We start from the raw sequence: 52,666 nt of genomic DNA on the forward strand, positions 1-52,666 counted from the left end.
GGCACAGGACGGATGGGTGATGAACAGCTCACTGCTCTGAGGAGGAGTCACCAAGGGAGGGAGGGAGGACGAGAGGGCAGGCTTCCACACCCACCCTCCTCCTCTGGGACTGTGGAGAGAGAGAGACATTGATCTTCTCCACACACGTAGGTCTGTCATTCTGCTGCACGGGTACTCACAGAACAAACGGGGTCATCTGTGTGTGTGTGTGTGTGTGAGTGTGTGTGTGTGTGTGTGTGTGAGAGAGAGAGAGAGAGAGAGAGAGAGAGAGAGAGAGAGAGAGAGAGAGAGAGAGAGAGAGAGAGAGAGAGAAAACGCAAAAGAGGAAGAGAGACAAGGTCAGGTAGCACCAGTTGCGTGCAGGAACCCAGAAAAGCGAGGAGAGCATAGCTAACCTCCCTTATGTGTGGTTCTTCTAAAGGCTTCACAGTAAGTTCTTCAACATTGCTTACTTTTCGTATCTGTATTTCAGCCTACACAAGTGATAAAGTATAGCTTTATAGGGCCAATGTGAAGTCTTTTTTCAGAATTAAATTTTTAAGCACAAATCTAACAACATTGTCTTATATCAATAAGTGGTTGTTATAATAGATTTTATTTGTAACACACTTTGCATTTGTAACAAATCTCAAAGTGCTACAGTTAAGATTTAAAACAAGTTTTTAGTTATATTTCTTTCATAGTTTCCGGCATTTCTACTTTGTGTTGGAGCCCAGCTGTGTGTTGTTGTGTGGTTTTCATAGTCTTTTTCAGTTGTGTCAGAGTTTCATGTTTTCAGAGTAACTTTTCTCCGTTGTGCTGTAACAGTCATTCAGAGCCACCGGCTGTGGTGACACACACAAAAGGTGCACTTTGAATGCTTGCGAATCTTAAATCTAGAAGCAAGTACTTTTCTACGGTTCTCAAGAGCATTGCCTCTATATTGTGGTGTATGACTAAGGCCACCGTTCAATTTTTTTATATCCATACTTTCAATTCACATTGACAGTTTTAATTCAAATTTCCGCCTACAGTTTGAGATAAAACTGAAAACACGTTTTCAATCGTTGGATTTCAGTTTGAAAAAAGGTTAAATGATGAGTTTGTGTAGAGGAGAAAGGTATAAGGTGTAAAGTACTGCAGGATGGGGACCTCCCTTCTCAGAAGGGATGGGTCTTGAAACAAAGCCTTGCTGCTACCCAATGGTGATTTACAAAACCTGCACTAATACACTCACACGGTAACTTTAATTGTATACAAGACCAGGCAATATTTTTGACAGCACAGGTTCCAGGACCACAGAACAACCTAACCCTAATCTTCAAATTGTTTGTCTTCAGTCCAGAAAATGAAATTGAATCTGTAGATGCATTTAAGATGAAGTCATAAAATCCCTTGAACATAGTGATGGTTAACCTTCTTGCTTATTACAAGGTTATTTTATCGACTGTTTCAATATTTTCTATACATATAATACTTGGTGTCACTGCACTCTTCACAATGTCCTGGAGTGGCAAATATCTCTATGAATCTTACAATAGTGTACAGGATGAGAGAAAGAGAGTTAGAAAGCAATAGAAAGAACGAGAGATGGAGAAAAAGGAGGGAGTAACAAAGAGGGTGACTGGAACAGGGTGCCAGGTCCCAGTTTAGCTCAGAGGAAGTCTGGCTTCCCTAGAAGCCCTGGTTTCCTTGTGAAAGTACGACCGCTCCTGGTTGGCTGACGTGGACAGGAACCTCCATCTCCAGGCGGGGGTCGCCTCCTGGGCACCCTCAGGATGTTTGGGCCCCGTGAAATGGAAGCGGGGTGGGGGGGTTGAACGGGGAGAAGGGACGATGGGTCAGGGCGACTGGCTTTGAAGTTTGTTTGTCCGGTTGTGGGAAAGTTAGGAAGGACACCCCCACTCCTAACCTCCTCACACCTAACATCTTGCACCTTTCTTCAGTCTCACACCTGGCGTTTCCATATTTAGCACATTTTCAAGACAAAGCTTTCTCTCTTTGCTTTATCTGGTTATTTGTGATGCTTGAGGATTTTGTTTTTGTCTTTTTTTATCTACAACGTTGACAAGGCATGGTGGGGAGGGGGTATTGGGGGTGGATACGACATAAAGACAGGGACCGAAATAGGTAATGAGACTAAATGGAACAGGAGAACTAAACTACAACAGAGACATTACACGATGGTCTCTCTATGTTCCTCAGCCCTGATGCACACCTAAGTCATCTTTCACATTCTTATCCTCCACTCTCTCTCTGTCTTTGTCTGTCTCTCTCTCTGTCTCTCTCTCTCTCTTTGCAGGCCTCTGCCTCCCAGCACGACACAGCCATGCTCATCTCAGAGGGGTCGCCCAGCACCCTAGGGGTTGTCCTCGCCACAGCGGCAACGACAGTTGAGTGGGACATGGATATGACGGCATGGAGCGAGGCCGAGTTCGAGGAGAGGTGCACGTACACGGTGAAGGACCAGCTGTTGGACAATGACCCAGAGGAGGACAAGGACAGGACGCAAGCAGAGAGGTCTCTACCGAGGAACCTGGCCTTCAAGCGATGTCCCGAGTCCACAGAAGTACGTACGACACAAACCACGCCCAAGCCCGAAGATGGCGGTTCCTGTGACTAAAGTCCAGAGCATGTTTGAATTTGAGACTGTGTGGCTGTGTGTGTGTTTATGTGAGAATGCACATTTCTGTATTTTCGTGTGGATCTGTGTGTTTATGTGTGCATGCATTATGTACGTGTGTGTGCTTGTGCCTTCTATACTGTAGGTGTGTGTGTTCGTGCCTTACATGCGTCGTTGCACTCCCCAACACCGCGTACGTCTCTCTTCTTGTTTTAATGCCAGGATGGCAGGACATGCAGGAGGGGTGTTTGTGTTCAAATCAGCGTACGTCGCTCCCTCACCCCCACCCTTCCCAGCCCCCCCCCATCCTTCCTCTGGAGGAGGAAACGGTTGACAAGTTGTTGTCTAAACTCAGCCTTTCCTCTCCTCTCTCTGCTGAGCGCGTCTTGGAGACGGGCCGGACAATGGCATGGGCCCTCAGAACTCAGCCTGAGGTCACATGATTAGTTGCTGCCCAGGATTCCCGGCCCCATTGTCCACAGCACGCCAATAAAACCGTAAAAACTGAGACACGTGGATACACCTCAGGGTTGGTGGTCGTAAATAACCCTCCGTTTGTTACAGTAGGAGTGTAGGTCGGAGTAGGTCTCCTCCGTTATGTTTAATGGAGGAGAAGATGGGGGAGGGGGAGGGCGAACTGAGATAGGGAAGTATCAAAGTATGTTTGGGTTGAGGGCCTTGGGAGACACTTTGTTCCTGTCAACAAGAGAGGACGGCCTGAATGGGCCCATGTGGTTTCTTGTTTAAACACATTAGTTACAGTCGAAGACTGGGCCTTTGTGTGTGTGTGCGGGTGGGTTGGTGGGTGTGTGTGTGCGTTTGTTTATGTGTGTCATTTATCAAGCCGTTTGCGCCTGTTTCCAGGCGTTAATTGTTAGCAAAGACTGACTTCACCGATGTGGGATATTTACAAACAGGGCGCACTTGCGTAATATCACAGATTGCGTGCCGCAACACGCGTTGGTGGGAGGGTCATGGGGATAGTTGGAGTTCCACCCAAAAAGGTGGGAGGATACGCGTAAAGTGCGCCTAATTACATATTCTGCGGTATTTACAAAGACTGCCAGTAAGAGCGCGCCTCTAATTTGCGGGAGAAATTTACCGCCTCTTAAAAGCAGGTGTAAACCAGGAGCGCTTTTTCCTGTGTGGACAAATTGACCTTATTCAATGGCAGCAGTGATCCAAGTAAGGCGAATAAATAGGCCATTTTTCCCGAGGGTGTGGATGTTCTTCATGTTTGTGTTGTAGTTCCGTAATGGCGGCGGAGAAAGATGCGAGCGAAGCCATTCGGTCCGTTGTAGCAACACTGCCGAATATCTATAAACTAAAGCCGGAGCAAGAACAAGTTTTGCTGAGTTTTGTTGGTGGCCATGATGCTGTGGCCCTCCTCCCCACGGGGTTCGGGATAGCTCTGTTACAATAGTGGTGAAGGAATTGGCTAAGGCGAACGCTAGCGATTGGTTATGGCAGATCAGAGTGGCTCTTGGCTGATCCAATAGTTTTAAACTTCAACAGAGTGCCTGCCTACAGGGAAGTCAACGCTTGTCAATGGAGCGAGGCCAGACTCTCTGTACAAATGAAATGTACGAGAGTCTGGTTAGGACCAGGCTACAATAATTGCGCTTTAGGGCGGAGTATGCGCTGATTGCCTGATGAGTGGAGAGGCGGTTAGAAACTGTACTGTACTGTAGCGAGTGGTACGTGCCAGTTCCTCAACTGGCAGGTGACAGTGGCTAGTGGTACGTGCCAGCGCCTTCACTGGTACGTGACAGTAGAGGCACTGGCATGTACCTCTCTCTCCACTGTCACGTACCACTCGCTATAGTACAGTACAGTTTCGGTTCTAACCACTACTGGATGAGTTTAAGGTTTGATAAATACTACGCAAAATGAGGAAGTATAGCGGGCGCTATTACCGAACTCGCATCAACAGACGCAGCGTAAACTGCGCATGTGTTAGTAAATGAGGGCCTGAGTCACTGAGTGCTTGGGCGTGTGTGATGTGTGTCATATTTTTTCTTCTAAAGAAACAATAAAAATGCAGTTAAGCGACTAAAGTCTACGGCACAGGATGACACAAAGTGTTGCAAATACAGTCTAATGCTTGTCGCGCTCGCAAATAATCTTTTCCAGTAGAAAGCACTGGAAAGCAAATCAAAACACAGAACTATTTTGACAACCTTTCAAGCATGGATGTATTTACCCAGGTCTGTTGCAAACTGTAGCATATGGTATATCCCTACATTACAGTACCAGGTCTGATATACACTGTACCATTTGGTTGGAGTACATCCCTACTGTACAGTATCGGCCATTTCAAAGGTGGGACAACATAGCATTACAATGACTTGGATTTCCTTTGACAGACCTGAAGGTGTTGTTGATGGCTCAGGGTGTGTCTGACACCGTATCCTCCCTCCTCCCCTGTTTCGGAAGCCTAAGACAGGGGCTAAGTTTCACGCCTGCAGGTGCGAGAACAAGAGTCACTGTAAAACTTTAATAGCACTCTGTGCCCGAGGGATAACCCGTTGGATTAGTTTATGAAATATTCAATATGAGAGCAAGGCTACCTAGCTAAATCCGTTTTGGAGACATCGAAAGGCTGTCATGTGCGAGAGGTTTTTCCATACCTCTGATGCAGCTACACCACTCTCTTATTCAGTTGTATGTGTCAAGATAAGGGTGATTGTTCTATTTTCTTGAATTCCACCGACATACAGTTTGGTTTCCCTGTGACCATGCAGTTGTTTTTGAATGAGTTTGTGGCTTGTTCACGTAAACCAATTTTGATCTTAATCTAACCCCAAGAAAGGTACGACTGGTTTCTACAGAATCACATCAATCTAATCTGAGGTTTGCACATGGGTGTCCACATTTATGCCAGATTCTCTGAATGACTCCATGGTTTTGTGTCTGAGACATCTCTTTCTGTGTGTTGGACAGGTGCTTGGAGTGACCAGCATTGAGCTCATTCCCAAGGGGACACGATTTGGCCCCCTGGTTGGGCAGAGCTACACCAGTGAAACGGTCCCAAAGAATGCAAACAGGAAGTACTTTTGGAGGGTAAGTCAATGGGAGCATGTAGCCACATTCTATCTTTAACTGGGTGACCAGGGAGGGGCGGGCTAACAGTTGTGTTCTGACATCCTGTATGATGTCTGTGAGAGCAAAAGCATTTGTTGGTTAATTTTGGTTGGTGTACTTTCCATGTGTGTTGCCTTTATACTCACATACACACACTTCCACAAACACACGGATGTTTGGTTTCATCATTGCGGCAGCTCCTCTTCTCTGCTTCTCTCGGTGGTGCCATGGTCTCGCTGCTGGTAAATACACACAGACAAACAAACACACACACATCAACACATGCGCACACATACACACACTCCTGTGGGCACTGTCTCTCATACTGACTCAGCAAGAAAGTGGCTTTGAGCCAGCGGGTGACAACTTGATTTTGCAAACATAAGCGATGACACGATGTTGTAGAGATACCGTCATGTAGACATCAGAGTCTTTTATTGGTCATTTGCACAGATCAGACAAAGCCATACATTTAACATAACTTATAACATTGAAACAAAAATGGCATGGACCCAAGACCAAACTGTGACTAAAGGGCTTGTGTCATCGCTCAAGTTCTGGCATGTGTCTAAACAACCTATGGCCCTTTAGTCATGACTGAACCTACTCATGATAACGGTATCTCCAAGGGAGACAGGAAATAAGTTAAAAGTGAAACTAAATGATCTAAGCCAAGGTTAATTGTCACCACTCTGATTCATGTACCAACTACAGTAAGGGGAGGGGAGTCAGGTGACTGAGCGGTTAGGAAATCGGGCTAGTAATCAGAAGGTTGCCGGATTGATTCCCGGTCGTGCCAAATTACATTGTGTCCTTGGGCAAGGCACTTCACCCTACTTGCCTCAGGGGAATGTCCCTGTACTTACTGTAAGTTGCTCTGGATAAGAGCATCTGCGAAACGACTAAATGTAAATGTATGGGAATCAGGTGGATGGAGAAAGTTCTATCAAGAATCAGAGTGCTGTCAGCATGCTCAGTTGTGAATTATCACTGGGCAAGCTGCAATGTTGTCATTTTTCCAGTAGACAATCACACCCAAAAACAGGAAAATCACAAAAACCAAACATTTTGAATAGAAAAGCATGTCTTACGTTAAAAGTTTAAAAAAAGGTTAGAACAGGGAGTGAGTGTAATCATTGAAACTTCCTCTCCAATTCTCGCCCTCCAGGTTTTCTCCCAAGGCCGATTGCATCACATCCTGGACGGCTTGGATGAGGACAAGAGTAACTGGATGCGGTATGTCAACCCAGCGTGTCGTCCGGAAGAGCAGAACCTGGCAGCATGCCAGACTGGCATGGCCATCTACTTCTACACCGTACAGCCTGTGTGCCCGGGCCAGGAGCTGCTGGTGTGGTACTGCCCAGAGTTTGCCCAACGCCTCAACTGCCTTCCACCCCCGGTACGGCTGCTGACGGAGAGGATGGGTAAGAAGAATGTGTGTGTGTGAGTGTATATGTTTGTGTGGGACGTTGTAGTTTGGATCCAGTCCGAACGAATCCAGTTCCATATTTTAAAGTCAAACCGTCAATGAGTCTCTTCTGTATGGTGTCTGTATTGCTGGGGAGAACCCAAGCAATCCAATCATGTGATTCTCTTTACTGTTTTTTTATAAATCATAATGGATCTGAGGAATGGAATCTTTGGTCAACGCGCATGCTGCCTGACACACTCTTTGTGTGGGAGTTTTACAAATTAAAAGTAATGCCCACAGGGTCTTGGCAGGGACAAAGAAAAAGCAAAGAAAAGAAAAGAGGGGATCTATCTCCAGGTGTAGTTTTCATGTACAGTGAAACCAATTTTAGTTGTTCTGTTTCTACTTTTCAGAAGCTTATTTATGCCAGTCTATTGTTATTACAAGACTTTGCATGGCTGTGAAAAATGGATTTACATGAATGCTTACAAACTATACACACGAAGGGCCGTATTATTATAACGATCTAAAATGCAAGTTTAAACGGGAAACTCAAGTAACTTTGTGGGGGAAACTGGGGTGCTTTTCGGGGGCGGTTTTACACGTGGGTCTACAGGGGCCAGTGCCCCTGTAAAAATGTCCCTGCCCCCCCCCCCCCCCCCCCCCCCCGTGGCTCCCCTGAGTGGACTGACTAAAACAAATATATCTTCAATTTTTTATTTATTTATTTTTTACACATTTGTCTTCTTCCAGTAGTCATCATAAACAGAAGAAGGGACATTGCAGACTTTTTTGCCCCAGTAAATAAAAAAGTCAGAGAAACATATCAAGGTATTGAGAGAGCTGAGGAGCTTGAAGAGGGAGAGCCGGAGCCGTTTGCATGATTTAAATGTAAAGCAAAATTAAAGTATTTAACCTGTTAAGGAGTAGCGTCGCACATATGTGATCGTTCGAAAGCGAGCCCCACAGAGTAACGTTGCACATGTGTGATTCTGAACATTCCAACCGATCATTTTCCAATAGACAAAAACTATACGGCAAAAGCTATAGTATGGCTTCAAAATGTACAATTAGGAGGCTAACAAGCAGGTAGTAGCATTGCTACGATACTTATGCTAAGATGCTAGGTAACGGAAGCTAACTAAAGCTAGCTAGCTTCCGTTTTGGAAAAATAACTCACTCCGGTGGAAGCGTCGGTAATATTTAGAACTCACACATCTAAAGGTTAATGTTTAAATATCATTTGTTTCCATTTTTGTATGTGCCCCTCTGATTAAATACTGCCCCCCCCCCCCCAAGTAAAATTTGTCTAGAACCGCCACTGGCGCTGTTGCTATTATACCGGCTGATGACTCTTGCGCCCGACGCAAATTTTAAAATCCGTTGGTCTGAAGTAGCTACATTACTCATAGGTGTGGTTTGGGTGTAACATGCATTATACCATGGTCTGACATAAAAAACATAAATTAATGTTTGTAAAAAACAAATCGTTGGCAAGTGACCATGGTATAAGTGGGATAATGCCCATTGAGGTGTCCAATATCAGCTGATAACGGACACCTCGTCGGGCATTATCCCTTACTTAAACCAGTCAGAGCATCATCATACATTCCCTTTAAAAGCAGGCGCGCTTGTTCCATGGCGAATAGATGTTGGATTTGCCAGGCGCACGCCAGGAGCGGTTCACAGCTGAGGAGACCGACGTTCTCGTCAGGGCCGTAAATACAGAGTAGTGACATTGTATGGGGATGGGAGAAGAAACCCACCCAAATTAGCTTCGGTTAAACAGGTGTGGGAGGAAATTGCCACAATTGTTTCAAATCAAGTTCACATACATTGAGATTTCTCATGAAAATCTTTTTAATCATTGACTTGAAAGAAATGTAACACAGCCATTCAATAAATCGAAACAATGCAACGCAGCCTCGCAGGAAGAAGGCCCTTGGCTCGCCAGCAGTGCGCACGGGCCAAGCATGCGCCCTTAAAATAGCATCTGATTAAAGCTACTGACTTTAAACTGTCAGTTTTTTCTGGTCTGTGGCAGAATTTTTTTCTGAAACTACAAAATAGCACCAGGGAACGTTTGCACCGGAACACGCCTCCTCTTTTCGAAATATTTAGGAATTAAACATGTGTCGGTGTAACTAGTCAATTGCGCTGGGTGCAAGATAGGGCCCTTAGAGTGAAGCAACTCAGCTTAGTTGACGGGATGACAGCTCTCTGGCACAACCCCTATATTTATGTGTGTCTTGAAGAGGAAGAGGGGGAGGATGTGCTCCAGTGATGACTTGAACTTCCTGAAGAGACGACCCGCTGACAGATTGATATCTCTCTGAGTGTCGGCTGTTTGTTTGCAGAGAGCTCACTTCTTGGGATATCAGGATGGGGGGTAGTGGTGGGGGAGGGAGGCACATGTGGCACACACCACAAACAAGGGCTGTATGTATATATCTGTGTGTGTATATCTGTGCCCCAGTCCCGCACGTATGCACAGTGCTTTTGACGGATGTCGCAAACCACCATTAGCTTGCTGGTTGGTCTGCTTTCTGTAACATCTTGCAGGCCTCTCTTGCAGCTTCAGTCTTATCTTGTCTCTTGATCTGGCCCCTATTGTTTCACCCGGAGTGTCAGCTTTCACAGGGCCCAGCCAGTGACTCTTTATGAGACCATCTGCAAATGTGGATGTACACTGACACAGATATAGTAGACCGACATACATTCTTAGTTGTCCTTTTTATCTCACTGACACAATTACTGGTTATAATGGAGTACTCCCTTGAGTGTGTGTGTGTGTGTCTGTAGGTGTGGTGAAAGCCATAGGGGTAATGTCAGACTAACAGCAGTGTAGTGTATGTGTGTAGCAGTGTGTGATCGTAGACTGATATGAGTGTCTGATGTTTCTGTGGTACTAGATTGTATTGCACAGGAATGGCATATACCTATAAATGTGTCACTTGTACTGGTATGACACCGATGACTAAGCGAGAGTAGATATGACCAGGTAATCCTACACAGCAAGTTCAGTCGATACTCCGTTTCTGTGTGAAGACCAGAATGTTTCCTTTCCCAGGAGAACTATTGACTTGACAGTTGAATATACGAGTCTGTCTTGTGATTTGTTCTGCAGGGCAGAGTGGGAGTCAGGAGAAGACCTCAGAGAAGAGAGGATACAGTGTGTCGGAAATCCTCAAGAAGGAGCCCACCAAGCGTCATCCCACCTCCAGGTCCCTACGGCCCACCAGCCCCCCATCCCGGCACCCTGTCTTCCCCCTGTGTCCTCAGGTGGTATACCCCGTCCACCCCTGCGTGGACCTCCTCAACCATCCCAGCTACAAACCTGTCAGATACTGTGGCCCTTCAACCCCCGTCAGACCAGCAAGTTATCCTGTAGCACCCCATATCCACTTCCCTGTCAAGCACAACCTGGGTGCTCTTGCCATGGGTAAACATTACCCAGAGTCCTCTCTGTCTGGTCGATCAAACACAAGTCTACGGCATGCACCCTACCTCATTCCTACCTACCCGCAAAGCCTCAACCACATCCTACCTCAACCACACTCCTACTTCAGAGATAGACTTCAATCCCATCTTCCACATCCCTTACTTTCTTTTGAAGGTTATCTGCACTTCCCGCCTCCCCCGGCCAGTGAGCATACACCCCTGGCACTTCCTGTAGCATTGACCAATAGCAACAAAGGCAGCACTTGCACTCTGACAAATAGAGGCAAAGATTTCGAAGACTTCACAACTTCAACTAATATCTACCTCAGAAACCCAGTTGTTAGGTTAGAGGACAGCTACAGGGACCTAAAGCATTCCCCATCCTTCCCTTATGAGGATCCCTCTCCTCCAACTACCCCCAGTGCCTCATCTGTGGCCACCTCCCTCAGGGATGTATTGTCCCCTCTCACACCCAGCGGAGGTTCACCTGCGATGGGATTGGCTGTGTCCTCAGTCCGCCTGCCCTCCAAGTCCACCTCCGCTATTCTGAGGTCCGGCCATCTAGCTGGGGGGGCGGTAGATCTCCGCAAGGTCAAGCGAGGGCGGGTCATCGGATACAAGACCCTCTCCTATCCCCTCAGCAGGCAGAATGGAAAGATCCGGTATGAGTGCAACATCTGTGGCAAGATCTTCGGGCAGCTGTCAAACCTCAAGGTCAGCTCACCATATTCCCATCAGGGTGACCGTACGACAACAACTTATGATGATGGCAGATAGACAACGCAACTAGGGGTAACCATGTCCCTCTCTATTTCCCCTCATCTCTCTCCATCTTTTCCTTCTTGTTACCATCTCCAGGTGCACCTGCGCGTGCATAGTGGCGAGCGCCCCTTCCGATGTCAGACCTGCAGTAAGGACTTCACTCAGCTAGCTCACCTGCAGAAACACTTCCTGGTTCACACGGGAGAGAAGCCATATGAGTGCCAGGTAAAGGGCCACTATGATCCATGTTTTGCATGTCCACTAGCATATCTGCTTTACTGGACCAGTATCCTTTGTTGTACCCAAGAAATCACTTCAGGGTTACTAGAGAAGTTGGTCTACTCTAATACTGCATCAGTGCATTTATGCATTTAGAATTTTTTACGCCTGTCCCTCAATCTTTCCATCTTCAGGTGTGCCACAAGCGTTTCAGCAGCACCAGCAACCTCAAGACCCACCAGCGACTGCACTCTGGGGAGAGGCCCTACCTGTGCAAGCTGTGTCCGGCCCGCTTCACCCAGTTTGTCCATCTCAAGCTCCACAAACGCCTCCACAGTGGGGAGCGCCCTCACCACTGCCAGCACTGCTCCCGCTCCTACCTCCACCGCTGCAGTCTCCAGGTACATCTCCAGGGCTTCTGTCCAGCCCCGGCCCCCTCCTCGAACCTTCCCCATGGCCTCTTGCAGGAAGAGCTCCACCGCGTCAATGCAGAGATCGACAGGTTCGACCTGAGCGAGGCCGCGGAGCGCCTTGAAGCTATGTCGGTTGAAGCAGAGATGGAGAAGGGGAGCATCGGCACTCTGATTCAGGAAACTGAGCTGGTGACCTCCAGCCACCAGGGCTGCACTGGCGAGACCCTGTCTTTAGAACATAACGGCTACGAAGTAGTGGGGAAATCGTCGGTCCTCAGGCTGCATCACAGCGGCACACTACCTCATGATCCGACCAACATCAAACAAGAGACAGGCTGTATCTCAGAGGTGTGAAATACAGCTCATGTCATCCATCATCCGTAATCTCTGGGAGTTAGCTGACCTATTTGAAGAACACCTCCTTTAGAGCCCTCTCATCTCTGGACAATGTTAAGGAGTGGGCCTTTGCAACAAGAGCCCAAACCCAACAACATAAATGTGTCTATGCATATTAATCATACATACCCCTTACCCTAATTTATTATGCCATTTTGTTGTAATTGAAGGAATCCACAGCAGGTGAACTGTGGACTGGGAGGTCCAATATTTTGAACAGGGTTTACTACGTTTCCTAATATCTATTTGTATTTAATTCCCATGCGGAGTAACTGAAGAGATGTGATTTTAGTGCATAAAAAATGACGTGCCTTACTTTATATTTATCTTTGGGAATGTGTTAATATAATGTTTTTGTACTGATGTGAAACTGCGTTGTCCTGTGGTTGCCAGGGTTGTGTATCAGACTGGATTTGGCACTGTGGGAGCTTTCACCTTTTTGGGGAATGTCAACACACACACATGGACGCACACACCCACCCACAGTATATTATTATTATTAAAACATTCTAGGAAATTCACTTTTGATAAAGACTACTTAGTAATGTGAGTCATTTGTATTAATCCGTATCCTGAGGATGTGCGGGGGAAAAAGTTTGGATGTCATTCATACTCACGTAATCAATGAATCAATCAACCAATCTATGTATTCAATGTCGGTGTGGGGCTTCCATGAAATGTGTCACCAGCAAATGAACAGAATGACACAATTGTGAGGGTAATACACCCCTTTTCATAAACAGACACACATACACTCATAGACCAATAGAACAGAGTGCTGCATAACAATGGACAACACCATTTCAATGTAATGAAGAGAAGGGCTTCTCAATAATAGTCAAGGCTAATCCTCCAATCCTACTCCTTCATCCTCCTTCCTTTCATCCCTCCATCTTCAGAACAAAGGAAACAAGATAGGGTTCAAAGCTGTGACCAAAGACAGTAGTTGGGGTGAAAAGTCTTTAGGTCACAGTACCTTCCATGTCATTATCCTCTCTCTTCATACACATGTGGACACTATAGTTAATTTTTTTCTGTTTAATAAGATAAAGACCTTTGGTCAGCAAAGGTCCCTCCTACAGGTTCAAGAAATAAACACTTTTTAGTGAAAAGGTACTTAAAAAACTATGGGCTATGGCATAACCAGTTTATTACTACATAGCCAAAACAACATTAAAACATCAGAAGTGATATTCAGGAAAGTTTGGATCTTGATGAAGAAATCGATGATGCGAAAGCCAAGGTGACCATCATGATAGTACAGTACACCTTCAACTGGAACGCTACCGCTTTAAAACCGTAGAGTGACGTCAGATATTTTGACAGGAGGCAGGCAGAAGCCAAAAGAAGGTAGCTAACGGATCTGCCAGGGTCAAGGATGGCAATAAAAATGATCCCGGTTGAATTTGACTTACACATCAGCGTATCTTGATAGCCGCTGGGCCGTTCGCCGATACGATGCCCTCGGCAGCTCGGACCGGGTGTTGGATAGCGTGGTGCCAGGCAATCCTCTTTGGTGCGTCGGCGCTGGTTATCGTCGCCGAAAGAAGCGCGCGTAAGTGGATCTGAATGAATGCTAGGCTAGCCAACGTTAACGTAGTGATAATACATTAACTCATTCCACCCAACACTGAATTGCACAGTATTGCTTTTGTGTCGGATTGTAATGCATCTACTTTCGGGTTTGGTGAGCTAGCTAGACTGGCTTCTGTGACAGTTCGTGGTGCGCTTATATTATCTACTCTAGTAGTACTAACCTTGTGCATCCCTTAGATGCAATACTTTGATGTATATTGCCTGCAAATGATCCAGACATAGAGCCCAATATTATGTGATATATTGTGGACATACACTGTTAAAGTAGATATTAGAAGTACCTAGGATATAAATGACACTCTAAACAACAGTCCTCCAAAACTGTTTGTCATATGGTCTACCCAAGCATTGTCTTGAGCATCTGTCATTCAGTGCTCGATGGGGCACCCTTCTCTCTGCCGTTGTCCTGGAAACGGACGTGCAGTGCGTTCAGAGGTGCTCGTGAGATTCATGAGTAAGCAGATCAATGACACGGGCAGGACACGAGAGACGAGGTGAATGGGTGCGGGTGAAGCCACTTTTGTCCTCGACACGGATGCCTTTCAACAGGATAAAAATACCCTACCGCAAAGGCTCCACCGATGGAGTCGGTAATAGGTATCACGGCAAAGGAAACGAAACAGTATGTCCAAGAGCTAGTGTAGCCTACTCTTCTGTGAATGTTCGCCACAAACCATATAAATGTTGTCAATTCTTAAATACAAAATTCAATTAAAATAATGTATTTCATATTTTAGAAATTACTACAACACACCATTGCCTACTTTTCAAATGATGCAAAGAATTTCCAGATATGAGGATAATGAAAGTGTGCGTGTGTGTGTGTTACCACAGTGATGTACTGTATAGGCTTTTACCTATGGAACGAGGACATGCAGTGGGCAGGCCTCACCCTCGGACTGCTGTTGCCAGGGACCGCTGCCCAGTTTCTAAGCTTGAAGTGGTACCATGACGACGGTGATGAGAGGACATGCTTCCTGTCAGTCATGCATATACTGCACTTGGGAATCTTCAAAAGGTGACACCCAAATGGATCTCAACCGGCCAGCCTTTATGTGTCGTTAAAGCTCTATATCTCAGTCCTCTGGTGTTTGTCTCTCTCTTGTGGCAGGTTATGGGACTGTATGTTGTCAGTGTGGTACATGCAGGGCTCGGCTGGGGAACTTGGGGCCGCAGTGATGCAGCAGGCTGATGTTTCTGCCCTCCGCCTGTTGGAGGCGCTCTTGCTCACCCTCCCTCAGACCCTGCTACAGACGTATATCCTGGTGGCCACAGATGTTGGCTTCATGTCTCCAGGTAAGACAGCCGCTACGTAAGGTTGTGGGGAGGGTGGACCATGTATAATCATATGGAACTCAATTGAAGAGAAAGGAAATATGACTAGGGCTGGGTCCATACTCTTTAAAGGGGTCTTCTTACTATGGTTCTCCCACTCTCTCTCTTTCTCTCTCACTCTCTCCCTCTCTTTCTACCCCTTTCGCTATCTATCGCTCGCTCTCCGTCTCTCTCTTCTTCCTCCCCTCAGTGGCCATGTGCTGTGGCCTGTGCCTGTTGTCTCTGTCCTGGGCCGTGGTGCTGTACAGCCGGGCGTGCTGTCTGATCCGACCGGGCCACTTGGCCATGCCCCCTGCTGCCCTGGTGTGCCAGCTGCTGTGGAGGGGCGGGATGCTCGGCGCCAGGGTGGCCAGCCTCATGTTCTTTGCCCGGGTCTTCAACTGGTGGGTTCTTGGCGTGGCAGGTGAGAGAGAGCTTCCAATTGTGCCAACTTTGGGAGGATTAAGTAAAAAATCATTGGAAAATTTAGGAAGAGTCCTAGTCAAAGAGGTCTGATAAGCAGTGCCGGTCATAGCACATTTGACGCCCTAGGCAAGGTTTGTCTCGACACACTCGTTTGAAAAAACTTGTTTTAAAATGTACTGTAATGTAATTTAAATGCACTCGAGAAGCCGTCTCCTTTTTCATGCCGCCCTTGGCGGCTGCCTATGTCGCCTGTAGGAAGGGCCGACACTGCTAATGAGGAAATGGGGTTTTCCAGGCAGCTTCTCTTGGCATAGATAAATAGATGTTCTTTATTGTCCACAAAAGGGACATTTGTTTGCTCAGGTCAGTACCATAAATACAGACAATAAAGAAATAAAATAAAACAGTGTGGCATGTCCATCACAATGTACAAGGAGACAGCTGTCTTCTCCTTCATGTCCCACAAACTGATGTCACTCAGATCTCTAATCTGTCCTTCAGGTTTCCACTGGCTCACCGCCTCCTTCTGGCTGGTCTCCCAGCAACCAGACATCTGTACAGGCCCTTGGTGCTGGCGTCTGTTCAACAGTGCCCTGGGGGTGGTCCACATCTTCTTCTTTCTCAACGTCAAAGACGGACCATCGCGGTTCCGCATGGCCGGATTCTATGTGGTGCGTTTGTGGTCCACTGGAACAAGACCCGCAAGAGCTTGTTTTAGAGTGCTTAATGTCTCCGTGTCTATCATTGTCCCATTTGCGTTTTCCCCCCTCTGTTTGTTGCTGCATTTTTCTGTGACCTACAATTCACGTACACAGCAGTGTCCCCCAGTTGTCTCCTGACTCTGCAGTCACTGACTTCATCCACTATGTCAGTCCCTGTTCTGTGTACCTAATGCTGTGGCCTCTGTCCCTCCTAGGTCATGCTGCTGGAGAACGCCACTCTTCTGCTGGCTGCCTCTGACTTCCTCAGTGAGGCATCGTGGGATAGCTTGACCCTCCCCACAGCTGTGCTATGCAGCTTCCTTTTGGGTAAGTGTGAGTCACAGTGCATCTGGGCTCTGTGATACTACCAGCCAAAAGCCCCAGGTTATGCTGGAGGCTTGGTAATAGATTACAGAAGAGGAAGATCAGAGAGTGTACCCAGAGCTATTAGAGAGCCAAAGGAAATAGGCTGTTGGCTTTGTATGCATTTTGTGAACTGTTTATGATCAGTTCATGGCTGTGGAATAACTGCTTTGTGGCCTCTAAGGCATTCTTTCTCTTGCACCCAACACACTACTCTGTATAAAAAGCTCTTTGTATGTGCTATACTTTGTGAATGTACTTGGTCTGCATTTGTTTTGGCTGCATACCGTACGATATTTGCCCGTCTTTTGTCCAATTGCACTAAGATAAAGCTCACTTTTCGCTGTCACCCTTATTTATCTTCTGAAACTGTAGTCAGTTAGATATGCAAATCTCACTTCCTTTTATGCCTTCATTCCAGGCACCACTTCTCTGGTACTGTACTACCGCTTCCTCCACCCCAAGTCCACAGAGATCTCCCAGGGCCTCGACCACAGCCACATGGGCAGCACCTGTCTGGAGAGGGACGAGTCCTCGCCATCCCTAGGGGACAAGAATCTCCCCGCCGCCTCCCTGCACAACCACGGCAGCTTCTCCCTGTCCGGGGTGGCCGGCTCGCTGGTGGAGCACCCTGGGAGTTGTGGTGCCAGGCCCAATGACTCGTGCCCGTGCTACCACCACCACTGGCTCCTGATCCGGCTGGCGCTGAAAACAGGAGACGTGGGGAAGATCAACCGGGCGTACGGTGCTGGCGGGGTGGCTGCCATGTTGGACATAGAGGAGTATAACCCGGAGCTGAAGAGCAAAGATGGGGGGGCAACCACTGTGGCTGGGGGCAGCTGCGACGGGGTCTCCACCTCCGAGTCGCTGGGGAAGGGCCTGGCACCCCTCTCCGACTGCAAGGAGGAATTCCAGAGCATCAGCGAGCCCACGTCCAACGAGGCCCAGGAGGAAGAGGATGACAGCCTGGAGATGGAAAGCCCACTGGAGTCGCCCGTGTCCGACTTCAAACGCAGCTCCCCCGAGGGGAAGTCGGTGTTTGGAGACAGCCCAGAGCCCTACTTCTGCCCCACCGAGTCCAGCTCCACATTATACTTCAGTGCCGACCCCCAGTCCCCAAGCAGTACCAGTAACCCCCGCCTGGACAGAGAGCCAGGCGGCCTGGGCGAGCATGCCTCCTCAGGCCTCAGCTCTGTCCCCAGCGACCCTGCATTGCACCGGAATGTCCGGGGGTTGATGGGCAGGGTGGGGCCTCGCTACACCTCCACCCCCAAACTGGACTCTGGAACGCAGGATTCCAGCGTGCCCCACCTCACAGGCCCCAGGAGGCAGCTGATACTGTCACACCGTAATGAAGAAGACAATTTTTAGTCATCCATGACTAGATTAATTGTGGTCCACATCTTAAATGGAGGATTAGCAAGGAAGGGGGACTACAGCTGCAGTCCATCTGCATTGACATTTAAGCTCAAGCCAGAGTTTGTTGGCTTCTTAAAAGCACAAGTATCTAATGTAACATTTCCTAGTGTGTTTTATTATTCTCATTTAAGAATACCCCCTAATCCCAAAGAACATTCTCACTGGCAGGCATTGCTTTGAAACAGGGCTGCTGTGTCAAGCTGACAAAACGGTGTGATGTTGAAGTGTTACTGGTGTCTCATTTTATATGACACATTTTGCCTTTGGGAAGTTGATTATATGACTCAGTAAACATTCAACACTAAGAGCTAATTCATTTTTTTAAAGTTACTTATGTTGCAAAAAAATATGTTTTTTATTCTTTGTCGGATACACATGTTGAACATGTAAACATTTACAAAAATATGCTGTTTTTCATTATAATTCTGTAAAAAAAAAAAAAAAGAAACATCTCAGGCACTTGTTTTGTCTTTAAACATGTTCACATGTGAGTGTGAGTTAAATTAAGGAGTTGGCTCTAACTTTTGGTGAAAATGTGTTTTTATCTCTGTTCAGGGACCTGTTGCATTTGATTGAGGAAAATGTGTGAACAACAATAAGATCCACACATATAGAAAACATTGAAATGATGCTGGTTTTCATAGTTTCCCCTCAGGTGCTTGCCTATTTTACCATATATCTGTAGGTAATAGCCACAGGTGGCTTAATGAGCAATAAATGTGTTATTGGTGTGTTTGAAATCAAGCATATTTTCTTGTTTCATTAACTATCAATGTATCCTCAATGTGAAACAGGTGAACTAAACCTTTGTCTCTTACTCAGTAAACGCACACATTTTGTCAAAATATAATTTTTTGCTTAAAGGCCATCTCCTTGTTTTCTCAAACTGAGATACAGTAATTGCCTCAAACTTCCGCAGAATTGCCTCAAACTGGCGGAGAATAAGACCATGAAGTTACAAAATATAGGCCTAGTCTTAAGGTGATGCTTAGAAGACAACATCATGAACAATAAATAATGAATAATGTGAGACACTTAAAAGATTAATCGTTTTAAAAGTGAGCAACGGATGGAAGCAAAATTAATGGAGTATTAAGTGGCCAAAATACTGAATTTAAAAAACGGAATAAGCTTGTAAATGTAATAATAATGACAATAATAATAATAAGACTTTATTTATATAGCACATATCATACAAAAATTGCAGCTCACGGTGCTCTACATAAAATCAATGAAAACAATAATACAAGTAATAAAAGTAATAAATTCCTTCTTAACACAGGCCGTAGTCTTTGCATTATCTCGAGCCACAGTCTTTGTGGTTTCCCAATTTAAATACAAATGTAACTCAACAATAAACAGGCAGTCAAAACGCAGTCTTTGCAGGAATCAAAAACACACAAGCTGCAGTCTTTGCGGTATCCCGAGCCACAGTCTTTGCGGTATCTCTAGCCAGTCTTTGCGGTATCTCGAGCCACAGACTTTGCGGTATCTTTAGCCAGTCTTTGCGGTATCTCGAGCCACAGGCTTTGCAATATCTTTAGCCAGTCTTTGCGGTATCTCGAGCCACAGGCTTTGCGATATCTTTAGCCAGTCTTTGCGGTATTTCCACCCACAGTCTTTGTGGTTTCCCAATATAAACAGAAATTGAACTCAACAAAACAAAACACAAGCTGCCTTCTTTGTGGGAATGAAAATCAAGAGAAACAATAATAGTGTTTAGCAGCTGGTCAATTGTGGAGAAAATAACTCTGAACGCTGAAAAGAATTTCTGGCATTTTCTGTAATAATATTGGAAAAATATTATTTCCTTGCTAGACGGATGGTTTTGTTATAGGTGGTTAGTGCATCTTTATAGATATTACAGTAGCCTATGTTGTGGATAGTGATCTTTGTTTTAATTTATTCAATATTAATATATTGAATATATTAAATCAAAATGAAGAATTACATTTCTAAATTGAAACATACACAATGAAATATTTAGGCTGTACATAAAACTACGTGTATTTTATTTCAGTATTTTCTCGCTGATACTTTTGTGTAAGTGTATTTAAGTGAATCGTCTCGGATAGTGGAATTTTTGAAACGCTCCCTTTAAGAGATTGCACATGCGCAGATCTATGAGAAAGTTAACTCAGTGAGAACATTTTTGGATTTCGAAAAAAGTAGGAAAAACTCATTCTGCTGAAATGGCATTTCGAAGAAGAAACAAGAGTTATCCTTTCTTCAGCCAGGAATTCCTCATTCAGAACCATGCAGACATCGTCTTTAGTTTGGTGATTTTTATTTTGATTGGATTGATGTTTGAGGTAAGATGAATTTTGGAATCTCAGTTTTTCCTCGTCTCACTCAGCTGTTTTTTACTGGCAGGTCCGCTACTGATCCAAATTAAGATAAGCCTTGGGTACACGTTAGATTGCCCTAAACGAAACAGTTGGGAACAGTCTAGCTTGAATGATACTCCTGGCTACATTCTTTAAGGTATTATATTGTCATTTGCAGACTTATATAAAAAGTTGTCCGATTAATTGGCTACATTTGAAGAGGTCCACTGTTTCCTACGGTTCAGTGTGTATAGGTTAGTCGTTGTTGTATCATGGAGAGATACACTTTTACTGTAGCTTTCAACTTCCTCAAGTATTCTTCGTCTCAGTGCGGTTAGCTCATTTATCTTCACGTTTTCTCAATGATCGTAATGGGACACTCACTACAGCGGCTTTTACATTTGCAATCGAGATTGGTTTGTGGTTAGAGCATAGCCCATCAACAAAATAGTCTGCTCTAGTCATTGTGGGGTAGAAATGTGCAATAAATCTATTTAAAGAAGACTTCGCTTCAGTTATTGAGCCAACGTCTGATGGCAAGGAACATTTGAATTTCTTAGCCAAACCGTCCCCCAATACTTATTGTAAATGTTTTTGTATCTCTTCATGAAAGAGCTTTTTGCATCTGAGGCAGTCTGCTGCCCCAATTTGAACTTCGGGTTACTGCCACGTCTCAATCTTTGAGCGGGGCAGCTGCGGTCGCAAGCTGTTTCAACATGAATGAGTTGACTGAATTCGTGTTCGATGAATCGTGTTATTAACTCCCAACAGTAGGCTGTAATTAATTTACGATGTCACTGAAACATTTGACTTGGCCGTCTGTAAGATCTTTAACTCAATAGACGACAGTGTCCATTACTGTCGCATAATTGAGAAATCCACTAAAACGAAATGCTCTCATTCCGTCTAGTTTGGGAAAACTTTGGAGCTTTTAGCCTTCTTTTCATTGTAGGTTTCTATCCGGAATCGGATATTCGTTTGGGTCTCTGTTGTGCGACTAACGAATGAGTCAAGGGGGTTTTCAAGTTTCGGAAAGAAAGTGTAGTGCACTGTCAGGACAAACTTTTGTGAACAACAGATATTCAAAGGAGTTTGTGGCTTTGCCTTTGACAGGGCACCTGTGGCTGGGCGCGCATGGAATTCTGGTGATTTACGTGTGCACCCCAGTGCGAGATGAGGGGTTATCCTGGTCAATGCAAGCCTTGTCATGCCGATCTTCTTTTTTTTTTTTTTTACCGCACCGTCATCCCATGGAATTTACTTCCGAAGTACAACGTCAAATTACCCGAAGTGGGAGGTGTTAAAATTCTGTCTGTAGGCTAATGCCTAAATGAGACAGATATTTACTTAGGCCAGTTCAAAGCTATCCACGACACATTTCATATCTAACCAGTTACTAAATGCACTTCTTTTTCCAGGCAACAGCAAAGACTGCCATTCAGTTTATTCAACCTCAGTACAACATCAGCACTCTATCACCAGGTTTGTCCCGAAGTGGCCTAATCCCAGCTCAAGCTGTGTGTGTGCTTTTAATTAAATACTTTTACAAACAACACAATCACTTACTGTGGCACTTGAATAACATTGCACAAAAAGGTTTTTGTACATTTAAATCATCGTGAAGTACAGTAGTCAGCCTAGTTTATCCAATACAAAAATTATGTACACACTTTAAACACATTGTTTTGTATACACAAATGTACACTGTGTATTTCTACTCACTCTGCTGTGTGTGCGTGCGTGTGCGTGTTTGTGTGTGTGTAGAGGGCGAGGTGACACTCTATCAGTATGGGTGGAGAGATTGCGCCACCATCCTCTTTTACTTCTTTATCACCATCATCCTACACGCTGTGGTGCAGGAGTACATCCTGGATGTGAGTATTAGTCCACCCCCTCCCTTCCACTGCATTGTGGGAGTTTGAGCCTTTTGAAACCTGAATGACATGTGGCTGCGTTCCAAATTGTCTATCCTGCACCCTTTTAACTGCAAGTACTTTCTTATGCTGGTGTTAAATCTTTTAATTGGTGTCAATGGGCCTAAGTTTAAACCATTTATGTGGTTTTCGTATTGCTAAAGGATTGAGGTTTGGACAAATGGTTGACCTTAGTGTAAAATGTTACTGACCATGACCGTGTCTGCTCAAGAACCCTGCAAGTTAGCCAACCTAAGACTCACATATGCGTTGGACAGTATCTTTTCAGGGTAAACACTGACACGGATAATCATTTGTCTGAAGTACGAAAGACATGTATGTAGATGACACAAATGTTTGGCCAAGGTATTTTGTTTCAGTACACTTCTGAACTTTTTTGGGGGCGGGTTAACCAGGACGCACAACCAGAGCATGGTGATAATCCTTGCCTGAACCAATATTGTAGGCCACCCGCGTTGGGGAAAACCTGTGCTAATTACACATTCTGTGATGATTCTTCCAGAAAGTTAACAGGCGATTACACCTCTCAAAGAGCAAGAACACCAAGTTTAACGAGTCAGGCCAGTTGTGCGTGTTTCACCTGGTGTCCAGTGTGTGGAGTCTCTATATCCTCATAACAGTAAGACACGCACACACACAGGTTGAAAAATGTGGAAATTAGATATTTTTAAGTGAATACAAAATAAGTTAGGAAATAATGTACATGTTAGGTTTATGTTTTGGAATCAGTTGATAAAGCTTTGTAACTAGTATTTATTCTAAATAATCCCCATTTTCATGCACATTTTATCCCTCCCACATCAGGAAGGATACCTCTTGCATCCCAGCAGCCTTTGGGAGAACTATCCTCATGTTCACCTCAGGTAGGCCTCAGCTCGGGTCTGAGAACAGTGATGAAACACTGAAAGTCTCATAAAACAAACCACTAATCCACTACTGTTGCGTGTGTGTGTGTGCACCTGCACCTCTGCACTGCAGGTTTCAGGTGAAGCTCTTCTACCTCACTCAGCTAGCCTACTGGCTCCATGCCCTGCCAGAGCTCTATTTCCAGAAAGTGCGCAAGGTCAGTTTGGAGGACTATGGGAACCAGGAAGAATGTCATGGGAGAATGTGTGTGTCTGTGGAAGAGAGAAGAATGCAAATGATAGACAGAGAATGTATGTGCTTTTTTGGTAAAAGATTGGTGTGTACTGTAACTTTAACCTTGTGTTTTGCTCTCTACAGGAGGAAATTCCACGTCAGCTTCAGTACATCTCTTTGTATCTGCTGCACATCTCAGCAGCCTATCTGTTAAAGTAAGAACCTATCTGGTGAAACTGTGTTGTCCACCCTTCCTGAATGGCCTTTTCAGATTTTGTAACACATTCACACACAACATTAGGTTTATATTTAGGTTTATTTATTCAGCACTTGGATCCAAAACACAGTTCAAATGGTGGAAATGCAGCAGATAGTCAAGGACTAGAAGTGCATAGTTTTAACCTGACCTGTCTGAATTTTACAAGATGTTGATTACTGAAAGGTGACCCAGGAGCATCTACTCAATTAATACATGAAAATGTAAATTGAAAGCAAGATGCACCTGAAGTGTAGAGCTCCTTCCTGGGTTGCTTAATGAACGATTACACAATTTAAGATGGCTAAATGAAGTGGCTGCATCTATCCTGTTACCATCTTATTTAGGACATCATTTGACCCTTTTTTAAATGTAAGACAATATCCATTCATGACTAAGACTTCTGCACAGTACTGTGTATTTGAATTCCCACACGTCCATGTTGTGCGTGCTGTTGCAGTTTGAGCCGTGTGGGACTGGTGCTCCTGTTCTTGCAGTACCTGTCCGAACTGGGCTTCCACATCGCCAGGCTCTTCTACTTCACAGACGAGAGCCACCACAAGATGTGAGTCCAGCACCCAATTTAACAGTTTCCTTCAGGACATTACAAAATACAGAATCACACTTCTGACACAGCTTCAGGCTCAGAATGATTACAAATGACGAGGGCTGACCCCACTCAGACGACTAGTCGAGTTTCTGGTCAATATGCTCTTGGTCGACTAAGATTTTTTTAGTCGAGCTGCCATATGGCAGTGTGAGATCTGATTCCCGCTCGTGTCACCATTACTGAATTAAAAAAATGCTCTGCAGAATTGTCTGCCGAACTACAAACTCTGCCATAGCCTATTTTGTCGGTGTTATTAGGCAAAATGGCAAAAAATCTATGGTATGGCAGCATATCATTTACAAAGTACCTGGTGACTCCAAAACTTTGAATGCAAAGTCTGCCAACAACGGTTTATTTTTCATAGGTCGACATTGAATATGATGTAGCCTACCACCTGAAAACCATAAGTTGGCCTACTTCGCTCATACTAACATGCGCTGGGTTAAAAAATGAATATGCCTATTATAACAATGATATCCAAAGCTTCTCCGGCCAAGACAACACAATCTTTCTTTGTTGCACCGTTCCCTACTCGGCTTCTACGTAAGTTCGCATGCTGCACTTTTTCAAGCAGTGAATAGCGCGCTGATTTGCATGTTAAACATACAATATTATTAATTTGTAGTACATTGGTTATTATTTATTATCTATTACAATCAGGTACAGGTACAAAATAATACATTTTGTATTATATCGGCATTCGGTAACAACAGGACTGGTGACATGAGTATTATTATTATTAGTAATAGCTTATTTTATAGCGGCTGAATCTGGAATGTCCACGGCTACATCAAGTCAGATCGGGAAAATGTTCTCCCTTCTTACTTATGTATTTCTTTCATATTATCTCTTAAAACTGTGAGGTAAAACATCAAACAAAATGGTTTGATGAAAAGCATTGTGACATTTATAGAAGAAAAAAGTTTCAAATTTCGATTAGCCGATTTTCAGAAGTGCTAGTCGAGTTTTGGTCGACCAAAGAAAATCTTAGTCGGGGACAGCCCTACAAATAACAAATACTTTTATTTGGTTTAGTTTACACTGCACAATTAACTCAATGGCTGGTCTTAGAAAGACAGACAGAAACTCAAATCAAATGCACCTTGAAATGGGTTTTGAGTCGAGGCACTTGATCAATCTCATTGAAAATGACTTTGTGTGCTGTGTGAAGGTTTGACCTGTGGGCGATGAGTTTTGCATTGACGAGGATGGTGACCCTGACCGTCATGTTCCTGGCTGTTGGCTTCGGGTTGGCTCGGGCAGAGAACCAGGGGCTGGACTGGGAGACGGGCAACTTCAACACAGCGCTGTTAAGGTATGACAAGACTTGAAACTGTCGGTAGATGGGTTTTTGTACACACACACACTAATAATACATCAGTTGAAAACCCATTTGTGGTATTCTTTCCACGACACACTTTACACGAACATTGACAATGTATTGTCAATAAAGCCCAGCTTTCCCTGATGGGTGTGCATATGTGCCTGTAGGATGACTGTGCTGCTGCTGGTGTGTCTGACCCAGTCCTGGCTGCTGTGGAAGTTCATCCGTTTCCAGCTGCGACGATGGCGAGAGTTCAGACACGAACAGGCGGCACGCAAAAGGGCTGCCACCAAACAACCCGCTCGGCCGCTGAAGAGAGACTCCCGTAAGCACACACACACACACAGGGTTTATGACACCTCGTTTTAAATTGGGTCGCTTAAAATCTCCTCTCTTTCTGTATCCCCTTTTTCCAGTTGGACACCATGAAAACGGCATCATCAAAGCTGAAAACGGCGCATCACCCCGGACCAAGAAAATCAAGGCCCCCTAAGTTTCCCCCGATATGGCCGTTGTTTAAACGGCGGCCCTGGCCATGGCTTATTTACCGCAACAGAAAAATGGGGGCCGCTGGTCACCCACATCCTGTAAGCGTCTCTGGAGCTGACACAGGGTCTCTGTCGCCACGGACACAGGCTTTAATGCTGGAAATGAAAGATCCAAAACAATCCCTCGAGTCCAAACAGACATGTACTCTTTTCACATCAGTGTTCTTTTTCATTTTTATACACCCTCACTGCCTGCAATGTTTTTTTTTTTTTGGGAGCTCCTTTGTATACTAAAGTGATTTTTATGTATATGTGTGATGCACGGTGTACCTAAGCATCATATTGAATGTTTCCATGTCATTTCTCTTTATGCATAAGTACTGTACCAGTCAAGCATTTGTCCTTAGTTGCCTGCTGTGCTGTGTTCTGTTGATGAGCTGGCTTTGCTTTCTCGGTCATTCTGCACAGGAAGGATGTTGCCGATGCTACAGTTGCCTTTGAGGGACATAATGACAGGGCTGGCTTTGACAACATACTGTTTATTTTGAGGGTAATGGGGTAATACCTGGTTGAGATTGGACCAATCTTAAGGAATGTCAAGTCTTTGGAATCTGCCTTGTGTGGTGTCAGTGTAAATTAATGCATTTATGCCGTGGTCACTTACAGAGAAGCATCATGTATGTTGATAATACCGCATGCTATTCCATGTTTTTTGTTTGGTAAATTGTTTATTACTTTATTAAATATTGCAGTTCTCTGAAATGGTGAGGATAGATATGTACTATGTACATTGCACAATGTTACTGTAGAAAGAAATCCAACTGACATTTTATACCAAGACGGGTAGGTATATAGTAATCTAGGTTCAGTAGTAAAGAAAAGAAAAATCGTTACTCCAAAACGACAGGAAATGAGCTGAAATGATTTAAATATGCCATTTATTAACACTAGAAAGATACTGCATGGGTATGATGATGCCATGGATTGTAGGATCTGTTGAAGGGGTCAAAGACGAGGAAAGTAAAGACACTTGTTTAGAATGGAAGGAAGCTTCTGGTATCATGAAGACTGCTCTGCTTCTTTAATCTCATCTGAGGAAGTAGACCAAAGGGGATAAACAAACAATGTATTAGAAGTGGTAGATTCCCACACAAAATAATCTAGACTATCGGCAATCTCATGATGCAAAATCCCTGATGATGTGTCAGTTTTAGACTGTTCTGTGATCATGCTCTTCATAAGATTTTATAAGTTGAATGTTATAAACCAGTGGTTCCCAACCCTGGTCCTCGGGACCCCCTGTCCTGCATGTTTTAGATGTTCCCTGCTCCAACACACCTGATTCAAATGAATGGGTTGTTATCCAGCTCTGCAGAAGCCTGTTAACAACCTATCATTTGTATCAGGTGTGTTGGAGCAGGGAAACATCTAAAACATGCAGGACAGGGTGTCCCGAGGACCAGGGTTGGGAACCATGATTTAAAAACAGTTGTATCTCGAACCAGAAGCCAGAAAAATGGCTGTGTTACCTGAGCTGTGCCCCAACTCAGGAGAGATGCTGGTTTGGTTGTCTCCCTGTTCCAGGCCCCGGCCAAGCCCTAGCTTCTGCCTAATGGACACCAGTGTCTGAGTGGGGATCTGGTCCGAGATGGACTCCAGGTATTTGAGCACGTAGTGGTCAGCATCGGTCAATATGAATCTGTGTCTGAAAACTAAGGAAGGCACAACAGGTTGAAGAACATTAAATGCTAAATAAATGAATTGAGAGGAGTATATTTATCTAGACAAGATTTCTTCTTTGGTAGGAGGGGGAGTTGCATCCCTGTGATGCCTCACCCTCTAAGGTAGCTCCAATGGCAAAGTCGGCAGGCCCATAGAATTCGGGGTTGTCCACGCAGCTGCCTGGCTTTGGAATGCGAGTCTTCTCCAGGAACTTGCCGCCGATTATCCCAGAATTGCGTGTGGACGTCTCGAAAATACTGATCATGTCATCGGACAGGAAGTAGGAGAGGACGAAGCGCCGGCCCTCATCATGAGCATTCTGAGAGTCCTATGATTGTCATAAAGGATTGATGGAATTGATATTGTAAATACATATTTATATCAATTTTAATGATTTACTCTCATGTTTCATTTTCCATTTTTTCTCACATATTGTAGTACCTCGGTGACCCCATTTGAGAAACACTGGATTAGACCAAAAAACATGAAATTGGGATAGACAAAACTCCCAGTTTACTTCATACAGTTATACTGTATGATATACTGTTCATACATGATATACTGATACATGATACATGATATCATACATGATATACTGATATACTGTTCATACAGTTATACTGTATGAAGCCCTAGGTATGTCATCCCCTACACCTCCTCTCTGTCTCTCTCCCTCTTTTTCTCCCTATCTCTCTCAAGCTCTGGTTGGTCTCTTACCATCCTAGCAGCATAGCGTAGCTCTTTGTGGTCGTTCTCCAGCATCTTCATCAGGTCCTTCTTGGGGGGCTCAGGCACCAGAGAGAAGCAGTTCTGGAGTGAATCCTCCAAGGATCCGTAACCATTGTAAGGCGGAAAGCTCTGAAGGGTGCGTTCAAAGCATCAGACACAATGCACAAGACCACAGCACACAAGACACACAGTACTGTGCAAAAGTCTTAGGCTCAAATAAATAAAAATTAAGTAAAGCAAAAATGCTTTAAGACATTATGAAATGAAAAGACTAAATACAAATGTTCTGAACGTTGCAATTTTATACTGCAGCACAAATACAGGAGACCAAAAAAGAAATGTAGAGATCATATCTGTGTAGAACGTCTTGGGTGTCTTTTGAACAGTACTGTAGAAGCATGTACACATGAGCATGCATGCACTCATACTTCCCGCACACCTACTTTTTTCTGGTCCTGTTCCATCTTCCTGGCTACTTCCCTAGGCTTAATCTCAATGTCGGGGTGGTTCTGCTTGTAGAAGTTCTTGGTGAACTCATCACAGTCATACAGCAGAAACCGTCTCCCCATCAGCATGAGCGTCTCCCCTACCAAGAAGTCCTTCGGGGTGTAGTACTGTTGCACTTCCTGTGATGACACCTCCAGCACACATCTGGGAAATGGCTCTAATGAAAACATTTGAATGAAAACGTTAAAGAAACATGGTACTACCTGAAGCCATTCCGATTCCTTGGCAGCCCTATACCTTCGGTATCAAAGAGAATCATCTCTCAATAAACATGTCATAAATGGCACCTGTTGATATGTTTCCGTTGGAACATAAAGTTGTATTGTTGCGTCTTACCACAGGATGGCTTGGTGGTCTTGGGCAGCCTCTGTCTGCGAAGCAGCACTGGGAAGGGGTCTCGCCCGCTGTTGTGCTCGTGGACCTCACGGATCTCCACAGAGTCATCCACCAGGTAGTACTGGATGGTGACGGGTCGGGTCTCACCGTACAGGGAGTCACTGTGGTCCCACAGGGCATAGAATCGCAGCACCTGCATACAAGAGCGACACAAAGCTAGAGATCAGGAGTCTGGGAGATAAGGACATGAGAGCCGGGTACTATATAAAGTCAATCACCAAGTCGTCTCCCCCCCCCACCCCTTCACACAAAAACAGATCATTTGGATGTAGAGGCGAGACAGATTTGGACACCTTGCGGTCCATGGTCACAAACTGCTTCAGACGGTCGAAGTCAGAGGGGGTGACATAAGAGCGCTGGGCCGGGGTACGCCGTGTGAGGTAGGGGTCGACCGGGGCCGGCTCCGGGTCGTTCAGGACCAGGCCCTCGCTCTCCATAAAGTCCTGAGAGATCCAAAAGAGAGATGTTTGTTTACTTGTCAGGCTCACACACAGCAATTGGAACAGCCTCAACAAATTACTTGGTGGAAACTGAGCCAACAAAAACGACCAAGCTACCTGTTTGCCGCTTGCTTTTATTGGTTGTTTCAACCAGGAGGTTTGGGGCTCAAGATACATGTAGTTCTTTACCATATGTTAGCAAATTGTGGCAACTCTCATAACCTACACAAATATGTGTGTTTGTTCCTATGAGACTCTGCATCGTATGTGTAGGCATCGAAATCCTCGGTGTAAAGGGTGTGAACCTGTGAAACTCACTCCTCAGGTATGTAAAAGGCCACCCGCATCAATGAATAGTTTGCTTTTCTTTGGCGTAGATGGTAGTGGTCGCGCTTGGCAAGTCAGAGGTCGTGCGTTTGAAACCCAGCGAGTGGCAAACGACAACTTGTTGTGACGGAGCGTGGCTACGTCTGTTACATACCGTCACATGGGGTGTGTGTTTCCTCACATACAGCATCCCAGAGTGTCATGGGCTCGCTCACCTGTGTGAAGGCATCACAGTGTGTGATGCGATAGCGTGTACCGTACACACACAGGTCCATGCCTTGGTTCAGGTCCTTCCAGTGGTAGGGGTCACCGCGGTCATTCTTGGGCAAACGATGGCGCTTGATCAGCTTTCCCTGGGGTATCCCAGAATTCTCCACCGTAGGCTCAGAGATGAGCATGCTGTCGTCCTCCAGGTAATAGTAGATGACCACAGGACGAACGCGGTACTCCTCATCCGGAGAGTGCAGCACTTTCTGTTGGAAGTATGCATAGAAACGCAGCACCTACAGCAGACAAGAGACACAAGGATGAAAAATAATTAAACTCACTGTATGCTCAAACGTTTTGCAATGTTTCTAATGCATTTACTGAAGTTTTGTATTTGGATAATGGTGCCTGGATGAGGATATTTATCCATTATCATGACATTTATCTGCATGCTGCCACTGCAAGCTTTTCCTGTTTGTCTCCTTTGTGCAACATATTGTCTCCTACCTTCTTGTCATAGGCCACGTGAGCAGGGATGAAGTCAAGGGCAGGTTTACGGTGGGTGGTGCCGTACGTCAAAAGAGAGGTCTCTTCGGACAGCTTGTTGAACTCATTTTGGGTCAGCTGCTCTGATAAGAGGGGGGTTTGTCCGATGCCCACCGTAGGCCGGCGTGGAAGGGCATACCCATTCTTGTATGCCAATGTTTGGGACAGGTTGAAAGCTGACTTCTACATATAAATATTTACAAATGTCAAGAAAGCGGAAAGTACATTCTTATTTGGTCACTACGTTGATGTGTTGAACTGTATGCTATGCTTGGTTTGAATTAAAACAAAACATTTAGCAAAACTTTTTTATATAAATTCTTCTACTATCTCGGATTCCATAATAAACATTATTAGACTACACTACTGTACCCGAAAGATAATCGTGTGTGAGTCGGTTGCGCATAGGCTTACACTTCTAGTATTGTTACAGTACATTTCATTAAAGATCTGTGTACTGTATCTGCCATTTTACTAGCATGGAGGTTTTACAAATCTACAAAAATAAGGACAGCGCCAATTTGTTTGAATAAAACTAGGACTACTAGTACCTTAAGGCACTACTAGTAGCTATACATGTCGTAAACAAAGCAATTTATATCGTAAAAACATCTACTGTACAATTTTAAACCTACTAGCCTACCGTAATGTCCCGAAAAGAATTTCCTGGCAAAAAAGGTAAACCATGGCCAGTGTTCACAGACATTATCTAACCCTCCGGCTGACTCATCCACGAAAAAGGTGCCTTTAATGTATTTACAGTTGATTACGTTAGTGCGGTATTAGACAATGTTTGCTCTAACGTGCTACTATTCACAATATAGTAGCTCTAGCACTACCACCACTTCTACAATGAATAATGTAGACCGGTATGTTAGGATACCATACACTTGCAGCAGTTGCTATGGCAAATCAAAACAAACCAAAATAATCTAACGAAGAGATCGAGGGGCCAGGATGAACCAAGAATGAAAAATAATTATTATACTAAATAGATTATCAGTTAATACATATTACTTTTATAAACGTATAACTAGCCTAAGATCTTAAAGTTATTGACAATTTATTTTAAAATTTGGATTTTTAAAAGTAGAGATATACCTACAACTGTTAGGTTAGGCTACTAAAGCGTTAATTAAGGCCTTTGCACTCTAATTTTCGTAAGGGAGAACCGGGGCAAAAGTACTAAAGCGGGTTCAGCACGAAACCATTGTCATGGAACCAGAGAATGTCTAATATGGGCTATCGATTTTTACGATTAACACGCAATTTATACTGTGGCATAAGTAGCCTACTATTTGCTACATTTTTCGATAGCCAAACAAATGGCCCTGAAGTGCAAATCAAATCCAGCATAATGTAGGCTTAGGCTACAGCAATATTTGCTCCTATTTCGTGCAATCCATGGCAATAGATGGAAAAGCAATGGATTGCATGCATTGTATTTTAACATATTATATATGAATATGTTTATAGTGATGTAATTGTGTGAGGTGCTTTTGAATTTTACTTTGTAATACATGTTAGGATTAAACACGCAGTCTTTGTTGTTGAAGCCATTTGTTTAGTTTCCTCAAAACAATTAATTCATCCAGTGTTATATATGTACAGTATGGGTTTACCATGAATGATGAACTGTGTTAAAAGAAATTGTAGCACTTTAAAGAACATAAAAACGTTATTTTTACTCAAACATAACAAGCACACTGATATTTGCACAGCATAAAGAGACCATGTAAATTGTGCATTATGTAAACAACGAACATCTGTTGGCTCCTGTGGGCATGACTTAAATTAGGCAGTTTATTTTGGTTTTAAAATTATATTTTCTGCACAACTGTAACCTTGCCTCAACAAAATCATCAACATTTTAGGGAGCATTTGGGCAAAGTAGAATATGCGCAGCCTTATGATATACCCCCGGACTTTTCTTCATGTTGTAAATTGTATATTCTTTTTGTCACTGAGATATCAGTGCTTTGTCGGCACAACAGAGCTAGCTAGCTAGCTAGCAAACAAACCTAGCCTGCCAGAACGGAAGCGGCATACTATGAATCGAGTGGAGTTTAGGATGTAGAGCGGAAACGGCTCAAAAACAGCCGAGAAGGTTGCTCGTTCTCCCATCATGGAACAAGATACTGAAACTCTTGAACATGCCCACGTTGAGTTCAAAAAACGCAATTTTAAACAGGCAGAGGCTCTATATACAACATTTATTTCATCCTGTTTGCAAACAAGGTAGGCTAGCTAGGCTGGCTAACTCGTGTCTCTTGTGTTACAGGCAAGCTTTAGCCTAACAATTGCTGCTCAGAAAGTGTTTAGTCACATGCATGCAGTATATACATATATAATAAATATATTTATATATTCACAGAAAATGTGAGGCAGGCGCTCTCGCTTCTGCTCTAAACAACCGTGGGCAAATTAAGTACTTCAGAGTAGACTTCAATGAGGCAATTGAAGACTACACTTCTGCAATCGAAGCCAATTCTCAGTTTGAGGTACCATACTACAACAGAGGACTCATTCACTACCGATTGGGTAAATATCATTACAATGTATGAAAGAACTTGGAAAAAACTCTTGCTCATATATTTTTGATATCCGTGTGTTCATACACATTGTCCTATCTGCTCACTAGATGGAGTTGTTCATTCATATTTGTCAATTAGGTTTTTCCATGGAAGTGCACTTACAATTATTCTGACCTTTATAGTATTCATGTTTGTTATTGAGTATGATTTAACTTTGTCTTCTAGGTTTTTCCCAAAAAGCTGAACATGACTTCAAGAGAGTACTGGAGCTCAACGCTAATTTTGTAGATGCCAAAACAAGCTTAAAACAAACTTTATTGGACCGACAGCACAAGATCGATAGAGGATATTAAGATTGTAAATATTTTGAAAATAAATTGACCCAAATAGTACCTCTGATCCAACACATGTAAATGGTTCCATAATTGTAGAATGTTTAAATTGTTTTACTTTTTCTGAGTAACATGAATGCTATAACAATGGATAACTAATTGCTACTATGACTGGAATATACTATGTTGCAATTTAAACTGGAACAAATGCACTTTTAAATGAACATAAATACGTTTTTGACAAATTGCTATGCTCAAATCATTTCATAGTTATAAAATCCTCTTGCATGGGCAAACTCAACGCTTGTGTAGGTCTGCTGTAATCCAGTGATGTAGACCAAGCCTAGTTTTGAGTGCTACTGTAATGTCTCAAAAGGTAAGTAAGTAAGACTTTATTTATATAGCACTTTTCATACAAGAATTGCAGCTCAAAGTGCTTTACATAAAATCAACCAAAACAATAATATAAGTGTTGATCTAACTAGCCGCACTCTATCTGCGGTCTCTCAAATCCGTCTTTGATCCGAGCTGCCACTTGCAGTTTCTAATACACAAACATGACAAGGGGGTAGACAGGACGGCAAGACAAGGTCAAATTTAAGCATAACATGAGAGAGAGGGGAAAAAAGGCAACCCCAAGACTATGCTCCTAGAGGAGTACAGTGTGGGAACAGGCAAAAAACACCTCAGCACATAAGCACATACATTGTACAACATTACATTACAGAACCACATGACTTGCAACGGGGATGGGTAGACAAGCAGCATCTGGACCTGCTATCATACTAGGCGCTGGTCACAGACCCGCCAGCCACACCGGGGGAACAAGCAGGCGAAGGCGTTGGATGGGGGAAGGGATGTGATAGCATATCCGTAGTCGATGAAAGTTAGTGTATGAGTGTGACTGGGTTGGCGCCTTCGCCTAGGCCACAGTCAGATTCAGTTCGCAGATAGTATTGCCATGGAGACATCCTTGGTCATGACTCAAGACAGACACGCAATCCACAGGTGTCTGTGGGAGGGGATAAGGAAGAGACTACATAGAGTCTCACTGCAGCGCTCTCCAGGGGAGTTGTTGTTTCAGCAACGGCCTTGGCCCAGGCCTGAGCTGGTTACGGGGCCAAAAGCAGATACGATTGGGGGTAGTTGTTTGGTCAAGTAGGCGCCTTCCATTTCACGTCTACTCATCATTATGGTAAAGGTTACAGTACTACCATCCTATAGTATGTTAGACGAAGGATGCCCTTACAGTGCGTCAAAATATAACATTTGGTTGCATTTCACATGGTTCAACCCATTAGTTGAAAAATGTATTCTCCTCGTGTCCTCCAAATATACACTTAAAGATCATCGTACATATTAATAGTGCTTCCTGTCCCAGTACTAAAGGTGTGTTAAAGTGCTTTCATACTTTAAACAACAACACAGGCATGGAGGATATGTGTGTATGCTTTCCTTCTAACATTGTTTCAAGATGTAGCCTACGACGTAATAGGGTATGCTACTAATATGGATGCGACGGGTAATAATGATTATCGTGAAGACTGCTTATTTCATCGGTAACGTGTACTTTTCAAGTCTATAATGGTTGGCCTATCAGCGATGCCAAAACTGGACCTCTATACATTGGGCCTACCATGGTCCCTCGTTTTCTTAATTCCTGTTCTCCTGTTGTCTCCTTTCAGATAATATTTATGGGTTTTATATTATTTCTGGGTAGTAGTTGAAGATTAAGAGGAATCAGGAAAAGGTTTTGGAGGTGACCTTAGTCAGTCCTCTAATAGTTAACTACAAAATCTGGGTTTCTAATTGCTAATGATTGTCACCTGTATGACTTGAACTGCTGCCAGAATAAAGTGTTGAGGAGTCACTGTAGCAATCAGTGTGGTGAATATTGTGTGGGGCAGTGTTCGTATTTGTGACTAGAGCGCTATCTCTTACAAGCAACTTGCTCTGTCTAATTTGAAATGATGCATGCATTTGAATATCAGTAAGTATCTTTAAAACTACCTTTATTCTGTCTACAAAAAAATATATCATGTATTTTGTACTTCCTTAGCACAACATGGATTTTGATGCTAGCTGTGGCAGTTTCTGGTCAGAAACAGCCAGGTTTAAGTCAATCTTCACAACCAAGTAAGGTTCTGTTTTTAAGAAGCTGCACACATCACATACACCATGGTGGCTATATATGTATCTAACCCAACGATCTTCAGGCAGTGGTTTGCGGGCCAACTGTCTTGGACATGTAATGCGGCTGAGTTTGGATAAGTCTCTGGCTGTTGGGAATCTTCTTGAAGTTGATGCTATCAGTAAGTATCTTGTGTTTTTTTCAGTGGGAACTTTCAGGGCCCCCAGAGAGGGCCTAATATATGCAAAAACATAAATACAATTAATAATAATTACATACACACGTGCGTGCGTTACTCGCAGCTTCACTTGTGAAGTGAACGAACAGGAGTGCGTTTCCTGATGTAACGTTTCCGCTAGTGAGGACGACATTTTTCACATTTATGTGCCGTTTTCTAAGTTCACTTTTAAATAGAAGTTAGAGTTAATAGGCAAAGGAAGACCTAAACCAGAACTTAAAGAGAACCAAAGCTTTTGAGAGCCTATGTGTTAGTGTTGTGCAGAATGACCGGTCATCTGTACGCTACATGTACCAATGCAACGTCATTATGCAGAATTACCCTACCTTATGCAAAATTGCCGTGAATAGTGCCGCAAGGAGAGGCTCAAATAGTGCTTTATGACCAACACATTTTCACGTAGGCCTTAATGCTGTGCGCGCTGTATCTTGTTTTTTTCCGACAAGAAATTTAGGTCAGAGGGCCAACGTTTAAGAGTCACGGGTTGCTATGTGGTTCTGTTGAGAGCTTCACCCCTGTATGCAATTTTTTCAGATGGAACTGATGTCATACCGCTTACACCCAGACTGGCTGCACAGTGTGGATACAGCATGGAATCTGACCCATGGGGCAACACTAAAATCTATTCCTCCTTGTTTGGCTGTTATGCTGGAAGCAAGGTCATTTTAAATCTTCCTTATAGCCATTTTGTTTGACTAAATTAATTTAAAGCTGATCCAGACTTGGGTTTTATAGGAGGCTGGTACATTCAACCTTGGACTGAATCTCAGAATGTCAGGAGATCTTAAGTTGGATGAGGCTACTTATGTTGTGACAAAAACATGCAACTATCGTTCACTGGCCACACGGCACATTCTCTGTGAAAGGAACTATATAGAGGTGGGTCATCAAGGTTTTAAATCTAATTAGACTACTTAAAACATCTGCACCAATGGATAAGTGTTACTATTTTCAGTCTCTCCAGTGTATGTCCTTGTCTTTCAGGTGTCAACCCAGTTGTTCAAGCCTCAGATTGCAAAGAACATACTGGGTCATGATGATGACTTCACTGATGCTGGGCAGGATTCAGTCAAATATTATGTACATTTATTTATTCATTTATATTTTTTTTACACTTATGTGCTCTTGTGTTAACATTTCTCCCCATGCGACAGGCCAGTGCCTCACCAAATGACATCTGGAAGTTGATGTTCTTCACTCCTGAACCAAAAGTCATGCTGCTCAATGAGGCTAAGAAGGCCGGCTATGGTGTCAAGTCTACAGAAAATCGCTTGGTGCTGCGAAGTCCCTTCGACTCAGCAGAGACTTACATAGAGAATGTTAGTAACTGTCCACAGCAATTGGTTCCTGCAATTGTTATCCATCTAATTATTTATTTATTTCATTAGGTGGCTGGGGTTCCCATGGAGGTGTTTAGTGTTAGCACTTACTATGTACCCGTTTATGGCTTGAATATTGTGGAGACTGATGCTGCCTGTCCTACTGGTTAGTGTGCTTCTTAATATACATGTTAAGTACAAAAAAATAACAAATCACAATTGTCAATGTTCACATTGAGTTTTTCACAGGTGGCTTGATTTTCACTGACAAGACCATCACTTGGCATGTACCCCTCCGCATCACACCTATAATCAAAGGTGCCATTAAGATTTTGAAGATGTACATGGGCATTGATGGACAGAGACTGGACGAATACCAGATGGCTGCCAGAAAATACACCTTGTCGTCCACAGAATTTCACATTGTCATTGAACTCCCAATAGGAACACCTGATGGGTACTACAAGGTTGGTCAGTGTACTCCTTTAATTCAGCCTGTCGCAAGTTTTTGCTTGTCATTCACTGATTTGCTTGCACTGCAGAGTCTTGCCCCAGATGATCAGTATCACATCACCTTTACCGTTGAGCCCATGTTGGAACTGGTGTGGCGTGAAGAGAGTACTCAAACTGACACAAAATATAAGGTCCTCTTTCCTATTACAACTCCCCTGATGTCCTGGCCTACCGAGTTCACAGGCAGTGAGTCTGGATCATTGATGATTGATGATGAATGTAGGCGTTCTGTTTGACGTCAACATGTACATTTGAAATCCTTTCATACATTTCAGATGCAGTTCCTGAGGAGAGGTTATTTGAAATCCTCTTGGGAACTTTTCTCCCTGATGTGGAGCTGATCAACATCACCTTCAACACTGGGGTCTTTTCTGTGGCGGAGTGCAATGCGAAAGGGTTTGACGTTAAAGAGCACAGATTTCCGAATGGTTCAAAGTCATTCTACCTGAAAGTGCCCTTCTTTGAAGATGCAGTCCTTGTGCATGTATGGCCAAATCATTTGACGTTAATATAAAGGGTTGTCTTGTTTACTCTTCTGAGTGGTCTTACCAATATTTGCAGAATCCTGAGCCTTTGCTCACAACCTACACCCTGCCTATGACCTTTGGCCTGCTCATCCTGCCTGAAGAAACTCCATTCTCCCATGTAGCAAAGGCAGAGGTCTCTTTGCAGGATGTTGGTGAGAAATCGCACCCCTTCAGCTCAAATTGACATGGTCAATGTGCTTCCTGCTTTCATGCTTTTGTTGACTTGTCTCCTTCAGTTCTCCCTGTGATTACTGGTACATGTGACCAAGGGAACTTCTATGTCACCGTTGGGTATGGAAGCCAAGGCCACAACTTTAGAACCATAATTGGCGAGAGTGAGCTCACCAGTGAGCTGGGTGAGACGTATGGGCTATTGAGCAACAGCACTCACTTCAGTTTTGTGGTGCCGTACAGTAGTGTCGACTCCATATTTGAGGTACAGTGAACTGTCTGCCTTGATATGAACGCATAATTCCTGCTAAATATTGCTATTACAACACCATCTTGCTTTTACAGATGTTTATGTCTACGGCAGTCAGAGCCAGAATTGATCTGGAGCTGGTGGCCTCCAATAACTGGAAGCTTAATGACTTCTCGTTGTCCTGCAGCTTTCCCTTGACCACAACTGGTATGTTCCAAGTTAATCAAAATATGTTCCCCCTTCAGTGATGGCTAGTTATTAACTCTTTGTTCTTTGTAGAGTGTTACTCTAATGGCACGATGACTGCCTTGGCTATGAAAGTGGAGTCTGTTCAAAATATGATCCTCAGTCATCTGACCCTGAGAGATGATTCCTGTAAACCGAATTATAGCAACAACCGCTTTGCTTACTTTTCCTTCGGTGTGAACAGTTGTGGAACCACAAGAACGGTAAAATGGCTCGGGGGTTATTTATAATGGACTTGTTGACTGCCGGGAATAACCCTTTATTTTCAGATGCTTGGCAACATAATGGTGTATGAGAACGACATTTCTTTGGATCTCAAGAGATACACCAGCAAGTATCCTGATGTGGCATATTACAAGTAAGAATGCTTCTGATTGTTTTGGGTGGGTGACGTTCCTCTGGTACATTATTCACTGCTGTTTGCCTTCCTAGGCAAACTGTTTCCTGCTACTATCTGGTCAATGTCACCGAAACCATGGCGTTCCGTACCCGGCCGAGGGTAAAAGATCCGTCTGCTGACATTGGAATGGGATATTTGATTGTCCAAATGAGATTGGCTCAAGGTAATGGAACATAAAGGTTTTCTTCAGGAGTGCCTTCTGTAGACCCCCGTCTAATTACTTGTCTACTTTTTAGATGAATCATATAAGCTGTTCTATCAAGAGGAGGACTACCCAGTGGCTAAGTATTTGAGACAGCCCCTGTACTTTGAGGTTGCATTAATGCAGTCCATGGATCTCAAAATGGAGGTTGTTTTGGAGAACTGCTGGGCCACTCAACACAAAGACAGGAGCTCTCTGCCTAGATGGAATCTCATTGTTGACAGGCAATTTCTCAAATTAAATTACAAATGGGAGTCCTAATCATATTTTGGATTCCTTAGTGACTGTGTTTTCCTTTCAGCTGTGCGAACCTCGATGACCCCTATTCAACAATTTTCCATCCTGTGGAGTTTGACTCAAGGGTCAACATCCCTGCTCATGTGAAGCGCTTTTCTGTCAGCATGTTCACCTTTGTTACAGATGAGGTGGTTCTGAAGGAAAACGTAAGAGACCTTTTTAAGGCTTTTCTTGCAACTAGATGTTTTGGTAATTTTGTTTTATCCCTTGTAGATTTTTGTACATTGCAATGCTGTTCTTTGCGACTCCAACAATCCATCTTATGGAGTATGTCGTAGCCAGTGTGTGAACCCCACAAAGACTGGTGCCAAAAAACTTCAGACAGCTGATCTTAAAGGTAATGTGAAGTGGGATGGGTGGGAAAGGGATGGATGACTGAGAACCACTGAAACATTAACCCCATGTTTCTTGTTCCAGGGTCCAGAAATATCAACTACCAGGTGCAAGGTGAACTACTTTCCTCAGGACCTATTTTACTCTCTGAACCTGAATAAAATTTAAGTCTTAATTTGTGCCTCAGAAGTATTTTTTGACTTCACTTCTGGACAGATGTACTGTTTAACCCGTTAAGGTGTAGCATCGCACATACGTGATCGTTCAAAAGCGGGCTCCACTGTATTTCGAACATTCCAACCGACTTTTTTCAGACTGACAAATGTTATGGCTTCAAAATTTACAATGAGGAAGGTAATGCATAACCCTAGCAGGTAGTTGCATTGCTACGAGTATGCTAGGTAATGGAAGCTAACTAAAGCAGGCTAGCTTTTGTTTCTGAAAAAATAACTGGTGGGAGCGTCAGCAATACTCAGAACTCACACATGGAAGATTTGGGCTGCATCCCAATACCCATAGTGTTCCTGTCCTGCAGTATGTGAATTATGCAATCTGACCACAACCCATTTTACAGCCAAGGGGCACCATGGCCAAGTCAGGGCCACAACCCTGTCTTTAGTGCAAGACAGTTATGAATATTATCTCTACTGAATGCACTGGGGCTAGTTGTTCATAAAGTGTAATCCGGATCAGAATATCTGGATTTTGAAATCCCATGGTTTGCTATCCAGGATCAGGTAATCCATTTTACATTTGTACTGTTTCTTTCAACGAAACATTGGCTTGGATCACCCTATTCCAGAAACTATTAAAGATTACCAACTCGGATTCCTAGAGTTGTAAATTGGACTACGTATAACAATGTAGGCCAATGTAGTAGGCTAGCCAAGTCGACAACGGGTTCAATAGCCAGCATGTGGTCACTTGTGCTTTAAATGAAAGACAGGAAAAAGTCAATGAAACAATCCAAACAGTCAGAGCCATCATCTGACTCGCATACATTTTTCACAAATGCAATGTGAATATTTTGAACATCAAAATCAGAGAAGTGCTAAATGTTTAGTTAACTAAATTTAACCCTCACTCATCTCCTCATTGTCTATGCAGCTTGAATTTATCTCTCCCGCTGTCTCCGGGTCGTTGTGACCCACACTGGGGGATAAAAAGGTTTCACTATTTTTCTATTATGAAAAGTTGTCAGAAGACTGCTGTGGGTCATAAAGAATTTATAATACATTACAGTACAATTCTAGAACTATAATCATTAGCTGTATCACGGGCATGGCACTATCTATAATTCCAGTTATTAATATTTGTGGCAATTTAATCACCAAATGCATCACGGGCACTGTGCACTAGTGAATATAGCAATGGGAACAATGCTCGTACGACTTTATAAACGATGTATGTTTTAAAGTTATGTATTGTGCTTATTAAATTTGTCTCATGAACTTAGAAGTGTGCTCAGGTTTAAACATTTGTGTCTCACACAGGGTGTGGGAAACAGGCTGTATTTTGTGTCGTTATCACTTCCTTTCAGAAGCAACCTTGAAACCGGGCTGAGACCGCACCCGAGCAGGTGGGATGCGTGGGGAAGAACAAACTCCCTGATACACGAGAACAAGCTCAACCCTTTTTTGATATTTCTGTTTCCATTGCACTGTATAATATATAATGGGGCAGGGACAGATAGCCAGTTGGACTTCGCGAACCAGCCCAAACTCTGTACTTGATTTGATTTCCAACCTCAAAACTACCCATGCAACTTGACACAGCTTTTGTATTATTAATAGTGCAACTTATTTTTGACACTTAAAAATAACCATTCAATTAGTGGAGTATGGTGTGTAGATGGCTGGGGGGAAATTGGAATGTATGAAACTCTGTGTCAGTGACAGACTACAGGGAGGTCAAGTTCAAGTCTTTTATTTGTCAGGTACACAGAACAACACAAGGTTAGACTGGGCACTGAAATTCATAAGACAAGACAACGCAAGCACCTGGCATAACATATAAGTACACGCAACATAATTTACATCTATGCTGAGCTTAAATAAGTGAAACTTCCTAAATATACAGATAGCAATAAATAATTGACTATACTAATCCTAATACTAAAACTTCCTAAATTACAGATAACAATAAATAGTACACTATACTAACCCTAAATGCACATAAAACCTGTTTCAACCCTGTAACCTATTTTGACCTAAGTGGAGTACAATACAATAGTGCAAATTTGCAGATCAGTGACTAAGTCAATGACCATACAGGAGCCTGGTGGCGAGGTACAGTGAGGTACAGTAGTGCAATGTTACTGATAGTGCAACCAGTAGCTGAAAGTGACAGAGTATAAGTGTCCATATCAGTGTCCATTCAGAAGCCTGATGGCCCTTGGGTAGAAACTGTGGTCCAATCTGTGTGTGCGCGACCGGATGCTGCGGTAACGCCTGCCAGAAGGCAACGGGGTAAAGAGACTTGATGAAGAAAGTGTTTTGTCCGTCTCTTCATAAACGGAGTGACTAAGTTCAGTTGAGTTCTGGATTTTAATAAGTATTTATCAATCTGCAGATAGGGAGAAAAAAAACAGACCTCTGACAATAAATGACAACACAACACCAGGCTTAGGTCTCAATCAACTCTCTCTCTGCTCTGAAGGACAGAGGACCATCTTTTATAGGGCACAAGAATGTAAACATAGATAGTGACAGTCAGGCAGAAATGACGTTACAATAGTCTCAGAGAAAGAGATTCACAGCTCCCAACACATAGTTGGAGCTCTCCTTGTAGTCATGACAAGGACCATTTAGCCAGTACTTTCTCCTGATCTCAAACATCTATTAACCCTGACACATAGACACAATCTACTCTTATTAATAGCAAGCTTACATGAGAACATACTAACTAGTATCCAATGACTAGTTCTCTTGATTAGTGAATAATGTAAGCACACAGGAAATCTAAATTTCTTCCACAGACTGAAGGATGGGTGGGAACAGTCTCTTAGAATCCTGCCGGCTTTCTTTAGGTAACGTGTGTGGTAGGTGTCCTGTAGGGCTGGGAGCTTCCTGCCGATGAACTCAGCAGAACGGACCACACTTCGTAGGGCCTTGCGGTCCCTGTCTGTGCAGCTCCCATACCACACTGTAATACAACCAGTCAGAATGCTCTCGATAGTGCATCTGTAAAAGTTGATGAGGATGACTGAGTCCATACCAAACTTCTTCAGTCTCCTCAGGAAGAAGAGGCGCTTACGGGCCGCTTTGACCACCTTGTCCGTGTGAACAGACCAGGTGAGGTCATTGCTGATGTTCACCCTGAGGAACTTGAAGCAGCTGATCTTCTCCACTTCCGATCCATTGATGAGTATAGGGGTGCATGCTCCTCCTCCTGCCGCCTATAGGTCAAGCGCCTAGCGGCATGCATAACTTGTGTCTGAGCAGGGTGCACAGGATCATCAGTGCATAAGAACCTCCCATGCTGCTATCCCTGCATTTCAGTTGCACATTCCATTTTCCTCTGCACATTTATATTTTTACAGTTGTGTGAAAGAAGTTCAATGGAATGTTGGATCTATAAGCACTATCAGTTAGCTAACAATTTACAGCAACACTACCACACTGAGGGGCCAATAAAATTGATTGATGTGATCTTAAAATATTACTAATACAAATATAAATGGAAAAACACGACTAAGCCTACAGCATTTTGACATTAGTTTATTTAGCCTGTAGATGTCAGTAGGCCCTAAAAAATTAGATTAAAATCCGATGCGTGTTCAGTTATAATGATATAAGGAATTAAACTCACGTACACGGACCTTAGGCTATTTGTCTAAATCTTTCAGCCCCATCTTTACGTTTCTTAGCCTGGTTTGCCATCGTTATATTGCTAGTCTAGCTTTCGATCTGTCAATCGCACTTGTGTGTAAACGAGACTGACACGCGAAGTGTGTTCCCTATACCCAGTTTATTCCGTGATTTAGTTTGATTGCTTTCATGGCAGAAAATCCCGTTTTACATTGGAGGTGGGAAATGGAAGCAGGGTTTTCAGTGCTTTTGTGGCGATCTCAGGATATTTAACCTTCATCCGAAACACCGGCATAGTTGTCTCAAACAGGCTTCATTGAGTGGTAACTATCATGTGTCACGTACCGCTTAATGAAGCCCACAAACTTGCTAAAAAATGAGTAAACCAACGTCTTTGCAGAGATTTTTTGCTCAGGGAAAAAGGCCCGCAGAGAAGGAGATAGTCCGGTATTTATTTTTTTTCAGAATAAAACGTCTCTCAGACTCTGATGATCAATTAAAAGTAGGCTAAATTATGTTATTGTCTGTTCTGTGCGGCCCGGTACAAAATGATCCACAGCCTGGGATTGCCCCTCGGTCAGGGCAAATATGATTGTATTTTTTATTGTTTGGACAGATAATGTTTCACTTTTACTTTTGTATTACGAAAGGTCCTCAGCACGACTCACGAGAGTGGCTTAACAGGCTGTATGGTGAGTCACAGCGCAGACTACGATACAGCGCAAGAGTAATAGGCTATAGCCTATGACAAGGCTAGAAATAAAATGTTTCACTTTATTCATTTATTATTATGAAAAAGTTGTCACAACGTCAGTTTTACTCACCACGACCCCGAAACGGCATGAGACTAGGCAGACAACGTAAGGAATAAAATCAAATGTTTCAATTCATTTTTATTTTTTTTAGTACCATGAAAAGTTGTAACACCATGCATGACACCGTGCTTCACAACGACCCGCAGACAGCACTATTGACAGACCTCCATACAGTGTACATGCAAACAGGATTTGCAGACATGCCTCTTACAACCGCGACGAACAGTAAACGTTTTACGGTCCTTCTTCACTGTTGAGTTTCCATTCTCTTCCGTCATGTTGATAAAGAATCACGTCTTGCATATGTTTCATTTATCTCTTTATTCCTTTCTTCACAGCTCCGGTATGTCAATCAGCAGCCATGGCATGTGCACAGTAACAATTAACGGTCAATGACCCAGAAAGCAATGCAATACAGAAAACAAAATAAACAACCAATCACATTGGTATAAAATAATGTTGGATACAAAAGTCGGTCGTAATCCGCATAACATAGGGGCATATCATGTTAAACAACTAATATAACATTATGGGAACACATTAATTTAACACCCCCACTTGTTCTCATCTTACAAAGCCATACATTACATGTTTAACATCCAAAGTAGAACCTTTTGAATTTAACCATTGTAATCTTTGATACAGGTTTAGTCAATATGTCTGCAACCATGTCTTCTGATGGGCAGTAAACAATGACTATTTTGCCTTCCCTTTGTGCATCACGAATGAAGTGATATTTTACATCTATGTGGGTAGACCTCTGTCTGTGCACTGGATTCTTACTCAGTGCAATGGCACCCTGATTGTCTCCATGGGTCTTTGTGCAACTGTAGACTTTATTATCCATACCAATTAACAATTGGGTTAGATACATACTTTCCTGAATAATGTTTGCCATGCCGATGTATTCGGCTTCACACGTTGATAATGCCACTGTGGGTTGTTTCTTTGATTTCCACGAGATGGCAGGTCCTTGTTTGGTGAAACTAAAACAGTAGCCTGTAGTGCTACGTCTATCTTCCACAGAAGATGCCCAGTCTGAATCACTGAAGGCTATTAGTTTTAAGTCGTCATCGGTTTTAGTGAAACAGTTCGTAGTCATAAGTACCTTTTAGGTATCTCAAAACATGTTTGGCAGCCACTAAGTTCTCTGCTTTTGGCTCTGCCAGTGTTTGCGACAGTTTGCTTACTATCCAGCTTATATCTGGTCTCGTTCATGTCATGGCATAAATTAGACTGCCTACAATTTCCCTGTATTCTTTTGGATTTGCCATATCATTGCATTTGCCCTCCTCCTTGTTGTCACTCTCCACTTTTAGCTCACATGGAGTAGATCTAGCTTTACACTCTGACATTCCAAACTTTTCCAGCGTTTTAAGGATGTACTTTTTCTGACTCATCTTTATTATATTTTCTTCTTGTTCAAACTCAATGCCCAAGAAGCATGTTATTTTCCCCAAATCCTTCATTTTGAATGTGGATTTCATCGTGTCTTTGAAACTGTTGAGTAGGTCATTATTGCTAGCTGCAATGATAAAATCATCCACCCAGATTAATACAATGATAGTTTCACTATCTGTTTGCTTTCTGTACACACAGTGGTCAGATTCATTTCTCACAAAGTTGTTTTCTTCTAAATGATCATTGAGAAGTTTGTACCAGTTTCTTCCTGACTGTTTTAGTCCGTAAATGGATTTCTTTAGTTTGTAAACTAAGTTTTCTCCTGTCTCAGATGTATTTTCAAAACCCTGTGGTTGTTCTAAGAAAATCTCTTCATCAATTGGAGCATGCAAGTATGCAGTTTTTACATCCATCTGATGGACTATTAAGTCGTTTTGAACTGCTACCTGCATTAAGGTTCTCACTGAAGTAAGATTTGCTGTTGGAGCAAATGTCTCATGGTCGTCTATGCCCTCTGTTTGGTTGTACCCCTTTGCTACGTATCTCGCCTTAAGTATTTTCCCCTTTTCAACGTTTTCTTTAATGGCATAGACCCATTTTCCCCCTACTGTATTTTTACCCTTTGGTAGAGAGGTCAGTTCAAAAGTGTCCTTTTTTTTAAGTGAGTCGAGCTCTTCCTTCATAGCCCGTTCCCATCCTGGCTCCTCGGGTGACCTCAGGGCGTCACAGTAGCTCTGGGGGATTCCATGTACTGCCCTGTAACAATAATTAACACTTAGATGGGATACATCTGTATTTTCAACATCTGTAATGTAGTATTTTGGTGGTTTTCTTTCTCTCTTTTGGTGAGTATTTTGACTATGACAAGGTTCGGAGTCTGCACTGTCATCTAGGACTACGTTCTTCGTTGTTTCATCACATAGTGACTCATCTGTATAATCTGTGCTCAGACTCTCCTCATTATCACTCTCTGTCATATCAGTATTATTCTCAGTACTGGGGTTTTTGACTTCGTATCTCGGGAATTCTGAATCGTATTCAGTCTGTTTGTTGTTCAATACTGTTTCTTTTACCAAATTTCACCAGTCTGTGTTTTGACACTTTCTCTGTGTCTGGGTTGTAAATCAGGTAAGCCGGGCTGTTTTTACTGTGTCCAACAAATATCCCTTTTCACCTCTAGGGTCTAGTTTCTTATGATCATGTTTGTAGGTATAACAGTCAGATCCAAACACCCACATTTTTGACAGATTTGGTTTCCTACCTGTTAACATGAAATATGGGGTGTTTTCAGTCCTGTCATTGTAACATCTATTTCGAACATGAGAAGCATGTTGTACAGCATAAGGCCACAATACTTTTGGTAACCCTTTCTCTAATAAAAGACATCTTCCCATCTCAAACAGGGTTCTCCACTGTCTCTCAGCTGTCCCATTTTGGTGGAGAGAGTATGGACATGACGTTTCATGTCTTATACCCTTTTCCCTTAGGAGTGACTGAAAAACATCGCTTGTGTATTCAGTGCCATTATCTGATCTTATACACTTGACCCTGCCATGAAGCGCACTGTCTGCAAGGAATTTCTTTGTAGCTAGGGTCGTGTCACTTTGGTTTTAAGGAAGTAAACAGACACAGCCCCTGAAAAATCATCTGTGAATGAAATAGCATACTTATATCCATCTCGGGAAGTTGGCTCAATGGGGCCTGCTAAGTCTGTATGTACCAGCTCCAGGGGCGCACTAGCTTTTGCGTGAGCTTTCTTATTTTTGCTATTGTTGAATTTACCCTCAGTGCACACGCTGCAGTCTATCTTTGTGTTACCTGTGATCTTCATACCCTCTACCACATTTGGTAATTTTAACACATCATTAATATTGCAGTGTCCCAAAATCTCATGCCATGTTTTGACATCACATGATAAACTCACTTTGTCAGTGGACATCATATCATTCACTGTATTTTTAACACACTGTTTGTTACCGTTTTTAAGTAGTACAGTCTCTCGTGCACCTCAATGCGAAAAACAGTCCCATCTTTGTGGATCAGTTCATTCTGTCCCTCTTGGAATGTCACTGTGACTCCATTAATTGTGGCTGCTTTCACAGAGAATATGCACTGTGGATATGATGGTATGAATAAGGCCTTCCTCAGTGTGACCTTGCTGCATCTGCCTTCTCTGTCCTGCAAATACACCTCTGCGTCCCCTCGTTTCAATGCCACGTTGCTCATCCTGGTTCCATCAGCTAGCTCCATGTAGTGTGCATTTGGGTTAAAAGTCTCGTCTTTGTGAATGCGTCTTCCTCCGTGATGATGTCTGATGTTGCTCCACAGTCCACCATTAGTCCATTACTTTTAATGTTGTCCGGAAGGAATTTTGACTGACTCTGAATACAAATGTTTGTTCTTCCTTTTGGTCTTTCTGTCCATCCGTGGTTTGTTTGGCATCATCAGAGCCTGTTTAAGGAGAGCCTTGCCACTCCCTATTAAGCCCCATTGTACCGAATTTGGCTGCAGTTCCACCAAAGTTCCACTGGGGGTGATCCCGTGCGAGTGCATGTTGAATGGGAGTCTATGGAGCTAAACGGCTAAATTTGTCTCTTTCGCCTGATTGTTGTTGAGAAATCTCCGATTTGATTGTAGTTTTTGCATTTTCAACATGGATTATAGGTCGAAAGTTGAATGAACGAGTACTTATGTCCTTTTGATTTCTTACAGGGTGAGTCGTTGTTGCCCATAACACGCTAGCATTCTGCTAATGAATGCTGATTGGTTAGTGAAGGACTGATACGACCAGAGCTCCCGCTTGATGGCATTCGAAGCGGAATCAGAATGTCAGAGCATTAGCAACATTAGCAACAACATTAGCAAGCCAAAACTCTTTCTAGCATGTGTATTGACAGGGAGAGCCTAACCTGTCAGCTGTGTTGTCAATGCCGTGAGAGAAAAAAGTAAGTGACCAGAGCTTACCGTAAAGCAGCTCTGGTCGTACGATGTGTATGACGTCAGTTACATTTTCAAAAGCTTTTTAGAACAGAAAGGCGACTTTAAAACAGTCTAACAGCCAGCAGTGTGTATTTTTTTTGCCTCCCCTTTCGAATTCAGAATTCAAATTACTACACAAAAAATTATATCCTGAGAAAAGTGGATTTTGAGGGGTACCGCTCCATCCCAGATAGCACACATACGTCGGGCCGACGTCGGCTTAAGATCGAAACGTCGTGTTCTATTCATAACGTCGGATAAGCGTCGGCAAATGGTCGGCAAATGGTCGGATTTCTTCTCATCACTGCTCTATTTCAAACGTAGCAGATACATCGGCTCATTGTCGGCTCATCACTGATTGTTTCAGGAAGAACGTTCCATTATGCTCATCCCGTGTTGTATTGCTTGGCCTATCTAGAGCCAGAGAGACTCGCGAGTCAGAGGCGTTCACTTTTTAAACCGTCATTTATCTTCTCAAAGAAGGAGCAGTCGTTGTTAGGTAAGTAAATGAAAGTAGAAAAATATCAAAACGTTTTGCGATAAGTAGCCTATAGCTACAACAATGTGTAAAGTTACTATAATGAGCTAGGTTTGAGTGAACATTATGCAACAGAGCTAGCGCAAAGGGACCCCAACCGGCTAGGCTAGTTCGACACTGGTCAGACATTTTACAAAAATGTAGCTACTAACTAGAGCAAAATAAACATACATATACATGTTATGTCAAAGTGTTGTATTGTAATAAGTAACCTAGGCCTACATGCACATAGGCTAATACATTCTGGTTTAAGAGTTATATGTCAGATTTTTTTCCTTCTAATTTCGGCAGTTAGCTACTGTAACCATGGCAGTCAAGACAGTCAGAGGGCAGTGGAGACCAATGGAAGACGCAGAACTGTAGGCAAAGCTGTATATTTATGTTTCTCTGTTCCGTTGATCTCTTTTTTCTGTGTTGGAGTCCTTTTAAGAGCTTGATGACATCAACATCCAGCCTGATAATAAAAGTTTGTTCATTTGAATTATGTCTTTTCATTACCCACACACAGTAAATCCAGGATGAATTAAGTAGCTAGCTACTGCTAATAGCCCATTGTATGTTCATTAGCTAAGTGAAATTTCAAATAGTGAAATATTTTCTGTCAGAGATCCGAACTAAATAAATACATGTTGAGTTAAGAGGAAATATCTGTAGAACGGCCAGTTGGTACAGTTTTGATTCATCGTCCAGACGTCGTCTAGAGGTCGACGTCTCGGCGATATCTTGCCAATGTGCAAATGATGTCCATACGTCGGGCCGACGTACGTATATTGTATACGTCGGCTCGACGTCGGCCCAACGTATGTGTGCTATCTGGGATAGACCTCCATTCATTCTGCACTCGCTCCTTAACGCCCTCACATGGAACTTCAACCAGTTCAGAACCCGGAAGTTTCCCGAGAGTGGCAGTTCTCTCTATATTAGACATTCTCTGGTAAAACGTTCTTATTTTTCTTTGCGAGGTAGGAAACCAGAGTGGTGGTGGGAGTTAAGGCGAACTGCGATGAAAGTACTTGTCCTGACAAATGTATTTTAAGTAGGACACTGGAAATCTATCAGTTTGATGTTTTAGTGATCACACATTATGTAAATTCGAATTTTTTGAAAATGTCGATCTTAAACTGCTCTTTTGACCCCTATTTTGAAGTTACGGTAGTACACTATAGTAAGTGGTCATGCCAAGGCAAAATACAGTAACTTCCGTTTCTTCGCTCACTTAGTTGCTTATCACGATATAAACTCTGTATATTATAAGCCAATGTAACATACACGTGGTTACCTGTCACAAGACTCACAAGACATGAGTTTTCGATTTAACTGCCAGGGAAGGATACTTATAAACGACTCATGTTTGGGATATTTTTTGTCGAACGCCAGCGAGTAGGCTAGGCTAATAGTAGATGTGTTTGTTGTTGCTAGGTTACGTATCAGTTAAAGTGAAACCGTAACTCTATTTGAACGTTTTTGAGTGCCGTAAAACAAAGGCAAAGAACCGTAACTGATGTCACGGCATTCTGCATTGGCTTTATAAAGCCAAAGCAGGCTTTTGGAAGTTAAGGTGAAGACAACAACCTATTTTCTCTGAAAAACAGACAAGTTCATTTAAGATATTTGGCCACATGATAAAGCAGACCTTAACTGTTCCGAAAATGAATAAATATAATTCCATCCATCCATCATCTGCCGCTTGTCCGGGGATCGGGTCGCGGGGGCAGCGACCTAAGCAGGGAGGCCCAGACTTCGCTCTCCCCGGCCACTTCCACCAGCTCTTCCTGGGGGACCCCGAGGCGTTCCCAGGCCAGCCGAGAGACATAGTCCCTCCAGCATGTCCTGGGTCTTCCCCGGGGCCTCTTCCCAGTGGGATGTGCCCGGAACACCTCACCAGGGAGGCGTCCAGGAGGCATCCTAATCAGATGCCCGAGCCACTTCAGCTGGCTCCTCGACGCGGAGGAGCAGCGGTTCTACTCTGAGCCCCTCCCGGATGACCGAGCTTCTCACCCTATCTCTAAGGGAGAGCTCGGACACCCTGCGGAGAAAGCTCATTTTGGCCGCTTGTATTCGCGATCTCGTTCTTTCGGTCACTACCCATAGTTCGTGACCATAGGTCATACGGTTCCGTATCTGATTCCTCAGATTATCCTGATTCCTCACCGAACGCCATTCCGTTTTGCCATATTTCAAAATTCGACACAAAATTATCTTTGTCGATTTGAGTGGTCGTTCGTTGGCGGCGACTGTGTTGTCGTCGACTGCATTATACTCTTGCCCGTCTTCTTCTTTCGACAGATGCTCCGCGTGGTCTTGCCCGTCTTCCTCTTCTGACACATGCTCCGCGTACTCTTGCCGGTGTTACGTCCCAACTGGTTCCCAATTTAACTGGTTCCCCATCTGTGGTTTCTCTGAAGCCCTAGCCACCTAGTGTTAACTAGTGATATAACGTGATATATACACTTTGGGGGCAGCTTTGTAATTGACAACGCAGCCACAATGGTGGGTCACAATGACCTGAAAGTAGCACAAGGGTTAAAGAACTTTCAAAGTTGGTCTTCGGTTGCGGAGACCAGCTTTTTGGAACTCTCCTTTTAGGAGGC

At 43.5% G+C, this 52,666-nt stretch overlaps 6 protein-coding genes across 8 annotated transcripts; 5 read left to right on the forward strand and 1 right to left on the reverse strand.

The window, feature by feature from the left end:
- Positions 1–324: 324 nt before the first annotated feature.
- Positions 325–12,845, forward strand: prdm1c (PR domain containing 1c, with ZNF domain). The gene is made up of 7 exons (XM_084700214.1): positions 325–429; positions 2,282–2,548; positions 5,546–5,665; positions 6,855–7,127; positions 10,230–11,252; positions 11,397–11,525; positions 11,714–12,845. Exons 1-7 carry the CDS (start codon positions 403–405, stop codon positions 12,284–12,286), a joined length of 2,412 nt encoding a protein of 803 aa, XP_084556340.1. The 5' UTR covers positions 325–402; the 3' UTR covers positions 12,287–12,845.
- Positions 12,846–13,643: 798 nt separating this feature from the next.
- On the forward strand, positions 13,644–18,971 carry xkr5a (XK related 5a). Of its 2 annotated transcripts, none has more exons than XM_084699214.1 (7): positions 13,644–13,883; positions 14,759–14,942; positions 15,036–15,220; positions 15,450–15,662; positions 16,166–16,335; positions 16,581–16,692; positions 17,150–18,971. In XM_084699214.1, the coding sequence occupies exons 1-7, from the start codon at positions 13,787–13,789 to the stop codon at positions 18,097–18,099; spliced, it is 1,911 nt and encodes a 636-aa protein (XP_084555340.1). In that variant the 5' UTR covers positions 13,644–13,786; the 3' UTR covers positions 18,100–18,971. The 2 variants fall into 2 exon arrangements, with proteins under 2 accessions (XP_084555340.1, XP_084555341.1); XM_084699215.1 differs by lacking the exon at positions 13,644–13,883 and adding an exon at positions 13,892–14,546.
- Positions 18,972–20,277: 1,306 nt separating this feature from the next.
- tram2 (translocation associated membrane protein 2) lies at positions 20,278–26,928 on the forward strand. 2 transcript variants are annotated; one of them, XM_084700018.1, is made up of 11 exons: positions 20,278–20,459; positions 21,893–21,956; positions 22,239–22,348; positions 22,911–23,027; positions 23,213–23,271; positions 23,387–23,471; positions 23,633–23,703; positions 24,205–24,309; positions 25,526–25,669; positions 25,846–26,003; positions 26,095–26,928. In XM_084700018.1, exons 1-11 carry the CDS (start codon positions 20,340–20,342, stop codon positions 26,169–26,171), a joined length of 1,110 nt encoding a protein of 369 aa, XP_084556144.1. In that variant the 5' UTR covers positions 20,278–20,339; the 3' UTR covers positions 26,172–26,928. The 2 variants fall into 2 exon arrangements, with proteins under 2 accessions (XP_084556144.1, XP_084556145.1); XM_084700019.1 differs by lacking the exon at positions 20,278–20,459 and adding an exon at positions 20,590–20,631.
- Positions 26,929–27,095: 167 nt separating this feature from the next.
- efhc1 (EF-hand domain (C-terminal) containing 1) lies at positions 27,096–31,948 on the reverse strand. Its single transcript, XM_084700017.1, has 10 exons — positions 31,684–31,948; positions 31,002–31,223; positions 30,503–30,790; positions 29,814–29,963; positions 29,461–29,653; positions 29,061–29,281; positions 28,606–28,746; positions 28,003–28,216; positions 27,696–27,878; positions 27,096–27,257 (listed from the first exon to the last, which is right to left on the reverse strand). Exons 1-10 carry the CDS (start codon positions 31,744–31,746, stop codon positions 27,226–27,228), a joined length of 1,707 nt encoding a protein of 568 aa, XP_084556143.1. The 5' UTR covers positions 31,747–31,948; the 3' UTR covers positions 27,096–27,225.
- Positions 31,949–32,929: 981 nt separating this feature from the next.
- ttc32 (tetratricopeptide repeat domain 32) lies at positions 32,930–34,151 on the forward strand. Its single transcript, XM_084700020.1, has 3 exons — positions 32,930–33,278; positions 33,415–33,581; positions 33,800–34,151. The coding sequence occupies exons 1-3, from the start codon at positions 33,166–33,168 to the stop codon at positions 33,925–33,927; spliced, it is 408 nt and encodes a 135-aa protein (XP_084556146.1). The 5' UTR covers positions 32,930–33,165; the 3' UTR covers positions 33,928–34,151.
- A 1,638-nt stretch (positions 34,152–35,789) lies between these two features.
- On the forward strand, positions 35,790–40,708 carry zpax1 (zona pellucida protein AX 1). The gene is made up of 21 exons (XM_084700630.1): positions 35,790–35,896; positions 35,966–36,042; positions 36,123–36,218; positions 36,810–36,934; positions 37,011–37,154; positions 37,260–37,355; positions 37,430–37,594; positions 37,664–37,760; positions 37,844–38,061; positions 38,137–38,293; positions 38,383–38,591; positions 38,669–38,786; positions 38,871–39,070; positions 39,151–39,262; positions 39,335–39,504; positions 39,571–39,659; positions 39,734–39,864; positions 39,938–40,127; positions 40,205–40,346; positions 40,414–40,537; positions 40,618–40,708. The coding sequence occupies exons 1-21, from the start codon at positions 35,874–35,876 to the stop codon at positions 40,692–40,694; spliced, it is 2,760 nt and encodes a 919-aa protein (XP_084556756.1). The 5' UTR covers positions 35,790–35,873; the 3' UTR covers positions 40,695–40,708.
- The last annotated feature ends 11,958 nt before the right edge of the window (positions 40,709–52,666 follow it).

The sequence above is a fragment of the Hypomesus nipponensis genome, chromosome 6, assembly GCF_054491055.1.
Source record: "Hypomesus nipponensis isolate SF chromosome 6, ASM5449105v1, whole genome shotgun sequence".
NCBI classification, from domain to species: Eukaryota; Metazoa; Chordata; class Actinopteri; order Osmeriformes; family Osmeridae; genus Hypomesus; species Hypomesus nipponensis.

Coding starts and splice junctions, on each gene's coding strand:
- tram2 (XM_084700018.1), top strand. CDS start 20,340: ATGGCATTTCGAAGAAGAAACAAGAGTTATCCTTTCTTCAGCCAGGAA. Junction 22,349..22,910: donor TGCAGGAGTACATCCTGGAT/GTGAGTATTAGT, acceptor TGATTCTTCCAG/AAAGTTAACAGGCGATTACA. Junction 24,310..25,525: donor GACGAGAGCCACCACAAGAT/GTGAGTCCAGCA, acceptor TGCTGTGTGAAG/GTTTGACCTGTGGGCGATGA.
- zpax1 (XM_084700630.1), top strand. CDS start 35,874: ATGATGCATGCATTTGAATATCA. Junction 36,935..37,010: donor GCTGTTATGCTGGAAGCAAG/GTCATTTTAAAT, acceptor TGGGTTTTATAG/GAGGCTGGTACATTCAACCT. Junction 39,263..39,334: donor CTTTCCCTTGACCACAACTG/GTATGTTCCAAG, acceptor TGTTCTTTGTAG/AGTGTTACTCTAATGGCACG.
- prdm1c (XM_084700214.1), top strand. CDS start 403: ATGTGTGGTTCTTCTAAAGGCTTCACA. Junction 2,549..5,545: donor GATGTCCCGAGTCCACAGAA/GTACGTACGACA, acceptor TGTGTTGGACAG/GTGCTTGGAGTGACCAGCAT. Junction 11,253..11,396: donor GGCAGCTGTCAAACCTCAAG/GTCAGCTCACCA, acceptor TACCATCTCCAG/GTGCACCTGCGCGTGCATAG.
- efhc1 (XM_084700017.1), bottom strand. CDS start 31,746: ATGTCTGTGAACACTGGCCATGGTTTACCTTTTTTGCCAGGAAATTCT. Junction 29,964..30,502: donor ACTGTGATGCCTTCACACAG/GTGAGCGAGCCC, acceptor TGGATCTCTCAG/GACTTTATGGAGAGCGAGGG. Junction 28,747..29,060: donor TGGAACAGGACCAGAAAAAA/GTAGGTGTGCGG, acceptor CGCACCCTTCAG/AGCTTTCCGCCTTACAATGG.
- ttc32 (XM_084700020.1), top strand. CDS start 33,166: ATGGAACAAGATACTGAAACTCTTGAACATGCCCACGTTGAGTTCAAA. Junction 33,279..33,414: donor TCATCCTGTTTGCAAACAAG/GTAGGCTAGCTA, acceptor ATATATTCACAG/AAAATGTGAGGCAGGCGCTC. Junction 33,582..33,799: donor ACTCATTCACTACCGATTGG/GTAAATATCATT, acceptor TTTGTCTTCTAG/GTTTTTCCCAAAAAGCTGAA.
- xkr5a (XM_084699214.1), top strand. CDS start 13,787: ATGCCCTCGGCAGCTCGGACCGGGTGTTGGATAGCGTGGTGCCAGGCA. Junction 14,943..15,035: donor CACTTGGGAATCTTCAAAAG/GTGACACCCAAA, acceptor CTCTTGTGGCAG/GTTATGGGACTGTATGTTGT. Junction 15,221..15,449: donor TGTTGGCTTCATGTCTCCAG/GTAAGACAGCCG, acceptor TCCTCCCCTCAG/TGGCCATGTGCTGTGGCCTG.